Source organism: Camellia sinensis, chromosome 13 (genome assembly GCF_055761805.1).
Source record: "Camellia sinensis isolate YWXY chromosome 13, ASM5576180v1, whole genome shotgun sequence".
Lineage (NCBI taxonomy): Eukaryota > Viridiplantae > Streptophyta > Magnoliopsida > Ericales > Theaceae > Camellia > Camellia sinensis.
In genome coordinates, this window is record NC_138973.1 from 123998122 (window position 1) to 124070210 (window position 72089).

Sequence of the window (72089 nt, forward strand, 5' to 3'; positions counted from 1 at the left end):
GAGAAGTTCTCAAAAACTGATTTTAAAAGATGGCAACAGAAAATGTTGTTCTATCTTACTACTTTGAACCTGGCTCGTTTTCTCCGTGAGAATGCTCCTACTTTAAATGAGGATGAAACTGACCGGCAAGTGGTTGCTGCAGTCGATGCCTAGAAACATGCTGATTTCCTTTTGCCGAAACTACATCTTGAACGGACTTGACAACACATTATACAACGTCTACAGTCCTATCAAGACAGCAAAGGAACTTTGGGAGTCTTTGAAGAAAAAGTACAAAACAAAAGATGCTTGCTCAAATAAATTTGTGGTTGGCAAATTCCTGAATTTTGTGATGGTTGATTCTAAGATTGTGATCAGCCAAGTTCACGATCTCCAACTCATTCTACATGACATTCATGTAGAAGGCATGTCTCTCAGTGAATCTTTCCAGGTTGCTGCCTTAATTGAGAAATTACTACAAGGCTATAAGGAATTCAAGAACTACCTCAAACACAAGTGCAAAGAAATGTCTTTAGAAGAATTGATTGTGCGTTTGAGGATTGAAGAGGACAATCGCAATTTTGAAAAGCAGGCTGGTAAGCATCCAATGGAGTATAAGGCAAATGTGGTGGAACATGCTCCAAAAGCAAAGAAACAGAAGTTTTCTGGTGAAAGTTCAACACAAGGCTCTAAGAGGGGGGGGAGGGAGAAATTAAAAAGTACAAGTTTAATGGCAAGTGTTACATCTGTGGCAAAGAGGGACATCGGGCCAAAGATTGTTGTAGCAGGCGCAAAGGCAAAAGAAGAACAAGCAAGAAGCTTGCTCAAGCCCATATAACCGAATTGGACAATATTTCCAATGGTGTAGATGACATAAATCTTTCTGCAGTTGTTTCCAAGGAAAACCTAGTCGGAAATCCTAAAGAATGATGGGTGGACACTGGTGCTACTCGCCATATCTATGCCGACAAAAAGATGTTCACATCTTATTCTATAGTGGACAATGGTGAACAACTTTTTATGGGCAACTCTTCGACTTTTAAAGTTGAAGGACAAGGAAAGATTATTCTGAAGATGACATATGGAAAGGAACTCACTCTCAACAATGTGCTGCATGTACCAAACATTCGCAAGAATCTTGTTTCCGGATCTTTGTTGAGTAAAAATGGGTTTAGGCTAGTTTTTTAAAGTGACAAGTTTGTACTTACCAAAAATGGGATGTATGTAGGAAAAGGTTACACATCTGATGGCCTTTTCAAAATGAATATAATGACTGTTGTACCCTCGGTTATTAATAAAAATGCATCTTCTTCTTACTTGCTTAAGTCTTCAAATTTATGGCATGGTAGACTTGGGCATGTTAATTATGGATCTTTGCGTAGATTAATTACTATGGAATGATTACTTAAATTTGACACTGATTCCAGTCATAAATGTGAAATTTGTGTTGAGGCAAAATTATCCAAAACTCCTTTTCATTCAATTGAAAAAAGTACGAACCACTTGAATTAATTCATAGTGACATTTGTGATTTTAAATCAATTCAAACTAGAGGTGGGAAAAAGTATTTTATCACTTTTATAGATGACTATACTAGATGTAGTTACGTTTATTTAATTCGAACCAAGGATGAAGCTTTGGAAACTTTCATTCAATATAAGAATGAAGTCAAAAATCAACTTGGTAAGAAAATCAAAAAAACTTAGAAGTGATAGAAGTGGTGAATATGAGTCACCTTTTGTTGAATTTTGTAAAGAACATAGAATAATTCATTAAACCACCGCTCCTTACTCACCTCAGCAAAATGGAATTGCTGAAAGGAAAAATAGGACTTTAAAAGAAATGATGAATGCCATATTAATAAGTTCTGGATTACCTCAAAACTTGTGGGGCGAAGCAATACTTTCTACTAATTGTATACTTAATAAAGTAGCCCAAAAGAAAGTAAATCAAACATCTTATGAATTGTGGCATGGGAGAGTACCATCCTACAAATACTTAAAAGTGTGGGGGTGTTTGGCTAAAGTGGCTATTTCTAGTCCTAAAAAGACTAAGATAGGTCCTAAAACCGTTGATTGCATTTTCATTGGTTATGCCAAGAATAGTAGTGCATATCGGTTTTTGATTTATAAATCAAAACATTCCGAAATGCATGTAAATACTATTATTGAATCTTGGAATGCATATTTCTTTGAACATGTATTTCCGAATAAGATTAGACAAGAGACTAGTAATAAGAAAAGATCCTTTGATGCTATTACTAATAACGATCAAGAACAAGATCAAGAGCAAGAGAAAGATCAAGATAAGGAAGAGGAACCTAGGCGTAGTAAACGTGCTAGAACCTCAAAATCTTTTGGTCCAGATTTTCTAACATTTTTGTTAGAAAATGAGCCTTTGACTTTTAAAGAAGCTATGTCCAGTCCTGAAGCTCCTTTATGGAAAGAGGCTGTCAATAGTGAAGTTGGATCCATCTTGCAAAATCACACTTGGGAATTAGTGGATTTTGCCACCAGGTTGTAAACCTCTTGGGTACAAGTGGATTTTTAAAAGAAAAATGAAAACGGATGGATCAATTGACAAATACAAGGTAAGACTTGTGGTCAAAGGTTTTAAACAAAAAGAATGTCTTGATTACTTTGACACATACTCACTGGTTACTAGAATAATATCCATTAGAATGCTAATTGCTATTGCATCGTTGTACAATCTAGAAATTCATCAAATGGATGTGAAAACCACTTTCTTAAATGGTGAGTTAGATGGAGAAATTTACATGGAACAACCAGAAGGATTTTCTATTCCAGAAAAAGAAAAGAAAGTGTGTAAATTGGTTAAATCATTATATGGTTTAAAACAAGCGCCAAAGCAATGGCATGAGAAATTTAACAAGACAATGATGTCAAATGGATTTAAAATTAATGAGTGTGACAAATGTGTTTATATTAAAAACACAGACAAATGTTATGTTATAGTATGTCTTTATGTGGATGATATGCTCATCATAGGTAGTAATAATGAAATGATAAAAACTACCAAGAAAATGTTGAGTAAACATTTTGACATGATGGACATGGGCATTGCTGATGTAATTCTTGGTATAAAAATTACCAAAACAGCAGAAGGTTATGCTTTGTCACAATCTCATTACATTGAGAAAATACTTGACAAATTCAGCAAAGATGATGATCATCTTGCTGGAACACCTGTGGATATTAATTTGTTTCTTTCTAAGAATGTACAGGAAAGTATCTCTCAATTCGAGTATGCCCAAATTATTGGAAGCTTAATGTACTTGATGAACTACACTCGCCCGGATATAGCTTATGCAGTAAGTAAATTAAGTAGATATACGAGTAATCCAAGAGTAGAACACTGGAAAGCAATTATAAGGGTTCTAAGATATCTCCAATTTAATCGTAACATTGGACTAAATTATACTAAATATCCAGCAGTACTTGAAGGTTGCTGTGATGCAAATTGGATATTGGATACTAGAGACTCAAAGTCCACCAGTGGGTATGTCTTTACTTTTGGTGGTGCGGCTGTATCTTGGAAATCTTCCAAACAGACTTGCATTGCTAGGTCTACTATGGAATCAAAATTCATAGCTTTAGATAAAGCTAGGAAAGAAGCAGAATGGCTTCGCTACTTCCTTGAAGATATTCCAATATGGCCAAAACTGGTGTCTGCTATTGTAGACACCCCATTTTTGACCGTCCTCAAGACTTGGACGTCACCGTTTGAACACCCGGTGATCATCCATGTTTGTGTTCGTTTGGAGTTCCCGGAGGTCTCGGCTGCGCGCCTTGCCTCAGGATCTCCGAACTCGACTGTTTAGTGATTGGTTTTGCACCAAACACTTGTGTTTTGCCTTGAAAGGGCAGGGAATACCTTGTGAGGCATCCCCACACACCACCGGCCATGGCCAGAGGCCACCGGCTGGTGTTTTGTTGCCATCGGCAATATATATTGCCGGTTGGCACTGTTTGTTGCCGGTCGGCACTCCTTTTTTACAAAATGGCAATTTTGAGCAGCCGATTACTGTTCATCTGCTTTTGCAGATATTTTAAGACAGCTGTATGTCATTTTGTTCCCCTTCGTACACGTGTATGGAGGGATGGACCCCTTATTAGCTTACCTTGTAAGCTTTACAAGATTGGCTCCTCTATAAGAGGAGCCCTCCCCTCTTGGCTCTAGGTTAGAAATTTTGGAGAGAAAATTGGTGTGAGAGCTCTAGTTTTAGGTTTAGGGTTTGATATATATATTCTATCTCTATACCTCTCTCTCATTTAGCCTTTGTGTGTTTTTAAGTGTGTTTGTGTCTTACTATTGCACACAAACACATAGTGTTACACCTTTGCTTGATTTCTTGAAGGACCAGAGGTTGTTCTTGAGGTTCTTGAGCTGTTTTGAGCTCAAAGAAGCTGTCAGAGCTTCATCTTTGAAGAAAGTCAACAAGGGTAAGAAACTAGTCCCATTTTATCCCATTTTTGCATTGTATTTTTACCTATCTTGAAATTGTTTTTTGGCTTTGCATATAATACAAAAAAGTTCTGTTTTTAGGCCCTCTAAATAGTTTATTTAGGGTGTTTTGTTGTTTGAGGTTGTTTGACCCCTCCTAAGCCTTGTAAGGCTCCATTTTGTGCTATTTCGAGTGAACTCCGAGACCTTGGTGTTTGGGCCTCCTCACCACTGAAATCTTGAGGGATTTCAGAGGTGAGGATGGTGCCTTGAGGTCCCGAGAAGGAGAGGGTCACCCCCTCTCCTTGTTGTCCTTGAAATGGACCATTTTTGGCCTCTTGAGGGAGCACCTAGCTAAGCTTCATGTTGGCCATGCCTTGGCTGCTTTTTGTGCTTATTATGTCATAATATGCCTCTGTTTTTTGTTGGTTTTGGTACACCATGCATGCTTAGCATACCTACCTTGTAATGCCACTTTGTTGCCTTAGCATGCCTTAGGTTGTAAACCCTTGTTCAAGCATGTTTTAGGCTTAGCGTTGTGAAGCTTTTGTGCATATTTTGCTATGTTTAAGGTCTGTCCTAGGTTGTTTGGGTCGGCTTTGGCATGCTTAGTATAGCCCCTTTGCATTCCGGCTTATTGGCCTTAAGTGCGTGAATGTATAGCATGACATTCTTGCATTGATTTAATGGTTTGGCATCATTTATAGCATCATTTCAGTCCACTTAGCATGCTTATATGCTTGCATTCCGTGGCCCTTTTGATGCTTCAAGAGTTGGTGTTTCATGCTCCATGTTTATGCCATTGTGTATGCCTCTAGGATTAGGTCATTTAGATGCCATCTAAGTGGTTCTTGAGGCTTACTTTTGCATGATTCGAGACTGTTTTGATTCAATTTGGTCATTTGCTTCATGAGTCATATGGCCATGTTCTAGGTACTTGGGTTTGGTTGCATGTATAGTTTGCATTGGTAGGTTAATTTGGCATCATTTCCTACATGTTTTCAAAGCTTATAATACATGTCATATGTCCATGATTACCCCCTTTTAAGTGTGCTTAAAAGTAGTCCTTTGATGCTTAAGCGTTTAGGCCTTAACATGTGCATGTGTGTATGTGTGTTTGGTTCCATTTTCTTAAGCTTTTAGCCACTGTTTTGGGCCTATTTAGAGCTGCCCAAATCATGTTTAAGCCCATACTTTGCTAGCTTGCATGCTTACCTTGCATGTTGTTTGCATGCTTGCATGCACATCTTGCATTTCCATGTTGCATCCTTAGCTTGCATGCCTAGGTCGCATTGCATCTAGCATGCATGTCTTGTTCCTTGATCTAGTGATAGGAATTGGACTTTGGTTTGTTGGTTTGCATTGCATTTGACATCAAAATGTGCACACTTGGTCCCTTGGGCCATCACGCATGGAAATGCGCGATTGATGGTCCGAGAACCAAGGAGCATGCCCCTTTGAGTCACTAACAGGATAAGGGACATGATTGGTGCATATATTGCTTGAATTGTATTGCCATGCTCTGCCTTGCCCTCTGTTGCTGTCAATTGCAGATCCTGCAGGAACTTTCTGCTGACCAGCAGTGATAGGTGCCGACCGGCAATCTTCCCATGGCCGATGGAGGTATTCACAGCCGGTGATCACATGCCACTGCCGGTGGCCATTCTATTCAACCAGTGGTGTCTCCCAATGTCCAGGGAAGCAATCCTGAGACTTTGGCAGTCTTCAGAGGAGCATAGCAGGGAAAACAGAGGCAACCTATGCATGGCAGTGCACTTCCGAGCAAGACCCGAGCATGCGCGCATCGAACTCTCTTCCCGAGGCGGTTTACTGTTTTTCCTAGCTTAGTTAGTTTGTTAACTAATTAGGTAATTTGTAATAATTAATTAGCTAGGTTAGTTAATTCGTTATTTAATCTGTATTATTTATTTGGTCCCTCCAAGCGAGGGCGAACCTGTAATAAGTGTGGGTGCGTGTGTGTGCATGTCTTCCAATCCCCACTTCTTTCTTCCCTTTTACTTACCTGCTTATGATGGTTAGTAATAGGACATGTTTAAATTAGCATACCTTATGTTATGCATGCGTGCATCCATCCATTGGTCTTGCATGCACCGGGCTCGGTACATCATGCTAACTGCATTTGTACTTCAATGCCAAACTGAATACGTGCATCAATTGGTTGCATTTCACATACCATGTTTAGGTTAGCCGAGCCTACTCTAACTGCATCCTGTATGTGTTGCATTAGACATTCAAACATGGACTTGGATCATGCATCGTTTACTAACGAGTTTATTGTTTTGGCTCGGAATACGATGTAAGCATTTTCATGTTTTAGCATATCGCATGCGTGTGAATGCTATCATAACAGCATGTTTACCATGTGGCTAGATGCTTATGTGATAAACTGTTTGAATGCCTATGGGTGAAGTTTGGATTGCCTGAGTAGGAAACACTCGTTGAAATCCATGTTTAGCCTACTTGCGAGTAGCAAATTCCAAAACATTTTTCCAAAACAATCGGATATGCAATGCTTATTCCCAAATTAGGCAATCTAGTCTATACTTGTTTGTTGTGCGCAGAACATAGTAATTCTAGGCTAATAAATGGAATAAGAACACATAACGTTTTCAAAAACAGATATCACGGTTAGTAGAGGCCGATCTTCGGATCGAGCGAGAGGGGGTGCTCATAGCTGACCTTCCCCAATCGTACCCTAGCTCCCGAGCCGAGGAAACTCTGGTGATGACGGACATGTGGCCTTCGGCACCGAGTCAGGGTTTCCTAAATTCCCCCATAAAAAATATTTAGGTGGCAACTCTATATCTGGCAAAGCAGTCCATGTTTGGTACTTCTTTTTCTAAAAATCTGTTTTCTCAAAACGATTTGCCAGATTTGGACTCTTTGGTTCAGGTTTAGAACCGTGACGTCAAATTGAGTCCGAATTGTAGAGAGGCCCCACGCGGGCGCGTCTACAGCTATATGCATACATTGTGATAGTCAATCAGCAATTGGTAGAGCACAAAATCATATGTATAACAGTAAGTCACGACACATTCGTCGTTGACATAACACCATGAGATAACTACTCTCTAATGGAATTATTTCCATTGAATATGTGAAGTCTAAAGACAACATAGCGAATCCACTAACTAAAGGGTTAGCAAGAGAGCTAGTTGACAATTCATCGAGGAGAATGAGACTTAATCCTATTAAATAAGAGTTACCACAACGGCAACCCAACCTAGTTGACTGGAGATACCAAGATCTAGGTTCAAAGGGACAACTGAGTTGTGGATGACTCAGAAAGATCACTGGAGAGTCAAACTCCTACCCATTTCTATGATGAAATAGTGATGCCTACAACGTTTCAGGTTAAATACTTTTAATGATTCTTATATCTAGGTAAACCTAGTGGAGTATGGCAGGATACTCTTCATAAGAATCACCTATGTGAGTGTGAACTAGGCCGGTTCTATAAGATTTGTGAAGGGCTACAATTCTCTAGAGCACACATGAAAGACTAGGTTGTTCAGGGCCAAAATGAACACAATAGTGAGAACTAAATTGTATCTGGGGATATACTGCGTGAGTTCTATTGTCTTGGTTTACACAAACGGCTGAACAGTTCAAGACATCATGTTCACTGGTTAGCTAGTAAATCCGATAGTGTCTCACAATGAAAGGTTCAAAGCCAAAAGCTACCTATCCTTTGCAGAATATTTCCAATTTTTGTACTCTCCGTAATTAGATCATATTGTTGCATTTTCTCTCCGTCAAATTCCATTCATGTGGGGGATTGTTGGAAAATTTGGTTTTATAAGGCTTACTTTGAGCCCAAATTGAGTGGGCCCCAAACGTCTTTTGGGGTGGGTCCGAAGAGGTGACGTGTTCCTTGCCGTATGGCAAGTCACATGGTGAAGACCGTACGTCAAAACCATTTATGGGTGAATGGGAGCTTGACTTCATTTTCGAGTTAGTGGAATGGACATTTAAAGAATTAAATGTGAGTTTCCTTTAAATGGGTTGTCCCACATTGAAATTTTAAGAGAGCTTTTATGAGAATATACGCTCTTGCTGTAGTAACTTGGGTTGGGCCCCAAGGGGCACCCCAAGTTTGTAGAAGAGAGGAGTTATGGACAAGTTGAACCTTAGCCCAAACCACCACACATACGCGCCACCGCCGCAACCGTCCGTCTGACTGGTCGAGCCGAGCCGTATAGGTCGGGTCAATTCTAATATTAATTTTTTGGACAAAATTTATTTGATTTTTTTTCAAATTTCTTGCGGGAAAAATTAATTTAAATTTTGCACCTTTGTAATTTGAATTTGAATTCAAATTTTCGTCCATAATTTTGTGCCTCTTTTCAGATCCAAATTCCACAACAGATTTTTCGGTCCAAACAGTTTTTCAATCTGTTCAAATCTGGACAGATTCATAACTATCCAGACATATTCAAAATCTGGACAACTTTATAAACTGCAACAGTTGCAGATCTATTTGAATTTTGAATGATATCTGTTCAAACAGTTTCATATCTGTTCATTCAAAAACATCACCTGTTCGGACAGCCTTGGTTGTCTATAAATGCTGCCATTTCCTGCAGTCATTTTGATCTAAAAAATAGTCTGAAAATTACTTTTTTGCTGTCTAATTTTCTGCTATGTTTGCATAAATTCTTCATATTAATTTTTAGGAAAATTAAATAGAGTATAAAACACAAGGTTTTGTTCGCCCTACAAGTTGTTTGGAGTGCTACTGTAATTTGTGAAGATCATTGTATCCTGCGAGATAGATGCCACATAATCGTAAGCATTGTAGTGAGGCGAATCTGCCCTAAAGATAGAGTGTCACACACTCGACTTGATCTTTTATTATTCATTTGGTTCGGTAAAATAAATTCGGTACGTAATTTATTTTATATTAGTTTCAATTTATTTATTGTACACAGAAGATTGTTCCTACATGACTCACCTCACCAAGAATAATGCCAACTGCAGAACTATGAGTTTTCTGTGAGGAGCTGTAACTCTTCATCCTGTTTAGTTGGTAAGGATTGATTGATAAATAGAAGGTTTTGACAATAACATCATTGGAGCCAGCCTGAACTGAGAGAGAAATTGATTCAGTCTTGAGCTCAAAGTTAGACTCTTGTAGTGCACCTTTTATGTGCCTCTTAATTGTTATGAACTTGTTCATAACTTCCATTATTTCAAGGTCTTTTCAAAGCTCAGTAATTCAGAAGTATGAAGAAGAAGAAGAAGAAGAAGAAGAAGAAGAAGAAGAAGAAGAATATGAGCTACTTGTTCGTATACAACCTCACTGAACAATTTGGGTTCTCCTAAGTACCTTCACTTATATAGACAGCCTCAGCTTGACCACAAGGTTGGGAAGTTAAGTTTTGTCATGATAAAACTTTTTCAGTGTTTGGTGACTTGTAAATAATTGAAAAAAAATAAAAATATAGGGTAATTCATGCAAGTGCTTATCATATGCACTTGCATAAATTCTCACAAATATACATAAATTACTTCACAAAATAGCATAAGTTTTCACAAACATATGTAAGTTAACCCATAAAAATTTGAAAAATCACAACTTAGGTATATTTGTGAAAACTAATACGATTTTGTGAGATAACTTATGTATCTTTGTGAGAATTTATGCAAGTACATATGATATGTATCTTGTACACCCAAACACTTTCCAAAAACATATGGGAAGACACAAAGTAAACTAAAATATGTGGAGAAAATTTATTCCAAATATGATTCACGACAAACTAAAATTTAAATATATACCGAACTCTATTTTTTCCATAAAGAGCTTGTCAACTTTTGTTTGAGATTCCTAAAATAATTCTCATAATGATATGATATAATAGGTGTCAAATTTTAATTTATTGCACACTCATCCATATAAGGACTATCTCTATTACCACATCATTGTAAATGAATTTAAAAATTTAACCTTCATTTAGAAAGAATTTTTTTAGCCTGACTTCGTAGCTATTTTAACCTGGTTAAAAAAGTTCTATTTGAAAAGAACTTTAGATTTTTTTTTTTTTATAGTTTTGTGCGAGAAAAAAGTTAAATAATTATGATTTGAAAATGACATTTTGTTTTATTGACCTTTTAACTTATTTTATCTTTTAATGAGATATTAGTCCCAACTTACTTCCCAAATGAAACGTTAAACTATTAATCTCTACCATTTCTTTTTTTGAACTAATCTCTAGCATTTGACGCACCGTTCTTTTTTTCTTTTTTCTTTTTGTTATAAGAAAATCCTCACATCCTCTCGGAAGTTTAAGACAGCGTTCAAGTCAAATCACTTTGGTAACCTATTATTCATTACAAGTTCCACTTAAGTCAAGATGTACACAGTGAAAAAGAATCAAATCCATGTCAAACACTATGTTGGTAATAACTTCCCTCAACCAATTATGCTGCGGCCAACAGGTCTTCTTTTTCTTGATTATGAAAAGTTTCAATTTTCATTCAATAATAGAGTTCCAGCATATTTCTGATGCACAGTTCTTTTTCGTGGGCTATGAAAAGTTTCAATTTTCATCTAATGATAGAGTTCCAGCATAAAGTTTCAATTTTCATCCATATTTCTGATTCAATTTTTGTGGACTATAATTTTTTTTTTTTTTTGATCGGCAAAGAAATCTTTATTGATGAAGCACGCACAGGGTACAATGGAAAACATCAATAAAGAGAAGCTAGGAGCTAGATGAAGCTCAAACCTCCTAGTTGGTGAGAGAGCAACAAACAGAGAAAGCAAAAAAAAACAAAAAAACACAGCTTAGAACAAGCATTGCAATGCACAACCAAAATACTGCAGCAAAAACAGAACAAAACCAAAGAGACCAAAGCAGCAAAGAACTAAACAAGGCAGATTAACACTGCACTGTAACAAAACCAAGAATAGCAACCAAAACACTGCAATGCACTGCACAAGACTTCAACCGAAGCAGATCAAACACCCAGGGTAGATAACAACAGCAGACAGACGAGGCAGCAGCAAAGAGCTAATGCATATTACAACAGAACAATCAGACTTCAGGCCAGATAGCTGCAAAACAGAATCCAAAACACTAAGTTCCACCCTTGATCTGTCTCCAGTTGAAGACAAGATCATCAACTGAGTAGCGAAAGTCCTTAATAGAAGCTTTGAGCCAAACTGCAGAACTGAATTTGATGAGTTCTAGGAGACCTGAAGAGATGGGTTGTGCATTAGAAAACACACATTCATTTCTGAGTTTCCAAATAGACCAAAGTACAATTAAGGGGATTGCTCGCCAAATTAATCTGTCAAGCTTATGAAATTTACCACTCATCCACCAAGAAAGCAGACCATCAACTGAATTAGGAATACACCAATGGAGTCCCCATTCCTCAACAACTGCAGACCAGATTGACCAAGAAAATGGGCAATGCAGCCGAACATGAGAAGTAGTTTCTAACTCGGAGTTGCAAAAGTGACAGAGGGGTGAAGCATTGTTGTCCAGGATACCAATCTTAAGCAGAAAATCTGAACATTTGAACCTATTTTTCCAGGCCAGCCAAGAAAAAAATGAAACTCTGGGGGGCAATAACGAGTTCCAAACACATTTGCTTACCTTAAGTTGAGGGCCAAGAAGAGATGAATTGTGAGAATAGAGGGCAAAAACAAAAAAAACCAGGCACGGAATCAGTGCACCAGACTTAACAGTCTTCACAATCCAAACACAGAGTTGGAGCTAAGGATAAAAAAGTATTTAGTCTCACTTCTTCAGCCAATTCCCATGAATAGAGCTCTCTTCTATGGGGGAAGGTTCCAAGCAGATGGAGAGAGCCTTCCTTATCAGATGACAGATTAAAAAGAAGAGGGAAAGAAGATTTCAGACAAAGGCCACCGCACCATCTATCAAGCCAGAATCTAATTCTGGTACCATTCCCAACCTTGATAGCACAGTTGTCCACAAAGAAGTTAAAAATAGGCCTATTAAGAGCCCCAATGGATAAAATGTCACTCCATAATCTAGAATGCTTATAAGAAGGACTCAAAGGAGGAAGCCAACAGGAGTCCTTGATTTTATATTTGCTGCACACAATTGACCTCCAGAGTGCTTTGGTTTGGTTTCAAAATTTCCACCACCATTTGAGAAGGAGACAAACATTAACATCTCTGACCCTTCTAATGCCTAATCCCCCTTCTAATGCCTAATCCCCCTTGATCAATTCTCTTTGTGACCTCCTCTCATTTCAGTAAATGAACTTTCCTTTTAAGATCACTACCACCCCATAAAAATGTAGCCTCTAACCTTTCTATTTCTTTAGCCACTCCTTCAGGCATTTTAAACAGAGAAAGAAAGTAAACAGGCAAGCTAGATAAGATAAACTTGATTAAAGTTAATCTACCAGCAAAGGACAACAGTTTTCTCTTCCATCCTGACAATCTAGACTTGATTTTATCAATAACAGGCTTCCAGGTAGATTTTCTGCCAAGATTTGCTCCTAAAGGCAGCCCCAGAAATTTTAATGGGAGACTCTGCACCTTGCAATTGAGAAGAGAAGCAAAAGTGGTTATACAATCATTAACCTCACTAACACCACACACAACACTCTTATGGTAGTTAATTTTGAGACTGGATAATACTTCAAAGCATTTGAGAACTCTTTTAATGGATACCAATTTATCCCAATCAGCTTCACAAAAGAGAATTGAGTCATCGGCAAATTGCAAATGTGAGATAAGAACATTGTTAGACCCAACAACCACCCCTTTGAGGATGCTAAGATTAAGGGCTCTGACTAGAAGAATGTTAAGGCCTTCCACCACTATGTTGAAGAGGAAAGGTGAAAGCGGGTCACCCTGCCTAAGCCCCCTATGGGGTGAAAATTTCTCGGTAGGTGATCCATTCACTAGAAAGGAGATTCTTGCTGTAGAGACACAAGTCTTCATCCAAGAGATCCATTTATGCCCAAAGCCAAAACTGATCATCAAAGAAAATAAGAATTCCCAGTTGACAGAATCAAAACCTTTCTCGAAATCCAATTTGAGAATCAACCCTTGCTTTTTGGCCTTCTTCCAACCATCCACTACTTCATTAGCAATAAACGTTCCATCAAGAATATTTGTCCCTCCCAAGAATGTTGTCTGAGTTTCACCAATGATTGAGGGAAGCACTGATTTCAATCTGAATGATAAGACTTTGGCCAAGATTTTGTAAATAGATCCCACGAGACTAATAGGTCTATAATCAGATAGACCAATAGGATTATCCAACTTGGGAATAAGGGTGATGAATGAGCTATTAATGCCATATGCAAGCCTGCTATTAAAATGAAACTCCTTAAAAAATTGCATTATATCCGGCTTCATAACCTTCCAGAATTTCTGATAACACAATAGGTTGAACCCACCAGGGCCTGGAGCTTTGTTATTGTTACAATCTTTGATTGCTGCTAATACCTCAGCTGCACTGAACTCAGCTAACAAATGTTGAGAGACATAATCTGGCTCAATCGTATTGAACACCCTTGCCAAAGAAGGCCTCTTAACCCATGATTCAGAGAATTGAGCCTTAAAGTGAAGTAAAATTTGGTGCCTGACTCTACTAGGATCCTCAATGGACACTCCATTTACTGAAATAGAATTGATCAGATTTCTACTCTGCCGAGAACTTGCAACAACATGAAAAAATCTAGTATTTTTATCCCCATTGAGAGACCAATTCAATCTGGATTTTTGGTGCCAAATCCATTCTACCATTCTGTAAAGTTTCCATAGCTCACCTTTAATCTCCCTTCTTCTTGCCTTTTCTGAAGCAATCAGTGCTCTTTCCTCTGCAATGATATCCAGAGCATGTAGCTTTTCCTCTGAAGACTTGATTTTAGAAGCAATATTGCCAAACACCTCAATGTTCCAAGATTTTAAAATTAGCTTTAGATGCTTTAACTTTTGAGAGAGTATATAACCAAACCAGCGAGCAAAAGTGGTACCTGACCATGTTGAGGCAAAAAGCTGAGAAAAGCTGGGGTGAAGAGTCCACGCATTTAGGAACCTGAAAGGCTTTGGCCCCCAATCTCTGTCATCTTCCATCATTAATAAAGGGCAGTGGTCTGAAATTAACCTGGGTAATCCCCACAATTTCATTGAGAAATTGATCAGCCATTCAGGGCTAAGCAAGACTATCGATTCTGCTCCATTTCTCTGATTCCTGGGCATTACACGAAGTGTATTTCCTTCCATGAAGTGGTAGATCATGAAGCTCACTATTACCAATGAAATCATTAAGGTGTTTGATTCCCCTGTCCCTCCTAGAGCAACCAACTCTTTCACTAATGTGACTAATTTCATTGAAGTCTCCACCCATGCACCAAGGATTAAGGAAAGAGGTTTTAAGCTTTAAGATATTAACCCAAAAAGAAGATCTGGCACCAACATCATTAGGTGCATGAATGTTGAGCAGAACACAATTAAAGGAATTGAATAAAGAGCCAGAGAGTAAGATAAACCTCCTATGACAGCAACAGCGAGAGAGTGTGAAGACAGCAGGGTCCCAGATACATAAAAGCCCTTTGCTATTCCTTCAGGATCAACAGACATAAATTCCATGTTTTTACTTCCCCATAGCCTTCTAGCATCAACATCAGATATAATTGCCCTTTTTGTTTCTTGAAAAAAAATAATATCTATATTTCTATCCTTCAGGAGCCTCTTGGTTTTGCCCTGCTTCTCCGCATTACCCATACCCCTGATATTCCAAGATAGAAATTTCATAAGAAACCAATTGATGTACTCAAAACACCCTTCTTCAGCCCTTTACTGCTGGGCCTTTCCCTCCTTGTCAATTCTCTCATTGCCTTTAAATTCTAAGTCAATAATTTTGTTGAGCACAATGTCTTCTTTCCCATGATAATCGATGCCAAGTGATTTCCCCAATTGAATAGTGGCTGCAGCTTTGGAATGTATCTGATTCCTCAGAGATGAGTCACCTATAGATGAATTTGACTGTGCTAAAGCTATAGTAGCAGGCCTAAAGATAACAGATTTAGCGTAGTGCTTCTTGGCTGCATTATTTGTGTACGCATGGATCCTAGCAAAGCTAGTGAACCTCTCAATCTGGGTCTTCATCTTCCCTTTTTTCCACTCATTACGCTGCTGGTCTGTAATGGAGGCAGAAATTGAATCTTGGACTGTCTGAGGATGAGATAAATTACTCTTCCTGTACGGGCCAATGTTAGATAAAGGCCCAGAATAGTGCAACTCAATATGTGATATAAGTACGATGCCTGTGCCCTCTGGGTTTACAACATTAGGCTGAATGGGCCTGAAAGGAGATCTAGTAATTACATGCTGCTTTGCAAAGTGGGCCAAATCCACTTCCAAGTTGATGCCAAGTCCACCTCCAGCACTAGATTCGTTAAAGCAACGTATGAATCCAGGTGTGAAGACTTGTTAAGCACACTTTTGCCTATCATCATTACTTTTTGAGAAGTGGACAGACTTGTCCATCAAATCCATCAAAGGCTTCTCAATACATGCTCCTCCTCCTCTGGTAGCGCCTCCATCGCAGGGTGTCTCCTCAACCACGAGCAAGGATCCTCTAGAGAGATTTTTTCTTAAAGTTTCCTAGAGTGCTACATTGTGTGGTTAAGATTTACTGGCAAGTCACATCAGAAAAATTGATGTGACTTGCCAGTAAATCTCAACCACATAATGTAACACTCTAGGAAACTTTAGGGAAATTTCACTCTAGAGGATCCTTGGTGCTCTACCACTGTGTCTGTAGGATGTTTTCCCTAAGTTTCCTCATGTGTACAAGCAATCTCAACACCAAACATGGCACTAGCCTCTGCCACCTTATCATTTTCTCCCATTTCCCTACCTTCAACCGCTGGAAAGTTTGCTTCCTCTACGCCGCAACAGGTTTCAAGAACACTGAACTCATACATGCCATTATGTTTCATACTACTGAGATCTGATAGGTGGTCTTCACACACAAAAATAGTATGAGCTTTGCCCTTGCATTCCAAGGTTAATGGTTTAGAAATAGACACCATAGTTGAAGTGGCCACTCTGATTCTGTCATGGAAGAAAGATTTTGGTTGACATATATCGCCCTCAATACTGAGTACAGAGCCCCATAGGCTACCAATCTTGTTGAGAGTGTTTCTGTTCCAAACATGCAAGGGTATCCCAAAGCATTTCAACCACACACATCTTTCTTGGACCAAATAAATCCCAGACTTCCACTCTACCACAAATTGACTCAAATCCTTAAACCAATCTTTAAGATTGCCAATGTTTGATATCAATTCATCTTGAGAATTAAAAGTTAAGATTACATCCCGGCTACCCCCTTTTCTGACCAAAATGTGCTTCAGTCATTTCTCCTTCAGGGCTTCACTAACACTGATAATGGAGTATTCTGTATTAAAACGGATTATGGCACTTCCATAAAGCCAGCAATTGCCCTCCTCAGTAACTTTTATGGAGGTGTTTGTTTTCACCCCTTGCAAAACATCAACAAAGGATCTTTGGCCAGCAGATGAAACATGACCTCTGGATCTGTTAACTTCGAAAGATCTCCTAATGAACTGAGATTTCCTGATGGACGGAGGATTTCGCCTGTTGTGCTCCTCTCTGTTTCGTCTATCAAGAGTTGCAGTTTTGACTTCGAGGACTTTGTCATCCACCAGAAGGCCATTGGCTTTTTGAATGGCTATATCAGCTGCTACATGACAGTCGAACCTCACAAACCCAAATCTAGAGTGTGACACTAATCTTCTTTTGGAAGGGATGAAGGCGTCCTTAACAATACCAAACTTTGAGAAGAACTTAAACAATGATTTAGCATCCATTTTTTATGGTATATTATCCACAAAAACAGAAAAGAGTCCATGCGTTGCTTCCATGCCTTTCCTTCTACCACATTTCCACTGACTTACTACCGGAACCCATCCTCCATTTCTATGTTGCTCCATCTTCTCCATACTCCCAGTCCCAATCTCACTCAAGATAAAAGATTGATCTCAGCTTGACACCTATGATACAACACCCACCAATGAGCAATGTTGATCTTCACTTCTCAAGAATCCACCATACCCAACCCGCTATGGTCTATATTCTCTTTCATTGAGGTGCCTGCACGGGCAAAGCACGAGATACCTTGCAAATTAGCTCACTATACTCGAACCTAATATGTCCCGCATTTGTACGTAACCATATAGATCACCTTCACAGGCAACTTTTGTCCACATGGGTGAACGATCCCAACAAAAGCAAACGATTCAGATGTGCAACTCTAGAAGTAGGATTAAAACTTGTGGACTATAATTAGTACCATATGTGGTTAGAAATTGCCATTCAACTCTCTCTCTCTCTCTCTCTCTCCAATGCATAAAACAACTACCCATTGCGTTTTCTTTGTTTCTGTAAATATTTTTTTAAAAAAACATTGAGTTTTATTTTTGTATAAAAAAAAAATTTTAAAAATTGAAAATAATTTTATGAAGTGTTACTAAAAGGTGGATTTTTAAAAATAAAAAATAAAAAATGGTCCTCAAAAACAATAATGTGTAACTCAAAAATAAGAACAAAAACAAAAATGACAACGAACAGATTTTAAAACTTATGTTAACAATGAAAAATTCTAAACAACTCATTTACTTATCGTTTTTATTGGACACTTTGGTCTCTCTCCTTGGAATGAAAGAATTAATTACTAAAGAACTGAACGTCAAAACTCCAAATACAAATGGCATAACTATGCTTCATCTATTGAATGTTTGGATGCGTTATTTTGATAAATTGTTGGGATCTATTTCTTAATAATTTAATGGATAACATAGTTGGTGTAGTGATAAAAGTACTTAACCTTTAGATCGAGCCAATGTCACATATATAATTCCAATAATTTTCTTTTTGTATCAACTTATTCCTTATAATTTTAATTAACTGCATCAATTTTACCTTTGAATTTTTTATATAGTGTCAGTTTCATCCAATTGATAACACTTATTTAAAAGTTAGACTAAAATCAAGGGACAAAAATAGTCCATTCACTATTCTCAAGTGATTGAGGAACATCCCATTTACGGTCCATTCCATTTTGAATACGGCAGTTTATATTTCATTTTTATTTATTAACAAATGTTAATAATTGAACTAAATTGATACAAAGTGAAAAATTAAAGGGCAAAATTAGGGTTTATTGGTGATAAGCCCATTTCTATGGGGGATATGACATTAAATCGCCATATTGATCTTTTTTGGGAGGACATAATTAATAAAATTAGTTGGTGAGAAGGACATGTTATTTTTTTGAATTTTTTTTCTTTCTATTTTTATCCTCAGACCACTAATAACTAGCTGACAGACTGTCGTCAGATTGCTTTATGTGCCAAAAAAAATGACCGAAAAAGTAATCAGAGGTGATTGACAACATTGACTGGTGGTGGTGATGATATGAACAAATAGAAAAAATTAAATAGATACATAGATGACATATGAAAAAAATAGGAAAATGACACGTAAATAGATAAGTCGACAGATAGATGACACAGGTGGACATATGACGTTGTAGATATGTAGACAAATAGATAGATAGGTAGGAGTAATATGGTCTTTCAAATTGTTTTGTCCTTTTGGCCCTAAAATAATAGAGCTTAAGGATATTTCCATCCAAAAACTTTGAGATTGGACTTATATAGCTCAAGTTCTAATGGAATTAAAATTATATGGATCAAATTGATACAAAATGCAAATAACAGTGACAAAGGATAAAAGTTTCCATGATATTAGAATTCTAATTTAAGGAACTCCTACATTAATGTCTTGTAACTTATGTATTGATTTATTTGTTTCAAGAAAATTAAGGAAATAGGGGAAAAGAAGCTACAGTCGTAGTAATAAGACTCAAACCCAAGTTTTACATCTAGTAAGGAGCACCTCAACCACTAGGCCAACTTGTAGACACTCCGTTTTAGTGGCTATAATATTTGGTCTCATTTTAGAAATGCCGCCCGATAGTGAATATAAAAAATGGTTTAGAACCCCCGATTTGTTAACTTTTGCCCATAACCAGATGCGTTCAGATGACTTTAGCCTAGCCAAACAACCTAACAAACCTTTCTAGCTCTATTTGAGATATATTGGATCCCCTAGGGTTCATTCCTTTCATTCTTCTCCTATCTCTAGCAAATTTAGAATGTGATTTTATATTCTACGTGACATTTTATGTGAAAAACTTTTTAGTTTCAAAAATTGGTTGATTTTAATTTGTACTATTTTCAAAGAGACTTTCCAAGATATAAGATTCGATTGAATCTGATTTAAAATGATGATTTGGCAGATGTTTTACGATTGCTTTCGACAAGCGATAGCAAAATGATCATTTTACAAAATCAACAAAGCAAACTTGGATTGGGCATTTTTTATTTCAAATTGGGATTATTTATTTCTTACGTAAAATAATTTTCAAAATATTTTGAAGGCTCAAGCTCAAGAACCACATTTTGAGATTTAAAAAGCTTAGAAATCGCGAAGAAAACACAAAACAGCATGCACACATGCCTAGATAGTTGGACCAGCTATCCGAACAATTTGGGAGGCTTATGGATAGCTGGTCTGCATGTCCTAGAGAACCGTACCAGCCCTGTTGTGTTGAATTTGGTTACCGCTGTTTGTTTTTCTGTTTAGCCCTCGACTGCACAGTCTATCTTATCGCAATCCATTTTTGCGAATCCCACATCATTGTTTTTGCCTTCAAACTTATTTTGTAACGCCTCGAAGAAATAACACAATATAATCTCATCATTTTCTAATTACATAATCTTGTTTCCAAATCAATAATTTCCATTGCTTAATGTAAACAGAAAATAAAGCCTCAACAATAACATTATCATCAAATCTCCAACATTTGTATTCATTAAAACTCTAGAGATTTACAAAAAAATATTCCAGATGCTGTTATACATTCAACATTCCTAGAATATGAGTTTATAACATGTGGCACAATATGTCAAGTACAATTCAATACCCTCAAGTGCTATAATTTCCAAGGCTTATGCCCAGTTACACAAAATAATAGTTTTTAAACCCATACAAATAAAGCCCTTGGCTTGTCAAAATACTTACCCAAAAAAGGCTTGTCAAAATAATTACAACAAAAAGAAAAGAGCCTTGTGCTCTCAAAATACATTCCACGCCTTTAACTTGGCAGGATCACCACACATTTTTCTACACAAAATCCCATAGGACGAGCACAAAGCCCAGTAAGAAAAATCTTAACAAAGTGTATACACTTTATACAGTCTTATGAGATGAATGCATATGTCATGTCATGCTCAAAACATATATCTCTATCTTTTGAAAACCTTGTGCTCAGTGCAATTTGAAAACACAACAATTCAATAACTTCAATATAGTTCAAGGGGTGTTAAATTCAACTCATGTAATCCCTAGGTTGGTGTCTGCAAGTAGGCATATCAAACACTACCAATCACCACTTTACCGGTTACTAACCAGAAGGCACGTGGCACCTCATCCGCATGTGTTTTCGGTCTTTCACCATGGACACTCAGGCCAACTTAACCAATACCAAACTACACTCCCTATACGGACATACCAATGTATTTATCCCAAAACAATTCAAGATGTTCTTGTTTCACAAAACAATTCGTTTCTCAAAGCAATAATTTTCCAATGCAAGATTCAAAATCAATTGTAACAATGATTAAATAGAATGACAATCCAAAATATAAAAATGCATTAATATATTTTCATTTTTCAATTTCACTACACAATCCTCCATTGTGAACAAATTTTCACATCTCGTATCAGTTTAACATCATAATATATTTCCAAGAGATAATATACCAATATCACCATACGTGTATCCTCCACATATTAATCATCATTTTCTAAACTTGGTTTTTCAAGACAAACCAACAATAAGCTATTCTTCAAGCTTTCCAAATCAACAATTCTCATATTCTCATGAAATTTTCTCATTTGACACAACTATAGAAATTTCCTCCGTCATTTACTCACATAACAATGTATCAAGCATAAATTTCACAATATCTCAACTTTTTTCAAAATCCCTAAATTCTAGGGTTTCCACCAAAACTAGGTTTTTGTTCCATTTTTTAAATGATTTTTCCAAAACAACACCCACACTTTAGAACATAGCTCATACTTTCAAAAGTTTTGGAAAAAATAGAGAAAATCCTTTTAATGTCATCTAGGGTTCATCAACCCAAAAGCATGATCCAGACACGTAAGAAATACTCCAAACAAGCATAGACTTGCAAAAACATATATATAACTCGAAGATTATTCCTATCTCATGCTTAGAAGAAGAAGGAGATAAAAACCCTAAGGTTCAATGTTGATGAAAACTAGATTCAATCAGTGTAAACATAGCCCTCGTCGCCGTCTTCGATTTGGTGTAAAAAGGCCTCTCAAATTCTTAAAGATTTGAGCCAAATCATAGATAGAAGTTTGGATTTGAGTGTGGTTGTAGAGAGAGAGAAAGAGAGAGAGAGAGAGAGAGAGAGAGAGAGAGAGAGAGAAGTGAAAAAGTGCCTCTAACACGTTTTGGGCATCAATTTTGAGGAAAACAGCTTGAAATTCGAGACAGACACGCCAAAATCCATATGAGCAGTTCAAATTCTGCACGAGCAAAATTCCAAATTTGCACGAACAAATTCTGATGCTCCACATGCGGTTTGTTCCAAAAAAGAACTCGAAAATTTTCACAAAATCCGTTTGAGTAGAATACAGAATCCGCACGAGCAGTTTTATACCTAGACAATCAAAAAATCCTTATGAATCCACTCGAATAGTTGCCAAATCGGCACAAGCAATTTTACCCAGAAACTCAAAAATTGATTTTGTACTCCGAAACAAGTTCCAATGCCCAAAACTCAAAATTTTTAACCCAGGAATGTTAAGAGAGGTTAAATAAGAGAAGAAAAAAAAATCTCAACAGCCCAATATGATAATCAAAGCGCCGAAAGTAAAACAAACTATCTTACTACGCAATACCGGTCAAGTCCAAGACTTGGGACATCACAATCTTCCCCCCATAGGAAATTTTGCCTCCAAAATTTGGTCATACCTCTCACCAACCACCTCCAAAGAACAAGGACAATACAACAACAAAAGGCTCCGAGTGGTAACAACCACACTAATGACCATAATGAATCCACAATAACAACAAATCAATTATAGCATGGAGATCTTAATCTCAACAACGTTTCACTATCATCATCAAACTTTTCCATGGGCCAAGGCCACAATACCAACAACCACTAACACGATAATCATAAACATAAGTCCAATAGCAATTATAACAATCCTACAACAGTTCTCATGCTTAAAAGGTAACAACAATCATAACAACAAGTATTTTACAATTTCAATGATTTATTCTCAAACACAGGAGAAAATTACAATCTAGAACAAGCCAACCGTTCTCAAATAAATCTGGATACTTGGAGTGAACTTCCGCCTCTTGTTCTCAAGTTTCTTCCTCAACCCCATGGTGTCTCCATGACACCTTCACTAACGCTATAGTCTTACCCCTCAACACTTGTTCTCGGACATCTAAATTTTGAACCGGTCCCTCTTCGTATGAGGCATCCTCATCTACCTGTAAGTCAACCCAATCAAGTACTTGTGAAGGGTCAGGTTGGTACTTTCGAAGCATAGATACATGGAACACGTCGTGAACCCGAGAAAGCTATGGCGGTAAGGCCAAACGGTATGCCACTTCCCCAATCTGGTCTAAAATATCAAAAGGTCCAATAAACCTGAGAGACAACTTCTCACTATTACCAAATCTCATCAAACCCCATCTCGGTGAGATCTTAAGAAATACATGGTCACCAACCTCGAAAGACAGAGGTTACCTTTTCTTATCGACATAACTCTTTTGTTGACTTTGAGCCGTAGTTAACCTCTTTCGAATGAGAGCAACTTTCTTAGTCGTCTCTCTAACAATCTCTGGGCCAAACATCGGTGCATCACCCACCTCGGCCCAACAAACTGGTGATCTATAAGGTCGGCCATACAAGGCCTCGAACGGCGGTATCCCTGATACTAGCCTGATAACTATTGTTATAGGCGAACTCAGTCAACGGTAGGTGCCTCTCCCAAGACCCCTTAAAGTCAAGGACACAAGCTCTAAGCATGTTCTCCAAAATCTGAATGATACGCTTTGAGTGTCCATCGGTCTGAGGATGATAAGCGGTGCTAAGGGTCAACTTAGTTTCCAACGCCTCTTAAAGGTTTTGCCATAACCAACAGTGAAATGAGTCTCTCTATCTGAGACAATGGTCACATGGACCCCACGAAATCGAATTATGTCTCTAATGTACAACTTTTCCAAATAATCAACTGAGTCACCGGTGTGTATAGGAATGAAGTGCATAGACTTAGCCAACCTATCAACAATCACCCAAATGGCATCATTGCCCCATTGAGTTCTAGGAAGCCCAACTACAAAATCCATGGTAGCATACTCCTATTTCCACTCAACTATAGGTAAGGGTTGCAGCAAACCCACTAGCTTTTGGTGCTCGGCCTTCACTTGCTGGCAAGTAAGGCATTTCAAAACAAATAAGGCGACATCTCGTTTCATACCCTCTATCAAAACTGATGACTAAGATCATGATACATTTTTTACCTCCCAAATGCATCGCGAGGCATGAGTGATGCGATTCTCGAAGTACTTCCTCTCTACAAGATTCTAGCACAAGAAAACAATATAAGTACCTTACACTCAAATATGAGTGGATATTCAAACTGTTCTGAAAGGTTTATCATCAAAGAGAGAAAAAAAAAAGAAAAAAAAAACGAATAGAGAGAGAAAGAGAAAGTGAAACATGTAAAGAGAGAGAGAGAGAGAGAGAGAGAGAGAGAGAGAGTGAGAGAGAGAGAATTGAACACAGAGAAAACAAGAGAGAAAAAGTCGTGATTTGGGGTTTGTGACTGGATAGAATTTCAACCTCAATCTCGACTTTCAAGACCTTCTTACAATCTGGGTTGTGAATCTTGGATTGATTCGAGTTCGCAGATGATTCGTGTGCTTGAATCAATTTGGGTTATGAATCAAATCTAAGTTCGCAGTTGACTTTGATTTTCAAGCTATCAGGGCTGCACAAAGTTGTTCTTAGACTCGAATGATGTTGGGTAAGTGCTTCAACTTCTTCATTTTTCCAATTTCTTGTTTCGACTTCACCCTCTTTCTCTCTCTCTCTGCAATGTGTCCATAACATGTCCAACAGTGTCCCAATTTGTTTGGCTGCGAAAATTCAAAAAAAAAGGGGGGGGGACACGTTAAGTAGAGTGTCCAACACGTGTCGGACACCCATATGCTGCCTTCATAAAAGTGTCCGTGCTTTATAGGATATACATATCAGTGAATGCTACAGTTAAGAAAAATGGATAAAGTGTCTTTTCAATTTTTTATATTTTTTATTTTGATGAATAACATAGATATTATAAAGTGTCTCACTGATTTCATCAATTTTGATAAGAAATTGAACATTAGGAGTGTAAAAATGACCCGCGGCCCGTGGGCGGCCCAAAGCCCGCTCGTGGCCCGGGGTTGACCCGGCCCGTTTGGAACTAGTCCCAAGCCTAGCTCGAGACACTAGGCTTGGGCCTGGGCCATCATTTTGAAGCCCGTCCTGGCCCATGAGCTTGGCCCGCTTGGCCCGACCCACCAACCCCCTTAAAGCCCAGCCTAAGGCCCAATGTCATTTTTAGTGGAAAATAATAAAATTTTGGTTGAAAAAATAACAAAAAACAAAAAAATTTGTTCAAGCCCGCCCAAGCCCGAACCCAGGCCCAGACCTACCCAAGGCCCCGAATATCCCTGGGCTTGGGCCTGGGCCTAATTTTCTAGCCCGTGGGCCGGCCCGGCTTGGCCTGGCTTGAATTTTGGTGGGAGCCTACGAGGCCCGACATGGGCCAGACTAGGCCTGGGCTGAGCCGAGCCAAATTTACACCCCTGTTGAACATGAGTTTTGAAAAAATTTCTCTTCCTTTGGCCATTTCATACAATGTTTTACACTTTCAATAATCTAAATAAGTACTAAGACTTTTTTTTCCCTCAGTTTCTTTTATTTTCTCATATCATCTCAATCCAAATGGTGTGTATGTGTGATTACACATGCTTAAGAGAAGCTATGTTACTATTTTTTTTTTTTTTTTTTTTTTGCTCTTGCAAAAACATTAGTACATAAAAGGATAAAAGGATGAGGAAATAAAGCTCGAACCCAAGAACTGTGTCTTACGAAAGGATGCCCTTGTCCCTACCAATAGGGCTAAGCCTAGCTTTAGCAGTTATGGTTAAATATGCCCACATAATATTATTTGAAAGGGCATGGCTTCTCTCTAATTAAACTTTCAACTAGACCAGACACTTGAGATTTTCATCCGTAAGAATCATTAAACGAAGGTTTCTTACCAGTAAGAGTCATTAAACAGAAGACTCTTACTGGTAAGAATATTTGAAAAAATTTAATTGGGTCATATTTTCATAGATGCTTACCTATAAGAAACCTCTGTTTAATGTTTCTTACCGATAAGAAACCTCAACTATTTGGTTCAGTTGAAGGTTCAATTGAAGAGAAGCCAAATTCTATTTGAAATTTGTTAATTGCAAATTTTTCTTTGTGCTTCTTTCGATTTTCCTTAATTACGGATGTAAGGTCTAGGGAAAAAAATGGTTAAATATACGAAGATAATATCACTTCAAATTTATCAATTGTTTGGATATCAACTTGAGTGAAGGAAAACATCTCAAAATTCTACAGAACTTAAAGAAATTTGTATCAAAATGTTCTTTGAATCAATGGGAAGGAAAACATCTTGTCACACCCCAAACCCGCCCCTAAAAGTTTGGGCGTGATCACTTCAGAAACGGACATTAAATTCGGTATGTATAACATATGGAGCCTGAACGGAAGCAGTTAACAATATAAAATAACATCCATTCAGCTAATACTAACATGCCAGGATCACAAACACCGCATCAGGTAGATAAATGTACAGTGAACATACACATGAGAATCAATTATGCACATACACATATACAGACCCAACCCCATGATTGGGCGTGTAACAAAAGCATCGATGAAAAGAGTGTTATACATGCTAATTACATTAGACAAAAGATGAAGGACCAACTAGGGGTCATTAGGGGAATCCCACAAAATGCATAAGCTACTCTAAATAGCTTGACCAAAATGGAGTAACCGAAGCCGAACTAAGACTGACCTCCAGATTGATTGCCTATAGAAACAGACATAACACAAAGTGAGCCAAGCTCAGTGAATAATAGTACTCAGCAATTCAATGATTAAACTTGAATTATAACGTATATAAGTACAGAGGTTATGCGATCAAGCTTATTTTGTAAATATGTTCAGTACGGCCTCGGGCCCAAACTTTATTCAGAGCGGCTTCAAGCCCAGTAATATACAGAACAGCCTCCGGCCCAACAAGCTTTACAGATCGACCTTTGGCCTAACAGACTTTACAGATTGGCCACTGGCCTAACAGATTTCACAGATTGGCCTCAGGCCCAACAGAGTTTACAGATCGGCCTTAGGCCCAGATATCAACAGAATAGACTAGTCTCAGAGTCATACAGACGTTCACAGATTTTTCCAAACGTTTACACGAGGTAACACAGTTGTCTTGCGATTAACAGAGTGCTAATAATAATCATTAGCGATAAGTAAAGTGTACTACTACAGTTCTATTACTCACGGTGTTGTGGTGGAGTGGCTGTTGCTTCCGGTATGTGCCCTACATACACACACAGTTCAAGAATTAGTTCATTTTCCTTTTAATCATTTTCTGATTTGTTTCGCTTCAACGAATTTACAAACATTTAAGAGGCATCAAATATAGATTTTAATAACATCAGAGGGTTAAACAGGCAAAACAGAGCGGACAGAATTTTCCAACATGGGTCGCACGTGCGGCTATGAGTCCCCGCACGTGCATATTTTTCAGTGTCTTCAGTCCAATTTTCCCCTGTTTTTCGCACGTGCGGCCATGGCCTCCGCATGTGCGGCAGTGCTCTCGCACGTGCGGCCATGACCCCCGCACGTGCGGCGATTTGCCCTGTTTTGCAATCCGAAATTCAAGCAAAAAACCCAATTTTGGTAAGCATTCACAAGGCTCAAAATTGGTCCATTAATTGCTAGAATATGGTTCAAAAATCACGTAAATAGGAATTACAAACATATAACAATCTGAATATGGATTAGATCTTTAATCCTTAAAACTCATAACATAACTCAATTCCATGAGATTTCCAACTTTACACACACATAGACATATACACACATGGCCATTTGTCTACATAATTGAGCTCAAGCCTGTCAATTGAAGAAATGAGATGTAATTCTCACTAGACAGTTCAATATAATCCCAAATCAACCAAACACAAGAAACATTATTCCAATTAATCACTTAACACATGCTTGATCTATATTATAAACCCTAACTTACATAATATAGAGGAATTCCTACTCAATTCAAAGAGAGGGGTCAATTAGAATGGGTTAAACATACCTTGAGTTAAAATCTCTATAAACCCTCTTAATTTTCCCAATTTCTTCCTTGAAGAACTTTTCCTCTTCCTCTCAAACTCTTTTCTTCTCTAACTCTCCCTCTCTCTTAGGAGATTGTATAAGGCTCTAAGTCAAATGTTTAAAGAGCATTGATATATATATATATATATATATATAAGGTGAATAAAGACGAAAATCAATCAATTTAATCATTCCAAATTGAAATTTCACAGAAAATCGTATTATGACTTAAAAATCATGCTGATCTCAAATGCAAAATCAATTTCAGATTATTAAGCTTCTAAGGCCTTCAATTTCTGATCCAAACATTAAAATTGTAACAGATTTTTCTCCTATTAGACAGATACGAATCCATATTCATAAGATTCACTTAATTATACTTAATTTCACATAAAATTTCACAGTAAGCATTTAAATGCACAGAATGAGGGACTGAAAGTATACTAGAAACACATACGAGGGTCGAGTTATTACACATCTAATACTCAAAATGAGTTCTAAACATCTGCTGTGATTTGAACAATCTTTTTTCCAATGTTATCACCGCTAAAAAGTGCCATAAAAGCGGTTGGAATGCTTTCCACGCCATGTGAAATGTCCTCGAGCACCTTCATTTTCCCATTGCGAAGGTGATCAGCAGTTGTTGAGAGGAAATCTGCATAAACATTCATATAATCGGTACTTAAGAAGCCTTGGATAGTGATTCTCTTATAAACAACATCAATCATGTCCGGTGCAGCTCGTTTTGTGACGTCTGTGTACTGAGAGATTACCCCACAAGCTGCAACTCTACCAAATAGGTTCATGTTGGAAACTGCAGCTTCAAGCATATCAGCTCCCACATTGTCAAAATATATGTCAATGCCATCAGGGAAGTACCTGTAAAATAAATAAATGTAGTATATAATAACTTGAACTTTTTATGGAGAGAATATATAATTGTTTATAGGGCACTTTGGCCACTTGTTCATTTTTAAACTTTTAGACCAATATCTCCAAGTTTTAGTCTTTTGGAGTTAAAATGATATCTATTTGTCTAAAAAGACACATTGTCCAAATCCTACCTATCTGTCTGTCCAAATGTCATTAATCTGTTCATCTATCTATCCAAATGTTACACAAGTACACACACACACACACACACACACACACACACACACACACACACACACACACATATATATGTGTGTGTTGGAAGTGATTCCAAATTTCCTTCATGTTCCTTGTCCCACATTGATTTCTTATTAGTTTTCTTACACCTTTTATACGTAGACCTTTGTTATTGGGTAAGGGCCAAGACTGTAGGGGAGACTATGCAAGATTTGGGCCATATGTATGAAGTTCATATATATATATATACATGCATACTTGTTGGACGGGCGTGCATGTGAGCTAATACAGTATATATATATGTATTTTTCCCTCTCATTGATTTTCTGTAAGATTCATTTCTATTTGTAATTAACTATAATTAAGTAATTAACTATCTGTTTCATAATTCAAGGGATTTTGACTGATTCATAATTCAAGGAATTTGTTTGATCAAATCCTTGATTTATTCTTACCTTACTTTCAAACTTGGAATTACATATATACATATTTCTAGTAGTTTAATATACAGAAAGAGTTCTCTTTTCTTCTCTGTTTTTCCCACACAGTTTCTTGGTTTCTTTGGATTATTTCTTAGACGAGTTCAAGTCTTGCTTGGTGAGTGCACACCATCAAGACTCGCCGTTGTATCCAGGAGAACGACCGCCAGCAGCTATTTGCACCAAGTGGGGTGAAATCGTTTCTTAAGGACAGCAGATTGACTTCCGTGCCTCGGTTCCATTCTTTCTCTATTATGTATTCTGCTTTATCTTCTAGTAGCTATTTCAGTTTGTTAATCAAGCAGAGTTTTTATATATTTTTCCAACAATCTTAAGAAATGATTTTGCATGATTAATAAACATGAATTTTTTTTTTTTTTTGTTGTTTCTGTTGTTTGTGATATGACCAAACTAGAACCCTTTAATGGAAATCACTACAAATGCTAGTCTGAAAAAAATCTATTTTTTCTCATGTCTCTCAATGTTGATTACGTTCTGTTTAATGATCAAATTCCTAATGATGTTTTCAAATCAGCTCGAAGTGAATTCATTCATTTGTATGACAAAGATAACAAAATCTGTCGTGGTCATATTTTGAATTTTCTTTCCAACTCTTTGTTTGATATATATTGTGGTTACAAATCTGCAAAAGAGATTTGAGAATTTTTGAAAAGAAAATATTCAACAGAAGATGCTGGTACAAAGAAGTAAGTGGTGAGCAGATTTTTAAACTTCAAGATGAATGATGAAAAATCTGTCATCGAGCAAATTCATGAATAACATAATATAGTTCATGACATTTTGGCCGAACGAATGAACTTAGATGACACCTTTCAAGCTATGGCACCTATAGAAAAGTTGCCACCATCTTGGAAGGATTACAAAAATTCTCTCAATCACAAGAAAAAGGACCTCAGTTTGGAAGAAGTTATTGTTCATGTTCGCATTGAAGAATCCAACCGGATGAAAGACAGAAATGAATATGCTCATGAATTCACATCAAAAGCAAATGTGGTGGAGGTGAAAAATACAGCAAGACAACATAATCACCATCATTCACACTATGGGAGGAACTTCAACAAAAAAATATATATATATGTAAAGAACAACAACAACAATATCTACAACAATCACAACCACAACAATCATTTTAGAAAACCCGATGGAGTTTTCAAGAAAAAGAGAGGATCTTGCTTCGTTGTGGTAAGATTGGTCATCATGCTTCGGAATACAACAACTGGAAAGGCAAGGAACCTCACCAACAAAAACCACAAGCGAACTTGACTGAAACTGAAATAATAGCAACGGTTGTGTCTGAAGAAAATCTTGTTGGCAACATGGTTCAATGGGTGGTAGACACTAGGGCTACCCTCCTGTAGCAATAGAAATATATTTGCTACATATCAGTCTATTGGTGATGGTGAACATGTTTACATGGGAAATGCTAGCACTACTCACGTGGTTGGTAAGAGAAAAATTCTACTTAAACTCACTTTCGGTAAACCTCTTGACCTAAATGACAATTTTCATGTGCCGGATATGCATAGAAATTTAATTTCTAGATCCCTTCTTAACAAGGTTGGTATTAAATTCATGTTTGATTCTGATAAACTTGTGCTAACTCATAATGGGGATTTTGTGGGAAAGTGATATTGTAATGGGGGTTTATTTGTGCTGAATATTGTCTCTGAAAATGCTAATAAAGCTAGTGCTTCCTTTGCTTATATTGTTGAGCCTATTGATTTGTGGCATGCTAGATTAGGGCACGTAAATTATATTTCAGTTAAAATAATGAGACAATTAAATTTAATTCCATATTTTAAAAATTGTGACACATACAAGTGTGAAATTTGTGTAGAAGCTAAATTTAACAAGAAACTTTTTAAATCTGTAGAAAAGAATTCAGAAGTCCTAGAGCTTTATACATAGTGACTTGGGGGACTTTAAAAATTATATGAGCAGAGGAAGTAAAAGATACTACATAACCTTTGTAGACGATTGTTCTAGATTCACTAAGGTATATTTGTTAAGAAATAAAGATAAAGCAACTGAGCATTTTCTGAAATACAAGGTTGAAATTGAAAACCAACTAGATAGGAAAATTAAAAGAGTTAGATCTGATTGGAGAGGGGAATATGATAGCAATCAACTTAAATTGATGGCATAATTCATGAAACCATTGCACCTTACACTCCTAAAAAAAATGGGATAGCATAAAGGAAACATAGAACACATAAGAATACGATAAACGCAATGCTAATTAGCTTTGGACTAACTTCTAATATGTGGGGGGAAGCAATATTTTCAGCATGTCACATTTTAAATAGAGTTCCACAAAAAAGAACGCATAAAACCCCTTACGAACTTTGAAAAAAACATGCACCAAATCTAAAACATCTTAAAGTGTGGGGGTGTTTAGCCAATGTCGGGCTTCCAAGTATTAAAAGAGGTAAAATTACTCTTAAAACCATAGACTGTATTTTCATTGGTTACGCTCTAAACAGTGTTGCCTATAGATTTATTGTAATAAAAAGGTGAAAAAGATATTATGGAAGCTAACAATATAATGAAGGCAAAAGATGCAGAATTTTTTGAACATATATTTCCTATGAAACAACCAATTCCTAAACAAATTCATGCAGCTATTCGGCCTAGTCTTAAGACCGAGGAAACATCACAAGATTTAAGACGTAGTAAGAGACCTAGAGTGGAAACTAGTTTTGGACCAGATTTTGTAACTGCGTTTATCACTGAAGAAGATCCTAAAACTTATGACGAAGCCATTAAATTCGTAGACGCCACTTTTTCTGGAAAAATGCTATAAATAGTGAACTGGAATCTATAATGGCTAACCATACTTGGGAATTAGTAGACTTGCCTAAAGGATTTAAAACCATAGGCTGCAAGTGTGTGTTTAAGAAAAAAAATAAAAGCTAATGGATCAATAAATAAATTTAATGCTAGACTAGTTGCTAAAGGCTACACACAAAAAGGAGTAGATTAGTTTGGCACATATTCCTCTGTAACTAAAATTTTCACTATTAGACTGTTAATTGCAATAACGTCTATACATAAACTAGTTATTCACTAAAGGGACAAAAAATAACATTTTTAAATGAAGATTTAGAAGAAGAAATTTATATGGCTCAACTAGAAGTTTTTGTAATTTGAGGACAAGAACAGAAAGTATATAGACTTGTAAAATCTCTGTCTGGTTTAAAACAACTCCTAAACAATGGCACGAAAAATTTGACAAAACATTAATATCAAATGGATTTGTAGTAAACGAGTCAGATAGCTGTGTTTATAACAAATGCTTTGGTACTTCTTGTGTGATTATATGCTTATATGTAGATGATATGTTGATTATGGATACTAATTTATGCATTGTAAACGAAATCAAGGCTTTCCTATCTTCAAATTTGGACATGAAAGACTTAGGAGAGGTAGACGTTATCTTAGGGGTCAAAGTAATTTGTGAATCAACTGGCTTAGTGTTGTCACAATGACATTATGTTGGAAAACTCCTCAAAAAAAAATGATACCCTATTAAAACCACATATGATCCTAACCACCATCTTAAAAAGAATGAGGGAGATAGATTTTCACAATCTGAATATGCCAAATTCATTGGTAGTGTTATGTATATAATGAATTTTACTCGCCTAGACATTCCATATGTTGTGAGTAGACTTAGTAGATATACACACAATCCTAACCGTGAACATTGGGCAGCCTTAACTAGACTGTTAAGATACATGAGAGGTACTATGAACCTAGGTCTTCACCATATAGGATACCCTGTTGTATTAGAAGGATTTTGTGATGCTAACTAGGTTTCAGATAATGGTGAAACTAATTCCACTAGTGGTTATGTGTTTACTCTTTGAGGTGGTGCTATATCATGGAAATCATCCAAACGAACTTGTAAAGCCTCTTCTACTATGGAATCTGAATTTGTTACTCTAGAAATGGTAGGTAATGAAGATGAATGGCTAAGGAATCTCTAGCTAATATTCCTATATGGGAGAAGCCAGTCCTATCTATCTCATTGCATTGTGATTCGCAAGCAGCAATAGCTCGAGCAAACAACAAAGTGTATAATGGAAAGAAGAGGCACATTCGACTAAGGCACAACATTGTTAGAGAACTTATAAATAATGGTGTAATAGCTCTTGAGTTTGGGCAATCAGAGAAGAACTTGGTAGACCCTCTGACAAAAGGGCTCACTAGAAAAGTGATGTATAATACATAGAGGGTAATGAGACTTAAGCCCATTAAGTAAGTCACCTGTGATGGCAACCCAACCTATGTGATTGGAGATCCCATGAAGCAGGTTCAATGGATAAAAACAACTGACAAAGAGGCTCAAGACAGCACTACTATTTAATTGTCCCTCCCTATGATGAAAATTATAGCAATCCCGGGTTTGTCCCCTTTATGTACAGTGTTCCGGTCTTAGGTTTCGTGGAGTTGGTGGTTGTGTGTCCTATTGTCATCCTTTAGATTTCGTATGTCTGAGTTTTAGGATGTGTTGGGCGTGTTTCGAACAGGCTGGTTGAGCCTTAGTCCCTTTCCTTGTTGCCCAGAGTTTTGGTTATACGCTCGAGCGGACCATATCACGCTCGAGCGGAGTTTTCACACTTCCAGTATCTGTGCCTCTGCAAAACTTCTGCAGATGTGTTTTTCAAGCTTGAGCGGGTTTCCTTACGCTCGAGCGGGTCACGCTCGAGCGGGTCTGTTGGCGCTCGAGTGGGGTGTTCATTGTCTGCGAAAGTTCTGAGAGGGGGTAATCTGCGCTCGAGCGAACTGGTTTTCGCGCTCGAGTGGATGTATTCTGTTCTTGTGTCTTGGCGCTCGAGCTGGCCTTCTTGCGCTCGAGCGGGTCCAGTTTTTGTGCTTGACGCTCGAGCGTTCTATTCTCCGCTCGAGCAGATCATGCGTATATCAGTTGGCAACTGTGCATTCTTGAATCACTTTTCAACTTTCACTCTCTCTCTTACTTTTCCGAAAAGCCATTTTTGAGAGCTCCTCTCTCTAGAATCTCCCTTCTCTCTTAGGATTGATCTGGTTAGAGTGTTCTTCTACCCTTTGACCTTTACAAAAAGTGTGTTGATCGTCGAGGGCTACATTTTCATCTGAAAAGTTTGGAGTTTGGAGCACTTTGAGTTTGGTCCTCTCCTCCGTTTTAGCTCTAAGTTCGAGGTAGGGATATCCTACTCCATCTTATGAGCTTTGTCTTTAAATTTTAGTATTTCGATATGTTGGGGGTTGTTGGGTAATTTCGAGAAAGTTTGGAGGCCTTTGTGTAATTTTCAAAAGATGGGTTTTCAAACATATAAACTCTTATGTATGCAATACATTGGAAAATGGACTTGGTGTTGGATTGTTGATGAAAAAGGAACCTTAGGGTTGGTATTGTGAATTTGGGAAAAAGCCCTAATTGCATGATAAATTAATTGGTATAATTAATTTTGGGAAATGAGAAATTGAATAGGAAATATTCAAATTAGAATGGTATGGGATTAAAGGGTGTAGTTGGATTAATTTATCACTCACCTAGGTAAATGTTGGTATTTTATCCATTTGGTGCATTTATTTCCTGTTTAGAAATAACTGCTTGGGGCTATCGGTGGAGGATAGTCTTGATTGTTGTAGACAATGCATGATGATTAGGCAAACTAAAACTAATCAATTGAGTATGTTATCGAATATAGCGGTTGGCATAATACACCAAATTTTGTATTGATTGATTGAATTTGTATATGATAATTGCTTATATACATTGTTTTGTGTGGGAGGAGATGGGGGATGTACTCCACGGTTTAGGGGAAGATGGGGGATGGACCTCTAGACCGGATCTTGTTTGACATTGATACAGCACTACAATGTGTATCGTTTGTGAAGTATAGAAGTGTTTCTATGTTTTGTTGATACAACACCAAAATGTGTATCAATTGTGAAGTGTTCTTGTTTTATTGGTACAGCACTGCAATGTGTATCATTTGTGAAGTACATAAGTGATTTTATGTGTTATTGATACAGCACCAAAATGTGTATCCATCATGAATTTCGAAAGTATTTTAATGATTAGTTATAATCTCATTAAATTGTTTGGCCAAGTTCTGAGCCTTGTTTTCAAACTTAGAGTTGAAAAGGAAATGGAAAATGAATTGTAACATGGACATGACTGTCATGAAACTGTAATACGATATAAGTTGGAATCTAAGTGTGAACCATCTATCGAATGCTGTTATTTTTGTCATTGTTTATAGTTGGTTTAGTATATTTCTACTGGGCTGTGGCTCACCCTATATGGGACATCATTTTCAAGTTCAAGTACTATGCTGCCCCCGAGATCTTAGTTTGGATGGTCGTGGGAGTTAAAGACTTTTTTGTTAATTTTTGTTGTATTACATGTAAATTCAAGCCAAGGGCTTAATATATATTTGAGTTAGTACTCTTCTTGTTGTAACCAAGTGTTGACTTGGAAAGCTATAAGCCCGTAGGGCATTTGCTTTTGCTGTTAACATGTAATAAATTTGTAAGTAATACTCTGATGATTGTAATATACTATCTCTTTTCTATATCTTGATTGTATGATATTATGGGTTTATTTTGAGGGCGTTACAAAAATAGTGTAAGCTGCTAAACTAAATAAAGATAAGCAAATGCCTCTTAATGAACTCATAGCCTGTAAAGGTGGTGTGAAGCATTACACACTTGATGGGTTCATCTATGTGAGTCTGGAGGTAGGGCCGCCTCCTATGAGAGTTAGGGCTAATTCTCTAGAGCACTCATGAAAATCCAGGTAAGGCGCATGGCTTTATTGCGCCAATCCAAGAACTCATCATGAATACTAAAGGTGTGTATGCAGCATTGCTAGATCATCCAAAAGGTGGAAGGTTTAAGATTTGAGTCACCTTTCACCTATGATCTACATTCTGTAAACACTAAGTGTCGATTCAAGCCACAAGACATCGACATCAATGCATCTCAAGTTAAGCCCAGAATTTTTTTTTTTTTTTTTTACTTCATTATTTATTTAATTTTGAATCATGTGGGGGATTGTTAGAAGTGTTTCAAAATTTCCTTTCTATGTTCCACATTGATTTCTTATTAGTTTTCTTACACCTCTTATATGTAGACCTTTGTTATTGGGTAAGGTCCAAGGATGTGGGGGAGACTATGTAAGCTTTGGGCTATACGTGTGAAGTCCATATATATAAACACACACGCACATTGAATTTGGACTCGGATGGTTGGCCGCGCGTGTGAGCTAATACAATATATACAGAAAAAGTTCTCTTTTCTTCTCTATTTTTCCCACACAGTTTCTTGGTTTCTTTGGATTATTTCTTAGATGAGTTTAAGTCTTGCTTGGTGAGTGCATGCCATCAAGACCCACCGTTGTATCCTGGAGAACGACCGCCAGTAGCCATTTGCACCAAATGGGGCGAAATCATTTCTTAAGGACAGCTGATGACTTCTGCGCCTCGATTCCATTATTTCTCTATTATTTATTTTGCTTTTATCTTCTAATATCTAATTCAGTTTGTTAATCAAACAGAGTTTTCATATATTTTTCCAACAATATATAAATGTGTCACCTATCTATTTATTTATTTGTCCACCTTACTATCACTAGCCACTGCCATCGGTACTGATGACGACTTTTCCGACATATTCTTAGCGCCAAAAAAGATTAATTATTGAACCTAATGTTATATGTCCCCCATAAACCCAAAAATATAGACAATTTGTTTGGAAAAAATTTCATAAAAATAACTTACTCATTCCACAAGGCTCTTGCTAAAAACATAATATGATATGGGAGAGACTATAACTAAGCATAATTTCACCTTATTTTATTTTATTATATTATTAATATATATGTGTGTGTGTATGTGTATTTGGTGGAATTGTTGATTCTAGTGATTCAATTTTGTGCCATAATGCTGGAAACAAATAACACTTGTCAATGCTTGACATCACAATCGTTTTTTCCTTTATCATATATATGTGGATTAGGATTACCCCTTTGTTTTGAGAGTTAGTTTGAGTGTTATTATTGAGGAGATTATTAGTGAGAGAACTAAGAAAAATTATTTATTTGTGATATATTTTAGTGAGGGGATTGACTATATGAAATATCATAAATACCCTTTGTGTTTTTGATATATTTTAATATTAAAAATTATATTTTATAAATATTTTTTGACCTATATTATTTTAATATTATATGTATAACAACGTAATGCCCAAAAAAAAATACACACAAATTCACAACACACAACATGGGCAAAACAGTCTTTTTGCCAAGCTAATCCCCTCACTAGTTTTGAAATCAACTCTTGGAGGCCTTTGCTAACCTCTTTCTCCAAGACCTATACTAATACGAAGGGACTACCAATCCCAATCTCCACTTTGCAAACAAACATATTTTTTTGTGGTCCTTACTCACTATGAATCCAATCTCCGTCATCTCCCAAAACAAACAGGGCTAGTTCACTAGTCTCGCCCCCAACATAAAAGAGACTAGGTGTAATTTACCAAAAAAATAAAAAATAAAAATAAAAGCTAAAATAAAAAAAAAGAAAAACATGTAGAGTATCAAACCTTTTGAGAGTTGACTTGAGATCTGTTTCTTCTTTGTAGTTGAATGCATCATCAAAACCAAGCTTCTCTTTAAGCAATTCCACCTATAATCCAAGTTATCACACACTCATAATTCTAGGAAATGAAATTATTCAGAACTAAATTTAATGACAATAAGACTCCATTTGTTTATGTCAAAAATCCTTTTTGTAAAAGAATTTTTTCATTTTCTTAACATTTAATTTAACAAAAAATAAAAGTCATCTAAAAATATTTTATATAATCAACAAAAAATGAGGTAAATTTGTGAAAAATATTTTTCGAACCTAATGAGATATATATCACACAACCATCACCCGACACTACTGTCGTCATGATCACCACCACCACCACGACCATTCTACTCACACCATCACCACCACCCACACCACCCATACCTAGGGATGTCCACAAGCAAGTTTGGGGTGAGTTTGAAGTCCCCCGCTCTAGCCATGTGTCATATTGGGGCGGGGCAAATTGGGTTGGTAGTGGGGGTGGGGCGAGAGCAGCGTGGGTTAGTTGGGTTAGTCAAGAGTGTGTGGACTTAGTAGTCCCATTTTAAAATCGACTTCGATGATCCGAATCATTTACGTTTTAGAACTTGTTGAATAGAATATTCATGTAAAAAATCTAGATGATTGGATATCAGTAGTTGTATGTTTGAATTATATTTGTTTTAGAAAAATAGACAACAAATATAATTTCAAGAATAACTATTCATTTTTTGTAATATAAATTTGATTCAAACATATAGCTACCAATATCTAATCATCTTGATTTCTTACATTAATATTCTACTCAACGAGTCCCAAAAAATGAATGGTTCGGATTATTAAAATTGGTCCTAAAATAGACCTATCAAACCTAAATGCTCTCTCAAGTTGAGATGCCCAACATGAGAGAAACCCAAATTACCAATAAATTTTTGGAGAAATTACCAATAGGTTCTACTTTTGAGACTTATTACCCATTAAGTCCTTTTGATAAATTTATCAAATGATAAAAATATTAGTCTCTTGTTTTTATGAATAAAGTTATGATGATAAGTTTATCAGTCTCTTGTTTTTATAGTTATAAATTTATCAATTAGGACCTGTAGGTAAATAAGTCTAGTTAATAGGACTGATTGGTAAGTGCCCCTAAGTTTTAACAGTTGGATTTAATTCTCATCAGGTCTTATTGAAAATAAGTCCTAAAAAAATCGTCGGTAAAAATATTTTTTGTGATGATTTTTTACATATGTCGCTAAAAATTGACAATTAGTGACATTTTTCTGTGACGAATTTTTTAAACTGTCGCTGAAAGCTAAAAATTAGTGACTTTTTGTGACGATTTTTTTAAACTGTCGTTAAAACTTATAATTATTAACATTTTTTTGACAAAATTTTCAAACTGTTGTTGAAAATTAACAATTAATGACTTTTTTTAATAGTGTTTCATGAAAAATGCCATTAATTATCGTAGAACCTATTGGACAATTAATCCATCTATTAAGACCAACACATAAGTCCTCCTTTAGTAAATATATACGAGGTAGGGGCAAGTTAAAATGTGACAGGTAAAACAAAACTCATCTCAGTCCCACTCGGGGGCTGAACTAGGATTTTAATTGAGGGAGGCCAAAATATGTCTTCTCTTTCAGATTTTTTTTGATATATGTATTCTCATAACAGTACAATTAAGAAATACCAGAATATTATTCAAGGCAAAATCCAATTTACCCTTTTGTGGTTTGACGCTAGAGTACTTTACCCCCTTATCATTAAAAAATAGTCAAAGAAGCCCCATATAATTTTGAACTAAAATGCAACTCTAACACCGTTAATAGTAGGGGTGCTCGCGGATCGGTTTTCGACAGTTTAGTTTTCCGTTTGGACCTGCCCACATGTCTGTGGTTTAGGAAAAATTGAACCCACAATCGCTCGCAATGCGGTTTGCAGTTTCTGCAGATAAGGTTTGCAAATGTGTGGTCAGTTGCAACCAGGTTGTGGATTGAGTTTTTTCCTTTAAAATTTGTTTTTGGGCTTGTTTTTCTCCAATTTTTAAATATTCTTAATTGCGAGAGATTCAACACTATCCTCCATTAAAATTGGATTACAAAAAATTAGAATGAAAATTAAATAAAAACTAACAAATAAAAAAAAAATCACATAACTAGATTTGCAAAAAATCGAAGAAATTTCAATTGAAAAATAAGTATTTTAAACAAGGCAGTGAGTGATATTATTATAATGTTATAATGTTATTATAATGACATGAAAAAAAGTGGTTGATTATCAGTGAAGAGTATTACAAAACTTACATTAAAATCTGACGGTCCAGATTTTTTTTTTTTAAAAAAAATGTACACCAATACGGGCGGGTGAGTGTGGGTGCGGGTAAAAACCGCAACCCACAAAATAGAAAATCCTAGCCTGCATCCGACCCTAATGATTCTGCGAAACCACCCAAATAGATGCACGCGGTTCAGATTGGACGATTTTTGTGGGTCGGATTACCCTATGCCCAGTCCTAGTTAACAGTAAATAGGAAATGACATTTACACCCCTTACTATCTTCTCTTGCTTTTCTTTGGTGTGAACTCTCACCATTGCTACAACTCACTAGATGCAATCAACATTTGCAATTACAAGTATGTATAGATGTATACACTTGAATCTAACAACGATCAAAAAGTTTGTTACAAATTAATTTCAAATTAAATCACATAATTCCAAATTAAATTTATTTAACCATTAGAAACTTATCAGCATTACAACAAAATTGACTTTTTACGGCACCACATCAACGACATACAATAAATGCACGTCATAGTTTTTCACTTTTACGATTTGCTTTTTTTGCACGTCGAAAATACTTTTCCAACCACAACGTGTCTATTGCGTAGGCCGTGAATAGTAGTAACGATAATTTTTTTACGGCTTGTAATGTTTGCCGTAAATAATAAAACTTTCTATGACATGCATATGGCATGCCGTTAATACATCAACTATATACGACACACATACGGCAGCCGTAAAAAGTATTGCACTTTTCACAGTGCACAAAATGTATGTCGTTAAAAGTTTTACACTTTTTACAACGCACACAATGCCTGCCATTAAAAACATTTCCTTTTTACGACGCACAATGCATGTCGTGTATTATATGTTAAAAAAAATAGGCGCCAAGTTAAAATTTTCTACCGCCAATTAAACCAAAAAAAAAAAAAAGGAAGAAAATATTAGAAAAACAATATATACATCAACTATTTGGCTTTTGACCGATTCTAATCATCAACTGTTCGAAGGGTTTCAATCTCTATTCAGCGGCGAGGGAGAAAGATCAAACGACGCCGATTACGACAGCGGTGGTGGAGCTAGTGGTACGGCCGTCGGACAGCGGCGGCGGTGGCGAAGCTAGTTACGACAGTGATTACGAGCCTGGCGAGGTTCGTCGAGATCCACCTCCGTATTCTCGCTCCGATCGATTCTTCGATAACCTGGTCTATCCTTGCTTCTACATCTTATATATATATATGCTATTGTTATCATTTCCCTAACTTATCTCTACTTCTGAATCATTTCCGTATCTGTGTTGTTTTGCTACTAAATTTTTTTTTGGAAACCCTTATCTCTGCCAACACTCCACCTCTGCCAATAGCAATGTTAGGGCTTTGCTCTTCTTTCTTCAAAATTTTTCTTCTATTTTGCTTCAGACATCCAATTTTGGTACCATACTCAGTGTATATCTCTCTTTGTACCCACCTCTGCCAATAGCAAGGTTAGGGCTTTGCTCTTCTCCCTACGAAATTCTTCTTCTATTTTGCTTCATACATCCAATTTTGGTACCATACTTACTACAATTAAATCTCTCTCTCCATGTATATCTCTCACAAATTGCATCTATGTTTGGAGCATGTACTTTCCAATGTTTTCTATAGTGTACTTTCCAATCTTTCTTTGTTTTCGAATGGAGCATGTACTGTAGAAAGGAATCTCTACCTCTATCCAACAACAATGAAGGTATATTAACTCTGTTTGTAATTATGAGTTTAAAAAAAAAAATGGCCCATGCCTATGCCCATTATATTTAATTTAATTTTTTAAGAAAAGGGTTTTCCCCCATATTTACCTGAACAATTGTGCTCTAAGTTGTGGTCGATTGTTTATTTTTTTGCCTACCAGTTTATTTTTGTGGTATTTATTTGTTTGCTATCATTTGAATAACCATCTATTTACTTGATGTGAATTTGCTTGCATCATCAATTGATAAAGAAAAGCTCCCAAGGAAGATTTTGAAGCTCAATCCTACTGCCTACAACTACATGGTGTTGATGGTACTTGAAGTTTTTTTCTAGGGCTATTGTGTCCATTGATGGCATTGATTGCTTTTTAGGTATTATAAGTGCTTTGAGTTTTAATTATATGTAGATTTGTTTTTATGAATTTTCTATTATTCTAATAGATTGAAAATTTTGGGTATACTATCATAGTGCAAATCATCTCTCCCTATGTTTGATCAACATAAATCCTATTTCACTGTGTTTTTTGGGGTTTGCCATAATGCTATCAAATTGCAAGTTTTTGGGTTCGCAAATTATCTTTCTTACTTTTTCTATTGAATTGCTATAGATTGTACATCAATATTTTTTCGTAATTACCAATGACCTGTACTAACGGTAAATTTTTTTTGAATTGGAGTTGGATAAATACTTTGTGATTAAGCTTTTTTCTTTGTGATGAACCTTGTAGAGATCTCTTTGTTTTTAGTATGATTTTTCCTGTATATTTATGCATTTAATTTTTATTTTTCCATAAAGGTTTAAGATTTATAATTTTATGATCATTCTTTAAAGCAAACCAATTATTTGCAATTTTTTGTATAATATTTCTAACAATTGAAGTGAGTTAATATGCCTTCATTGCCATTGTATAGAGATTCTTCATTTCTTTTGATAAACTGCAATGGTAACAAGGCTTCAATTTCATGCTTTGCTATAGCTTACTATAGGAACCAAAACCATTCAATAGCTAAGATTTAGCTCAAGGGCCTCAATCATGATGGAAAAAGATTGTAATGATCAACAGCATTCAATTGAATAGGTCATAATTTATGAAAACAATAAGTAGCATGCTAAAATACTCTTAAATAAAAATCCTTTCTATAGTACATGTTTCATTAGTTTCAAATTAGGACCTTTCATATGCAGGTAGGATAGAGTCATGGATGCTAATGTTAAAACCTGTTCTTAGTTCTCTTAGCATGCAAATTGATCATTGAGATGCAGCATATTGTTGTCCCAACTTTAAAGTCAAGTTTTTATTGTTGCATCATGCAACTAAAGTGCTTACTTTCTGTTGCAAATTACAGGTGGGTCGGAAAAGGAAAAGACTACAGTAGCAAATGTTTGGTGATATGGACTATGTGATATAGTCTTTGTTTGTCATTGTTTGTCGATTGTTAATTTTCAACTATTCTTTTGTTTCTACTGAATTTTGTTCTTCTTTACTTGCATTTGTATGAGTAAAAAAAAGGAATTGTGTCATCCCTGCTTTCAAGTTTTTTTGATGAACATGCAATAACTTCATAGTGTCCATCACATCACCTCCACCTCCACCATTTTTGAGAAAATTTAGCCTAGTGAGTTGCCTTTGTTTATACACCCCTTGCAGCAACTTCATATGGTCATTAACATTTTTGCAACGCAGATTGTAATATAACAATTTCATTAGATAGTGTCTTTAGGCGCGGACAATCTCTAGTATATATATATATTAGAAAAAGAACATATACATCAAGGCCAACCAAGTTTTTAATTTTTTAATTGTTAAACCAAAGACAAAAGTAGTTTTTTTTTTTTTCAAGTTTTTGGGTTTGGTAAAAGTGACTTCTCTTTTGGAAAAATAAATTGTTACATTTTATTCTCTTTGTTGTTTCGAAGAGGCAGAAGCAAAACCCTAAAGATACTTGCTTGCAAAACCCTAACCCTAACCCTAATTCAAGTTCTAGATTGAGGGTGGGTTCTTTGAATTCTAGGTCTGGTGGGTCGGTATCGATTGATTGTTTGAAGAACAAAGAGGGTGGGGTTAAAGAGGAAGAGAATCAAGAAAACAAAAATGTTGATGTGGGTGGTACTGAAACTTCGTTTGGAGAAATTGTGTTGGGATTTGAAGGTACAGAGAGGTGGGTTTCTCGTTTAATTTTTTTTTTTTTTAAATTTGTTAAAAGCATCATTCTTTGATCACAGTTACTTTTCCCCAAAAAGGGTTTTCTTTGCACTGTCGGGTTGCTGAGAAAATGTGGGAAAGGACGAAATAAACATTTTTGAACCTATGTTTTGGAGATTTTTTTTTGTGTGTGAAAATGGGCTTTCTTCATCCTTTATACTGTGGAAAATGGTAGTGTAAAGGTCAATTTTATGCCTGTTTGGTTGTGGGAAATTGTAAAAAAGATAAACAATTAAAATTCATATATTTTTTATATTTGCATGGGGAAAAATTTTATGTGGTTTGAGAAAGGAGAGTGGGTTTTAAATTTGGTTTTAATAGTTTGATGTCGGGACTATAGTTTTTTAAGTTGGTCTTTAGTTTGGGGCCTTATTTCCTGCTCTGTTTGGTTACTGAGAAAATGCAAGTAAATGAAACCAAATCTTATTTTTCCATTGTTTTGGAGTGTGCGGAAAGATGTAGGATCCTTTTGTGGGTTTAGTGTTTGAAATCCATGTTTATCAATTAGGTCCCCCTTCTACAAATACTTTGGTGGAAATTGGAAATTGGAGTTTTGAATATATTTATACTTCTTGTTTCCTTTTTCTTGTTTTCATTTATCTCTATTTAGTCTAAGGCAAAGGGCTTTCACACACTGTTTGGTTGTTGAGAAAAAGTTGGGTAAGAAAAGAAACTATAATATGCTCTACTTTCTTTTGGATTGTTTGGAGGCAGGAACTTTTACTCCTAAGATAACTACTCTTGATTAAGTTGATGTCCTCTATTTGTGTTGCTTAGACAACCATTTCCATTTTACTCTCTCTTTCCCAGGTGGATTGGTTCTTTTAGAATTCGAGAACCTAATAATTATGTGGTTGTTTGTGTTTTCATTTTTACTTTCTAGTGTTAGTGTCTTAAAATTGTTGTTGTTTTATTCGAACTTCTTTGTTATGTTTTTCATGTATTTTTTATGTTTGAAAAATATATACCTGTGTCTCCCGCATCATGGTGTTACTTTTCTTTAATCTAAATGAAAACTATTTCCCTTTGTGATATATTTTGATTATTTAAGAGGGTTTTTTTGTGTGCTTTGGGAGAGATTATCTATGGGTTAGTATTTGGAATGGAATTCACGTGAAAATTGTTTCTGTCCTTGAAGAAATGGATTTAAATTTGGCCGTTGAAGAATTGAAAGGTTGAAAGATTCTAGTTGTTCTTTGCTCCTCTGTATATACTGATCTATTTCAAGTTTTATTTATTTTTTGATAATTAAAGATAGTATTGTATTGTTATATCAGTTTCAAGATTTTTCTTTGGCTTTTTGCTTGACCCTGGTTTATAAAATGACTAACTATTAGAAATTTGTTTTATTGAAGTGTGTGTATATATATATATTAAGAAGATCATATATGCATGTGTATTATAGCCTTTTTGCAGGAATCTTGGTGATCAAATCACTTCCTAGTGGAAAAAGGTTTCTCATTACCTTCACATAAGCATGATCAAATGCATTTGGTGTGTAATCTTTTTAAAGTGCAAAATTATAAATGATTAGTAGGGCCCTGCTTCATAATTGGAGTAGTGGTTCAAAGATGAAAAATAATTTGCTCTGAAGCCATGACTACCAAAGTTAAAGTTTTCAGCTTTTAGTTATTGGCAGCTTGCTAATGGCTTATAAATTTCATTCTATATCAATGTTAGTTACAGAAAGCTTAGGATCAGTTCTCATGGTACAGGAGACAGTTGATTCATTCATAGCTTTTTATTGTTCTCTCTCTCTCTCTCTCTCTCTCTCTCTCTAGATGTTAGTTTGATTGTAAAAGAAAATACACATTATCTTATAGGAGCACCAGGGAAAGCACACCTTGCAGTTTGATAAGAGATCCAAAGAGCATAAGAACCCCTAATTCTACCACTAGGCCTACTTGTTCAACTGAGGCCAACAGGAGAGTGTAGAATCCCTTGATGATTTTATAGGCATGTCAGCCTAGAACTTAGGAATTTAGATTTTGTGGTTCTCTTATTTCCTTTTGTTGTTGTTGAAAGCAGTTCTGTTAATCTGTTGCATTACCTTACTGTTATTTTGTGTTGGTGTTTTTGGTTCTTTCTCCATTGCTAATACCTGCAATGGCAGAGAAAGTTGACTTCTTGAATTAATAAACCTCAGGCAATGATGACTGTAAAGCGTTATGGTCACGGTGTTGGGGCCTCAACAATTGGGAAACCTACTTTGCATCCTGCTACCGTGGATTTGAAAGGCAAACCATATGAGTATGTCTCTCTCATGATTTTTCAAATGCTTTCTTGACGTTAGATTATAATAATAATTATTATTTTGTGTTTTATTTTCATTCCTTATTTTGGGTTAAGGGGTTTAACCTTGTCTTATTTCTGCCTTTTAACTGTATTGATCCCCATTCCATTTGTCATGTAGGTCTCTCGCAGACATGTCGATGAATGTTACAAGATGATGGTAGGCATGATGGTAGGCATGATGGTGCTGATCCGGGAGCATGCTATAGTTCAGGAAGTAGGCTATAAGGTTCACGAGTCAATGAAATTAGTAATAGCTTGTGATTGAATTAGATACTAGCGAAAAATTAGAGAAAAAGAAAAAGATTAGCTTAGGGATTATTCTTATAGTTCCGTATCTTATGTATTTCCTACCAAGTACTCAGGTAGAATTACATCACATTGTCCCAAAAAGCGCCTAAAGCTACTAAAACTTGCCCAAATTTCTTCTATAATGGATTGAAAGTTTCTTTTTAAACTTGTAAATAATAGACTCTAATTTGACTTGGACTCTTTATTTTGGAACTTACAATGGTAATGGATAAAACCTATACAAACCTAAACCTCATACATAGAGATCATTTGACATAATTATGCAAGTCCCAAGTAGGTGCTACATTGAAGTAGATTAATTCCATCTCTTCCTCTTTTTAAATTTGATTTTTCTCTTGAGCTTCTTATGAACTAGATTTAGTAACAAACTATTGAGACCTTGAATTTTTGCTAATTTTTCATTATGACATTGCTTTTATGGGGCCATTGAATTACCTTATAAATTTTGGAAATGTTTTGTTGATGTTTTAAAATTTCTTGATCATTTCTTAATACCTCAAGAAATATTTTTGTTCCTGAGTTGTTGGTTTTTGTACTGATGTGAAGTTTCCTTTGTCATGCAAACAAGAAATACAACAGGGTTAGTTGTTCTAGCTATTGCTGCAGGTTTAAGTGCCTTAACACATACATTGGGCACCCTTGTCTCCGTGATAGGAGCAAGTGGATTTGTTACAGCTGCAACTGCTATAGGAACTGTTCTCTGTAGTTTTAGATAATCTCTTAATAGTTGTCGACATGTTTAGAAAGTTAGATATACATAGTTTTGGATGGGTTAAACTTTTTGTACAGTTTAGAACTTAAGGATATAGTTTTTGAATGTTTGGAATGTATAGATAATTGTTGAATGTTTATAATTTATGGATATAGTCTCTTTTTGATGTTTCAAACAATATTTTGGTGATTAATTGATGTTTTGTGATGCTTGTTTGTAATATTTGTTAGATTGTACAAAATTGGTCAAATAGAACCTGCTGAATTTTAAAAAAAAAAAAACTGCATATTCTACGACAGGCATAATAAGTCGTTGTATTACATATTTTATGGCGTGCAATTAGCGTCGTTATTTGTCTCACCAATGAATGGCGTGCAAAAGTAGTTGTAGAAAAAGTAACGACGTACAAAATCTGTCGTTAAATAGTTTTTAACGGCGTACTATAGCATGGCATGGAAAAAGTAATAACGACGCACAAAATCTGCCAATAAATAGTTTTTAACGGCACACAGCATGTCGTTGAAAGTGAATGACTTTCTATGACTAGTCATAATATGATGTGCGCTGCACATCATAGAAATCTTTTTTTGTTGTACTGCAACAACAATCACTTTAATTTCAAATTAAATTTTATTGACAAGGTGAAGTATATATATTGCATGTACAGTGACCGTGGAAGAATATATAGAAAGAGGGGAATAGATAAGTCGGCAGGGAGAGAAGAAACCTGAGATGGAATTCCGGCCATGGAGCTGCTGTAGTGACATCGACGACATTCTGATGGTAGTAAAATTTTGAATTTCGGTTGAATATATGATTATACATATGTTTTATATATATAAGAAAATTTAGGTTTAGATAAGTTAATATATATATAGATTTGGGAATTATGAATAGCATGAATTAAAAAGGGGGCAGCAAAAAACTTCATCTTTAGTTTAGATTTGGACATTGAAGAGGAGGTGGTGGTGATGATTATGGGGTGATTGGAGTATTAAGATTGGGGTTTTGAAATGAGAAGAAAAGGTATAAAGGGTAAATTTGTCCATTAACTATTTAATTGAACTTTGACTTTATTTTTATTTTTTTGGAGCCCACTTTCAAAATCAACGCATGCTGTGGGGAGGTTAAGTGTAAAATGGTTAAACTTACATGGGACCTTTTTTTTTTTGACTATTTTTGAACGATGGGGGAGTAAAGTGCTCTAGCATCAAATCCTAAGAGGATAAATTGAATTTTATCCTATTATTTTTTTAAAAAATATTAATTATAATTGATATTAATAAAATATTCCACTACAATGATATAAAATGAATGTTCATTATGAAGTCATTATCATTGCTCTCACCTAAAATGTGAGAGGTGAATGAAAATGATGTTCTAATAAAAAGCATAAAAATATGCAGAGAGTAAATAAAAATGATGATATAAATTGTACAGTAATGCTAAAGACGAATAATTCAGATATAGAATAATATCAAGAAAAATAATGTTTGAATCTCCACCACACAAGAATTAATTCTAGATAACATATTATTTTTTCTTCGTACTATACTGTGTCTGAATTCTTAATCTCTAACATTGCTTTTTGGTTATATTTAATTACATTACTCTTTGGTTATATTCAATTATAAAGAGCACTTGAAAAAATTGGGATAAGTAAAAAAAATGGAGGAGTTTTCAAAAGCCAACAAAAAAAATTTATTCAGATTAGGATCAAATCAAATTTATTTAGAATTTAAAAATAATATACTAATTATATTGTAAACACTCAAGATTATACAGGAGTATAAGTAAAATTTTATATATTTCGGGAGGGGCCACGGCGAGGCCCGGTCCCTTAACAATTCCGCCCCTTGGTCCCACTTCCTTATCGGAGTGAAAAAGTTCGGAAAAAAAATGGAGTGGGTTATACCGGTGGAGTTGGATGGAGAAAAATAACCATTCATACCCACACCATCATTGTCAAAGAACCAAAAATTAAAAAAAAAATATTAGGCAAATTACACTGGTGGTATTAATATTTTGGCTCTTGTGTCATTCTTATCCATGTAATTTAAATTGATTTGATTTTGACCTTGAATTTATGAATTTATTTCAATCTAGTCTAATTGATTGCAATTGTTAATATTTTTTGATAATAAAAAAAAAAATGCCCACATATATGGCATGCGTTATGTTTTTATAGGTAAAATTGTAAAGTTGTTCGATTCGATGATTTAATTTCAACCAATTCAATAACTATTTGTATTCAAAAATCCTAATCGGCATTATCAATTGGATCAAATTAATATAAAATCTAAAATTAAGCATGAAAATAAAATTAATTAAAATTATAAAGACAAAAATAATATAAGAAGCAAAATACAAGACTATCCGTATAATTCACTAAAAAAAAATTTAAAAATAAAAAATTGGAGGCAAACCTTTTGTTTGGATCCAGCACAGCCGACAACATAGCATCCAAACAACTTTGCATACTGACCAACCAAATTTCCGACAGAACCAGAAGCTGCAGAGACAAACACTTTCTCTCCCTTCTTCGGCTTACATACTTGGAAAAACCCTCCATACGCTGTAAACCCACTATATCCTACAACACACCAAAACACTTTTTAATTATATCATAAATTACAAAAATCAAAATATAAGTTATATCAATGCTACTCAAAGGAAAGAGATTGGGTATTTTGGAACTTTACAAAAACAATATAATAAATTTAACAAGTTGTCAATCAAAATGTAATAATAAACATGCATATTTATAATAATAATTAAAAAAAAAATGCATATTTTAAAGTCCAAGGTTGTATTTGACCATTTTGATTTTGTTCGAAATTTTAAATAAAATTTTAAAACGCTTTCGGTTTCTCATTAATGAGTTTGGATGGTGTGAGTGTGAGAATTATTTAAACTCAGTTTTTAATTTGGGAACCAAATTGTGAAGATTAAAAAATTAGAAACAATAACAAAGCACATACTTTTATGTACCATTGAGTGTAGTTAATCCTAATATGAACTATGTGTGTGCATTTATATCATTGATCTTTAGACCTTATATTCAAGTACCCAATAAAATAAGAAAGTCTAAATACATAGAGAATCAAACACATAATAAACACAAAAATATCTCACAAATTTACAAATGTCTCACGACAGCAGAAAGTCTATGTTTAGTTTTCTACATTTCTAACATTGCTCTAATTAAATTACTGCGCTGGACTTTGGCAAAACAGTTGACATCACATGAGACAGACCTCAGCAAGGACCAATTGCTCTCTATGGCCATGTGTGATTCACTCCTGTCAACTATGTTCACTCAACAGAAGATGCTGCCAACAACTCACAATTTATTTATTTTTGACACATTATATTTGATATATAAATCTACATAAAAAATAAAAAATAAAAAAAAATATTAAAATTAAAATTAATTCATCAAATGGATGCTTGCTGGGTACATATTGCTAGATAACTCTTTGGAACTCTTTGGCACTATATGAAGTAAGTAATTAGCTAGGTACATATTGGTAGATGTTTGCTGGGCCAGTCCTGGCTAGATATCATACCTACCACGTAAGCACTAATTGATGATCGCTATAGGCTATTACAAATCAATAAGTATAAAGAATTAATATGGACGAAAACTTTATGGGGAAGAATTGTTTAGTGGAACAGAAAAAACAATTTACATAAATATGGAAGGGTGTAACTAAGAGTTGCACCCTCAATATTTGAGTTGAACCCTTTCACAAAATGGGTTGCACCTCTTATGTTTTGTTAAATTTTTTTGGTGTTACATCCTAAACTACAATTCTCCCAATTTTATAGTACACACCATGAAAAATGTGTGTATCATATGTATCATTTAAGATTTTTGTGACATTTACTTATGACTTATTGTATTATTAGTTGTGACTTGGTTGGTTATGATTTAGTTATGTCTCATCTATGACTTGGTTAGGTTATGTTAGTTATTGTGGTGTTCGTTATGACTTAGGTCTCGTTTGGCAAGTTAGGTTGGGATTAAAATAGTCAATGAGTCAAAATATCCATTGACATCACTTTCTCTACTTTTTTGTATGTCTTTCATAAAAAGTCAAAAATTAATTAAAATAGACTATTCCCAAACACTGCTTTAGTTTTGATTAATTGTGATTATTGTTTTGATTATATTTTCGTGTGTTTGGTTATGACCCTAGGTTATAATATATTGTGGAATTAGTTATGGCTCAGTTATGTGATTGTAATTTTGATTATGATCTATTAACAAAAAGTGATTTGATTATATTCCTTTATATTATCAACACTACAAAGTGTCATAACTTACATATTTTTTGAAAAACGTGTATTTTAACATTACCCAAAATAAGTAATATAATGTTAAAGGAAAATGTTTGGTGACCCGAATTTTGTGGTTCGAATGGCTCGAATGTGTCAAAACGATGTCGTTTTGCATCCAAAACGACATCATTTTGAGTGTTTCGAGCCATGACTTTTCGGGCCACTTATCATCGTTGAATGTTAAAATAGTACAAGAAAAGTTTGCACACACGTTTTGGTAATTATTTTGGTTAAGCCACTGTAGTTTCCCATTAATAATTTGAGATAACTAAATGATATTAGTGTTCAATAAAATTTTTGTAATTATAAGTGGCTTTATTGAGGAGTTTGAGTACAAAAGTTACCAAAAATTCCGACATGATAGGAGAGTGGAAAGCCCATGGTGTCCAACTTATTTAACCTGGCAGCTCCTTTTATTACGCTGTACTCTCCCCAAGTGATAAATCCAGAAACCAAATCATCCTTCTCAAAGCCAGGGTGCCCCGAAGCCACAACTCTCCCCAAACCAATAGCATCAATGGCCTGTCCACACCCATAACCAATATATTAAGCAAATTGCAGGCAAAAGTGCCAAAAAAAAAAAAAAAAAAAAAGGAAAGAAGTCAATCTCTAATCCTAGAAATTAGTATATGATGTAACTCTAAAATGGAATGGTTTTTTTAACCTCCCAATGAAACGATCATTCAATTAAATTAGTGAGTGATGATTTTATTCTCAATATAAATTCATTATTCCATTACAGTCTCATTCCAATAAACCAAGTATTCCATAAGGTTAGCACACAAATTTGAATCCTGTGAAACGCTCGCCCCCATGTCCCCCTTCCCTTGGGACTATCCTAGGGATCGATAGTCCCGATAATTACCCATTATATACAAGAACAAAAAGGTTTGTATGTTTAGTGTGACTCACCTCACCAGGAATAATGCCAACTGCAGAACTGTGAGCTTTCTGTGAGGAGCTGTAACTCTTCATCCTGTTTAGTTGGTAAGGATCCATTGATAAATAGATGGTTTTGACAATAACATCATTGGAACCAGCCTGAACTGAGAGAGAAATTGATTCAGTCTTGAGCTCAAAGTCAGACTCTTGTGGTGCACCTTCTATGTGCCTCTTAATTGTTATGAACTTGTTCATAACTTCCATTATTCAAGGTCTTTTCAAAGCTTACTAATTCAGATGTATGAAGAAGAAGAAGTAGAAGAAGAAGAATATGAGCTACTTGTTCATATACAAGGTTGGGAAGATAAGATAAGATAAGATATGCTTTTGTCAGCCTCAGCTTCAGCTTCAGCTTGACCACAAGGTTGGGCAGATAAAGATGTTTTTGTCATGATAAGACTTTTTCGTGTAGGGTGACCCGTAAATAATTGGAAATATATATATATATATATATATAAATATAGGGCAATTCGTGCAAGCGCTCATCATATGTATTTGTGTAAATTTTTACAAATATATATAAATTGCTTTACAAAGTCGCGTAACTTTTCACAAATATACGTAAATTAATCCATAAAAATTTAAAAAATCACAACATTGGTATATCTGTGAGAACTTACGCGATTTTATGAGATTATTTCTGTATTTTTGTGAGAAATTACGCAAGTACATATGTTATATATCTTTGAAAAATCTAGAAATCCGCTAGATATTGATTTGTGATTATGTATTAATTTAAAGCAATAAAACAATCTCAATCAAACAATCAAGACAAATCGACACAACGACTTTATGTAGAAAAACCACAATTGGACACCTCCAATTGTGATAAAAAAACCACGGGCAACAACCACAAAATAATCCACTAAGAAGATATAAAGGAATTACACAGGTATACTCTCAATTACCTAGCGAATCCACGCTTGAATTGAACCAACTTCTATGTGCCTCTTCCAACCCCATCTTCACCTCAGAATTGTCTTTACGATGAGCCACTCCGGAATCCACCAAAGCTTCAGGCTCGAATTCTTCAGAATCTACCAAAAAACAACTATTTCTTTTGTGTAGAACAAACAAATAATCATTTGATGTATACTCTTTAAACTATCAGTTGAATACTCAATCAAAACATCAAAGAAAACTAGCAAAATATCGTCAGATATAAACCCTAGAACCTAAGAAGAAGATCTGGAGAAGTAATCCTAGATTTGGAGCAACTTGTCAATTTATAGAATCTGAAATGGCGAGGTCCGCTCGAGCGGGGACTCTATATGACGTGTTCCGCACTAGGGTGTACGCTCGAGCGGGGAAATGAACGATCGAGCGTGAAAACACGGATCACAGTATTTTTGCAGGCACACATACTTCTGGAACTCACCAATCTCTGCTCGAGCGAGGGAATGGACGCTCGAGCGGGAAGGCAACTTTGAATGCATTTTTGCATTTTGCTTCGAGGGCACTGCCCTCGACCCCACGAGCTGACCGAGCAGCTCGACCCCCGTCATAATCAGCGAAGTGGCAATCTTGAAAGCATTAACATTACAAACTTCTCTGCAAAGCACAATTCGGGTTGGATTCGCATCTAAAAACTCATAACCTCACTGAAATAAAAATGCGAAAACAAATACAACCAAAAGGAGTTTTGTCAAATGGGATTGCCAAGAATAAAAACCTAACAATCTCCCCTTTTGGCAATGACGTGACAAAACACACCTAACAAATAAATTCATAGTCACCGCAACCCATTACAGCCAACAAAAACAAACTTCTTTACAAACTTCTTTCTCAAGGTCATGAGCTGCAAAACAACTATTAGTGCCACAAGAGTATATGAAAAAACAATAAACATATGACAAGATTATCTTGAAGCATGAGATGGAAAACATGAATAGATACGACTTGGAGATTTCAAGAACATGGAGCATGAAAACCTGAAACCTAAGACACATGCACCCGACACACATCACTCTCATTTTTTGTCACGAATTGACAAAGGAAGCTCAATCAACTAAACCAAGATCAAAAACCACACAAGCAATGACATGATGACGTAAATATGAGGAGCATGCAAGAAGGAAACAATAAAAAAGCAAGGCAAAGCAACATGCAAAACAACTAAAGCCAATCTCTCTTACCAAACAAATCAAAGTGATCATGCGAACAAACTCTTGTAATAATAAACCAAACTCCCTGTGACAACCCTTACCACTGTTTACTGATAATATCACTGATTGCTGCTAAACTGTGACTGAACATGATTAAGTAACTGATTTGACTGACATTCTGAACTGATTGATTGAGTGTATTAGTTTAAACGTATTTCTATATGTTTGACTGTTAATTGATCTATTCATGTTTTAAGTTTGACCTGTAAATTGAAGGCCTTATCGGCGACCGAATCTGAAATTGATTGGTATTTTGTATTAATTAGAATTTATGTGATTTTATGGTAGATTTAATTTGAAATTGATTTGGAATGATTAAATTAGATTAAATAATGTTGAATTATATTAGTTGCATTAATTATCAAAATGACATATAGTGGGCCATTTTTATTAACATCTTGAGGCTTGAACTACACACTTAGACACAACTTTTCTTCAGCCCTTTTCTTGAGCCTAAACCGTGTGAGAGGGAGAGTGAGAGAAATTGGTTTCAACTAAGAATTCTTGTTTGAACTTGGAAGAATTGAAGAGAGGATTGCATAATTGAGCTTCCATTCTTGAAATTGAGGACCTAAGGTAAGAGAATCATCTTCTTGAACTTGTATTTAAGTTGTATCTTGCATGTTTCATGGAAGTTTGGTGTTTAGAGTCTAGAAATGGTTCAAAATGTTGAATTAAAGCTTAAATCATGCATGTATGTACATGTTCTAGCATTTTGAGGTTGTTTTCATGGGAATTGCTACATGCATGTCCATATCTTGATTATAGTTCATGAATTCATCATGTTTTTGGAAGTTTTGACTCATTTGATTACGTATTGGAAGCTTTGATTTCAATTGAACACTTGCGTGTCGTATGTACATCAGGTTTATGAGAGTTTCTTTGAAATTGTGTTCTATTGACTCACCCTTGGGCTTTGATTTTGCAAATTGATCTTCAAAACATGTTATATTGTTGGTTTTCAAGTGTTTTCCAGAAAATGGGCCCAAGAGGTTGAGTTTTGAGGTGTTGAATGCTTGGTTTGAGCTCTGAAGGCAAACCTGGAAATTCTAGAATTTGGCTTCCTCGCTCGAGCGAAGGATTCCACGCTTGAGCGACCATCGTTTGTTCAGAGCTTCGCTCGAGCGAAGGAATGATGGCTCGAGCGTAAATTGCAAGCTCTTAGGTTTTTGGTGCACGCAGACACACGCTCGAGCAAGAGAACCAACGCTCGAGCGAGGACTGTGTCTCACGCTCGAACGAGCGTCGAGCGGGGGTCGAGTGGAAATTTTTAACATCCAACATTTTTTGCATTTTTACAGACCGTTCGAGCGAGGAAGTTCACGCTCGAGCGACCCCACTGTTTTGACAAGCTCGCTTGAGCGAAGAAATCCATGCTCGAGCGAGACCCCTGTTTTCTGAAAATTTTGAAAAGTGTTTTAAAGTACATCTTTGCATCCTCATTTCATCCTAGGCATTCTTAGGCCTAGTTTAGGGCATCTTAATGAGGATATTGATGTAGAACCACACCGAGTCAAGTTAGAGACTAAAGTCATTGATTCCCAAGTGTGTAACTTAGTGTGTGTTCATTCTGTAACTGTGTAGGGTTGGCATCCGAGGACGCTCTAGCCTATCTGCAGTCCAGTGCTCTGTGAGTAACAATGTTGTAAAGATATATTCAATCATGAATATTTTCTGAATGATCAACTGTACTACTTTCTGAAATGATATTTCTTACTGAATGAATACTTGTCCTATTTGCGAACTGTATTCGTGGCATCCATAGCAATTTACTGTTACTGTACTGTACTGCTACTGTCACAGAGATCTCTGTCGGTTCCCATGTTTGAAACCACTACTGTTTACTGATATGATGGCCATCAACTGACTGTTCGGTCTGTTAAGACCTACTGTACTGTTTGCTATTGGATGTACCACTTATGACTGCTATGATCGAATAACTGATATACTGTTCAAATGATTGTTTTAAATACTGAAAGGACATTCATTCCTAACCTCTTTACGCATATATTATTCACTGGGTTTTAGCTCACTGTTTATATATATATATATATATGTAGGTGTCCAGGCACTGGATCGGAGCTAGGAGCGTTGGGTTAAACTCCCTTTTTGTCAAGCCAACCAACGTGCCTCACTGCGAGGTTCCAAGTGTGTTCAAGCTTAGGCTTTTTGGGGTGTCTCAGTTCACCCTTCTATCTCTGTTTTGTAATACTGTATAGACTTGTATTGTACTGTTATGGTAGGGATTTGGTCCCTAATGTGAATGCCTGTATATGATGTATGTACATACTGCTTTTGTTCCGAATGTTTTATGAAAAGTCTTTTTGCATATAGACTGTCACAGCTCATTGGACATCTTTCATTTACTGTTTTGGCTTCTGCCAGCCCTTGTACTCTGTATTACTGTTACTACTATTAAACAGGCCTTCAGTAATCACGGATTACTGGTCGGTTACGGTGCTAAATCCATAGGGGCGGGTTTGGGTCATGACACTCCCCCTCACTAAAAGCAACCACAAACACTGAAAACAGTGAACAAAAAGAAAACGACAAAAATAATATAGCAAGCAAGAAATTTCATATTAGTACCTTAAAACACACAAGACTATCCAAGAAGCACAATTACTTGAAAACACAATGTGCACAGCCTCTAGAAAATTCCTCATAAAAGAAAGTGATGCATTATGTGAAAAGCATAGATCTCATGAGAAAAGTGTGTGTGTGACTCTTGGAGTTCGACAAACACTAGATTCAATCCTAGTAATGATCTGAAAGGTGAACCTCTGACAAGAGAATCTAAGCACAACTACGGAAAGTCAAACCACTAGGTATCAAGGGGTATTTGGTGAGTAAAGGCGAAGGCTCCCCCTCAATCAATGAATCCTTTATTTTTTTTTTTCCTTTTTTTTTTTACATCTTTTTCTTTTCTTTCTTTTGCACATCCTTTTTTTTCTTTCTTTTGCACACTCATTAGCGGTTGACATGCTCAAGAGTATGAAAACCGAACCAGAGAAGCTTGGATATAATAAGGATGGCCTGGTTGGTGACTCTGAGGTAACCTTTTCCTTATGCCTGGACTACAAAGAACAGAGGGGAAAGCCATAGAGATGCAAAAAGATGAAAGGTGGTTAAGAGACTCAACATCACCCATGATATGCTAGTATAGGTCAATTCCTCTAGAAAAGCAAAAGATATAATGCTAGAAGTCCATAGAAAAAAAATCACTTAGGCGGAAGACTCCGATATTTGCTAATCCAAGAGTGTGTACAGAATGAGACATACTAATCAAAAAACTCACACTCCAAAATGAGTAATGACCACAGAAAGCACACACATATTAACATGTAATGGATATTCTTATCAATTCCAATATGCACCAAGGATCACTCAAAAATTTTAAGCTTGCAAAACCATACTAAGAAAATCTTTTTGGGATTTTTTTATTTTTTTATTTTTTTTCTTAACCAAAGCAAGACAAAAAACGAACAAGCACACATTTTTTTTTTCCTCATTAAAAAAAACACACAGAAACCCAAAAGCTAAAACAAATAAACAAATTAACACAATTCAAGTTTTCTCACCCAAACCGCTTTAGTATAAACAAAGTTGTGAGTATTGCGGTTCTTGGGTGGTGTCTTGACGTTGTGGTTCCCTTTGCTTTCAATGAGAACCCGTCTCGACTTGGTTTCCAACTTCCTATTCCTAAGACTAGACAAATAAAACCTCTGTTCACGATTGGTCTCAAGCAAATCAAAATAACGAGGTCTAATATGACCCTTAACATTACAACCAATGAAGTGTCTCTTACTCCACGAGATGTTGGAATTTCTTCCATCTCTTTGAGACACTCTCCCATGCAACTTATAACAATAAGGGCGAATATGACCATGCATACCACAATGATGACAAATAAAAACAGGGTGTACAAGGTGTACCTTCTTTTCTTTGACCTTACCAACTTTAGGAAGATTGAGAAGTCTTTCCTCTCATTGAACCTTGTGCTCCCCCTACCCTTGAGTTCTTGTATCATGAGATGTGGATGCACTCTGTTTTTGCTCTTTCTTACCACCAAAGCCAATGCCACTCTTGTCAGAATAGATTTGTTGAGACCCAATGATATCCTCCAAAGTCTTTGATCCTTTGTTCCAAAGACCAATGGTAGCCATAGCACACTTGAGCTCTTCCTCTTTTTTGATCATTAATTCTTCCAAAGCAACTTGAGACATCTCGAGAGTTTCAATTTTTTCTTCATATGTTGCATAGATTTGATGTAGCTCATTCCTCTCTGTCTCACAAGTCAATAGTTTTGCACAAAGAGCTTGTCGATCATTAGCTATCTTGATAGAAATCTCCTCCTTTAGTTTGACATTCTCACATTCACATGCTTTGAGTTTTATAGTGAGTTTGTTATTCAATTTGAATAACTTAAGAGATTCCTTATACAACTTTTTATAAGCTTGCTCAAGCTCTTCATCATCGCTTCCTGAGGATTCATCATCAGTGGCATTCTCAACCGAGCTCTTCAGATACTCTGTTCGTCCTTCAATTTCGGAAGCCGCCATGAAAGCAAGGAATTGTTTATGTCCCTCTTCGCCTTGATCTTCGTTGTCACTTTCATCTTCATCAGATTCTGATTCATTATCCCAAGTGATGGCGAGGGCTTTCTTCTTCTTCAAACGAGTAGGGCATTTTGAAGCAAAGTGGCCAAATCCTTGGCATTCATAGCATTGGACTCTTTTAGAGTTCCCTTGTATCTTTCATTTCTCCTTCTTGGCTATAGAATTAATTTTGAGTTTATCTTTGCCTTTAGATTTATGAGTATGAGTAGATTCCAAAAGATTAGGATTCTTTTTCAAAAAAGATTTTTTAAATTGTTTAACAAAAGCAACCGTAATCTTGGAATCTATCTCACAATCCTCATCAGAATCCTTTCCAACTCTATGAGCACTACTAAAAGCAATAGCATCTTTTTGTTTCTTTTTGAAATTCCTATGTGCTTCATAAGTTTGGAGATTTCCAATCAAGTGATCCAGCTTGAGGTTGTCAACATCTTGAGCCTCTTCAATAGCCGTAATTTTTGGTTGGAACCGATCGGGTAAGGATCTCAAAATTTTTCCCACAACTTTGGATTCTGGTATTTTTTCACCTAAATTGAAGTTGGAATTTACAATGTCACTCAACTTCGCATAAAATTCATCAAAGGTCTCACTATCTTTCATTGAAAGGTTTTCGAAACTAGACGTGAGCCTTTGAAGTTTTGAGCGTTTAACAGAAGGAGTGCCCTCATGAATAGTTTGTAAGATATCCCAAGCCTCCTTTGCAACTTCACAATTGCAAATACGACTAAACTCTCCAGGTGTGGCAGCGCAAAAGAGAGAATTGATAGCTTTACTATTCCAGCTACTATTTTGGTAATCAATTGTGTCCCACTTATCAATTGGTTTGGGGAAAGTTACTCCATCAAGGGTAATTGTTGGTTCGGTCCACCCATTCATGACAGATTACCAAACTTTTTCATCTATTGATTTCAAAAACGATCTCATCCGAACTTTCCAAAAAGAATAATTGAATCCGTCAAGTAGGGGTGGTCAAACCATAGAATTTCCCTCACATATTGAATCCATTATCACAAATCAAACAAGATCATGTTCTAAAAGAATATTTTTTTAAAAAAAATAGAACGACCTGCTCTGATACCAATTGAAAAATCTAGAAATCCACTAGATATTGATTTGCGATTATGTATTAATTTAAAGCAATAAAACAATCCCAATCAAACAATCAAGACAAATCAACATAACGATTTTACGTGGAAAAACCACAATTGGACACCTCTAATTGTGATAAAAAAAACCACGGGCAACAGCCATAAAACAATCCACTAAGAAGATATAAAGGAATTACACAGGTATACTCTCAATTACCTAGCGAATCCACGCCCGAATTGAACCAAACTCTATATGCCTCTTCCAACCCCGTCTTCACCTCGGAATTGTCTTGACGATGAGCCACTCCGGAATCCACCAAAGCTTCAGGCTCGAATTCTTCAGAATCCACCGAAGAACAACTCTCTCTTTGTGTAGAACAAACAAATAATCCTTTGATGTATACTCTTTAAATCATCAGTTGAATACTCAATCAAAACATCAAAGAAAACTAGCAAAATATCCCCAGATATAAACCCTAGAACCTAAGAAGAAGATCTGGAGAAGTAATCCTAGATTTGGAGCAACTTGTCAATTTATAGAATCTGAAATGGCGAGGTTCGCTCGAGCGTAGGAATGGACGCTCGGGCGGGGACTCTATATGAGATGTTCCGCACTAGGGTGTACGCTCGAGCGGGGAAATGGATGCTCGAGCATGAAAACATGGATCACAGTATTTTTGCAGACACGCATACTTCTGGAACTCACCAATCTCCGCTCGAGCGGAGGAATGGATGCTCGAGCGGGGAGGCAACTTTGAATGCATTTTTTCTTTTTGCTTCGGGGCACTGCCTCTTAACCTCTCAAGCAGACCGGGCAGCTCGACCCCCGTCATAATCAGCGAAGTGGCAATCTTGAAAGCATTAACATCACAAACTTCTCTGCAAGGCACAATTCGGGTTGGATTCGCATCTAGAAACTCATAGCCTCACTGAAATAAAAATGCGAAAACCAATACAACTGAAAGGAGTTTTGTCAAACGGGATTGCCAAGAATAAAAACCTAACAATCTTGTACACCCAAACACTTTCCAAAAACATATAAGAAGCCTCGTTTGGGAACAGGCCTTTTTCGTAATTTTTGGCTCTTTAGCTAAAATATGATGTAAAAAAATTAGTATGTTTAAGATGACTTTTGGATTTTTTATAAAAGATGTGCAAAAAGTAGAGAGAAAAATGAATTTTTGACTTTTTGCATAGGTTGTTGATTTTTTAATATTTTTAAGTGATTTTTTGACTTTTAAGTTAAAAAGACAAATCCCCAAACGAGGCAAGTAACCTAAAATATGTGGAGAAAATTTATTCCGAATATGATTCACAGCAAACTAAAATTTAAATATATACCTAACTAGGTTGGGTTGTTTTCTAGTTTTGGTATGACTGGTGAGGTTGTTTTTGGGTGTTTGTGGGTGGTTACTCACCAACCACAGATGGTGTGCTAGCATATGATTGGGCGGTCGTATTGGTGTCAACCTAGTTGGGATTGATTAGACTCGCTATGATACTTTTTGTACTCATCTTCTTTTTTCTTCTTGTTGTATTAGCTTCTTCCTCTTCATCAATATATTTTTCTTTGCTGATCAAAAAAAAAAAAAACTTTTGTTTGAGATTCTGAAAATAATTCTCATAATGCTATGATATAATAGGTGTCAAATTTTAATTTATCACACACTCACCCATATAAAGACTATCTCTATTACCATATCATTGTAATGAATTTAAAAATTTAGCCTTCATTTAGGAAGATTTTTTTTAGCTTGACTTCTTGGCTATTTTAGCTTGATTAAAAAAGTTCTATTTGAAAAGAACTTTCGATTTTTTTATTTTATTTTTTTTTTTTTTTGTAGATTTGTGAGTGAAAAAAGTTAAATAATTATAATTTAAATATGACATTTTGTCTTATTGACCCATTAACCTATTTTATCCTTTAATGAAAAATTAGTCCCAACTAACTTTCCAAACGAAACGTTAAACTATTAATCTCCAGCATTTCTTTTTTTGAACTAATCTCTAACATTTTGATGCACAGTTCTTTTTTTTTTTTCTTTTTTTTTTCTTTTTCTTTTTTTGTTACAAAAAAATCCTCCCATCCTCTCATAAGTTTAAGATAGCGTCCATGTCGAGATTACCAAGATAGTTGTTTAAGTCAAGATTTACACAGTGAAAAAGAATCAAATCCATGCCAAACACTATGTTGGTAGCAACTTGACATCCCTCAACCAATTACGCTGCGCCCAACAGGTCTTCTTTTTCTTGATTATGAAAAGTTTCAATTTTCATTCAATAATAGAGTTCCAGCATATTTCTGACGCACAGTTCTTTTTCGTGGGCTATGAAAAGGTTCAATTTTCATCCAATGATAGAGTTCCAGCGTTCCAGCATATTTCTGACGCACAGTTCTTTTAGGTGGGCTATGAAAAGTTTCAATTTTCATCCAATGATAGAGTTCCAGCATCAAGTTTCAATTTTCATCCATATTTCTGATTCAATTTTTGTGGACTATAATTAGTAACCATATGCCATTCAATATTTTGTGGACTATAATTAGTACCGTATGTAGTTAGAAATTGCCATTCAACTCTCTCTCTCTCTCTCTCCCTCTCTCCAATGCATAAACAACTATCCATTTCGTTTTCTTCGTTTTTATAAATATTGGAAAAAAACGTTGATTTTTATTTTTGTATTTTAAAAAAAAAATTGAAAATAATTTTATGAAGTGTTACTAAAAGGTGGATTTTTTTTTTTAATTTTAAGAAAATGGTCCTCAAAAACAAAAATGACAACAAACAGATTTTAAAACTTACGTTAACAATGAAAAATTCTAAACAACTCATTTACTTATGGCTTTTATTTTTGTGCAAAAATAATTGTGAAAATTTTGAAAACAATATTTTGTGTTTTCCAAAGACTAATGCTCTGTTTGTTTGAGTTTTGAAACTTTAGTTCCAGTCATCAATTCTTACATGCTGTTTGTTTGCAGCTTTCAAAATTAATTTCACGCTCACTTTTGAAAACTCAATCGAAGGCGGAAAAATTTAGACTAACCGGTCGTCCCACCGGTTGATCGGAGCAGTGAATTTTTTTTTTTTTTTTGCGCAATTGACACATGTTAATTTTTATACAAAAAATATTTTCCAAAATTTCAAAATTTTTTATGAGCTTTAATAGAATTTTGACTTGTGTGTTTGGTTATGAGTTGTAAGTTTTTGTATCAAATATCATATATCACATCAAAAATTTCTTACTCAATTCAAAACTCTTTTCAAAACTCATTCACCAAACAAATTTTCTACACTCAAATCATAATTTCAAAACTCACAAACTCAAAATACAACTCATATTCTCAAATCATATTTAGAAAACGCTACCTAAATTGTTTTTAAACACCAAAACAATTTTTAAAAACAATTTACCAAATAGGATTTTGGTAATCTCAAAAAAAAAAAAAAAAAAAAACATAAAATGAAAACACAACTAATTGAATGAAGTAAACTTCATCACATGAGGGTAGTTACAAAATCAATTCAAATGAGGGAAAGTCATAATTAATTACTTGTGTAAGAATAAAGTTATAAGAAGTACAACAAGTCCATTGATGCTTCTTCACAACTTGATGAGCTTTAAATAACACCCAAAAACAAAAGAACAAAAAAATAAAAAATATTATTGCCTAATATACCAAGTGACAATGGACTTGGAGAAGATAGGATCGCACGCGACAAGAAAACGGCATTGGCTTGACAATAGTATTTGTTGCTTTATTGGACACTTGGTCTCTCTCCTTAGAATGAAAAGAATTAATTACTAAAGACCTAAACTTCAAAACTCCAAATACAAATGGCATAACTATGCTTCATCTATTGAATGTTTGGATGCGTTAGTTTGATAAATTGTTGGGATCTATTTCTTAATAATTTAATGGATAACATAGTTGGTGTAGTGATAAAAGTACTTAACCTTTAGATCGAGCCAATGTCACATATATAATCCCTATAATTTTCTTTTTGTATCAACTCTTTTTTGGGTGGGTAATTTTTGTATCAACTCATTCCTTATAATTTTAATTAACTACATCAATTTTACCTTTGAATTTTTTATATTGTGTCAGTTTCATCCAATTGATAACACTTAATTAAAAATTAGACTAAAATCAAGGGACAAAAACAGTCCATTCACTATTCTCAAGTGATTGAGGAGTTAACATCCCATTTAGGGTCCCTTCCATTTTGAATAGGGCATTTTATATTTGATTTTTATTTCAATTTGTTAACAAATGTTATTGGACTAAATTGATACAAAGTGAAAAGGGTAACCTACTAATAGCTTCTAATAGTTGGACTTAATTTCCATAAAGTCCTATTGAAAATAAATTCTAGTAAAATCGTCAATAAAATAATTTTTTGTGACTTTTTTTTTACACATGTCACTAAAAATTGACAATTAATGATTTTTTTTTTGTCGCGATTTTTATAAGTTGTCACTAAAACTTACAATTAAGGACGCTTTCTGTGAGAAATTTTCAAATTGTTGCTTAAAGTTGTAAATTAGTGACTTTTTTGTGACAATTTTTTTTAAACGGTCGCTAAAACTTATAATTAGTGATATTTTTTGTGACAATTTTTAAACTGTTGCTAAAAATTAATAATTAGTGACATTTTTTTAATAGCGTTTAATGAAAAATGCAATTAATTATCATAGAACCTATTAGATAATAAATCCACTTATTAGGAGCTACACGTAAGTCCCAAAGTAAAAAATTAGAGGGAAAAATTAATATGGTTTATTAGTGATAAGCCCATTTCTATTGGGGGGGAGGGGGTATGACATTAGATCACGTATTGATCTTTTTGGAGATAAGGATGTAATTAATAAAATTATTTAGTAAGAAGGACATGTTATTTTTTTGAAGAAATTTTTTTTTTCTATTTTTATCCCACTGTCGTCGGACCACTAATAGTTGGCTACCAAACTATCACCCGACTCTTGTTTGTGGCAAAAAATTGGTTGATTTTAATTTGTACTATTTTCAAAAAGACTTTCCAAGATATAAGATTCTATTGAATCCGATTTAAAATGAAGATTTTGTAGACGTTTTACGATTGTTCATCAATTTTTGACAAGCGATAGCAAAATGGTCATTTTACAAAATCAACAAACTAGACTTGGATTGGGCTTTTTTCATTTCAAATTGGGATTATTTATTTACCAAATAAAATAATTTTCAAAATACTTTGAAGGCTCAAGCTCAAGAACCACATTTTGAAATTTAAAAAGCTTAGAAATAGTGAGGAAAATACAAAACAACATGCACGCTTGCCTAGATGGTCGGACCGGCTATCCGAACAATTTGGAAGGCTTATGGATAGCCAAACTGGCTATCCCAGAGAACCGTACTGGCTCTATTGTGTTGATTCAGATTGCGGTGCTTTGTTTTTTGTTCTGCCCTCGACTGCGCAATTTATCTTATCGCAATCCATTTTTGCGAATTCCATATCTTTTTTTTAGCCTTCAAACCAATTTTCTAGAAAAAAAAAAAAAAAAAAAAACTCAACCAATTCATAAACCCTAACCTTCTATCATACATTTCCAAAATCTCTACCAATAATCCAAAATTTCTCTATAAAAAATTCTGCACACACACACACACACACACACACATACACACATAAACACATGTTAAATAAATGAAAGAAAAACCCTACCTCCTGAAGACAAGAGGAGAATATGAATTCTAGAAACTATTTGAATCAACTTTTGGCTTGGATGATATCAAAGCCCTCGTTAAGCTCTACGATGTTAACACTTGGGTCAGAGCTTGATTCTAACTCTAATGGCTCTAAATCAAAGGTTGAAAGTGTGTAGTTATGGTAGAGAGAGAGAGAGAGAGAGAGAGAGAGAGAGAGAGAGAGAGAAATGTAGTAAATGAAAAGAGAGATAGAGGTTTCTACAGAAAATAAAAAGGGGTTAAAAAATGCTAGGACGAGAGGCTGCAACGTCATAGCTTTTTAGCATTGGTCACTCATGTGGTGCCTCGCTGCACATGTAGAGCTCAAGAAGAAAGGTATTCTCACTCCGCCGCTCATGTGGATCTCAATGCCGCTCGAGCGGTGGTAGACCACTCGAGCAGTGCCCGACCACTCGAGTTCACATGTTCAAAAGTGTTTCTAGGTCCCCGTTTTTCATCCTTACGCCTAAAACTCAAATATTAAAAACAACACAAGTTAGATAGGAATTTATACCTTCTTTACACAATCAAAACGCAATTCATCAAATCAACGATCCGAAAGTGTATCGGGCATCTATCTAAATGGGTTCAAATCAAGTTTAAGACACGGGACGCTACACATAAAGTTGGTTGTGTTTATTACATTGCAAAGGATTGTGATAAGTTCTATGTTTGTGGGTAGCATATGATTTACATTGTATCACTTGTATTTTTAATTTGTTTATCGAGTTGATGTTTTGTCATAAAAATACCAAAAGTGACCAAATATGCTCGTAGAAGTTGTATGACCCGAGTCTAGGGAGAGAGAAAGAGAGAGTCTTTGTGTAAGGAGAAGATACGATCTAGTGCACTAGATGGATCAGCAAGGAGGATGGATCCCAGTCGTAAGGCAGAGAGGCAGACAAGGAGGAGAGAAGAATGAAGAATGTGCAAGTGTCTTCACCATCTTTGTGGATAACATACCAAACTCAGTGAACCCGAAGGGACTCCACAATCTATTCACTAAGTTTGGTGTGATGAAGGATGTTTTCATCCCGAGTAAAAGAAGATGGATCACAAACACAAGATTTGGTTTTGTTAGATTTGATTGCAAAGTGGCGGCAAATGTAGCAGTGCAAAAAGGAAATGGACTCTAGGTGGATGACAAGGCAATAGTGGTAAAGCATGTCGCGTTTGGAAAGGAAATAAGGGGGAAAAAAGGACTAACAGGGCCAGTGCGTCCTCAGGGAAAAAATCAAAATGGCCAACAAGAGGAAGATAGAAGGTGGATTGAAGTGTCTACAGATCACAGGTCCAATGCTAAGGCCGTAATGGATAAAACATGGGGCGGAAGAGATAGCATCATAGTGAAGGCTGAGGAAATAGGGAATGGGTGGTTATGTGAAAGTGTAGTGGTGCGCTTGAAGGAGAACTTTGCAAACACTAACTTGAAGAAGGAAATTGAAGCAATAGGAGTGGAGGATGTGTTGGTAAGAGAAAGTGGGGGTCGTGATGTGGTGTTCACTTTTAAGTCAATGGAGGAGATGATTCTAAAGCTGAAACCCATTAAGGAACAGATCATGGGCTGGTGTGAGGTTATCGCTAAAGGAAAAGCTGGTATGGTGTTGGAGCAAGAAAGGAATATCTGGCTGTTAATGTATAATGTATATAGTATAATATATTATAGGACAAAGCATAGAAAGCATAGGATTCTTTTCTTCTTTCGGTTGTAAATACCAAACACCACTCACACACTTTCATTATTATGCATAGCTTTTGTCTTCTCCTTTCGGTGCTTTCTCTATAAATGAGCATCACTCTTGTAACCAACAGATATAGAAATTACAACATTCATTCAGATATCTTACATATCTCACACTGGCTAAGCTGCTATGGGATACCATTGAATCTATGGAATAGTACAAATGTAAAGAGGATTGGTGGGTTGTGGGGGAAGTTTATGTGTTTTGAGGGGGACATGAATCAACCAAAGTCCTTATGTGTGCTAAGATAAAGATCTCCACCAATTGCATGGAACCAATTAATAAGGTAGTCAACTTTGAGTGCAAATACACCCAGTGAGAGTCTGTGAAGAACAAGTGGTGCTAGCTAAAATGACGAATATGGTGTGCCAATGTCAGAAGAATCAAGAGCTGGAAGAGCTAGGTAGTTTGAATGCTATAGACAAACAAGGAATGGAAAGGAGCAACAGTGCAGAGGACAGGGATGATGACTTGGAGGCTAACTCAGACCATGCTTTGGCATTGTTGGATGACGTGGCCATAAACCTTAAGGCACTTGGAGGAAGTAAGAGTGAGGAGGTGGAGCAAGAAACGTGTCGTGGAAGTGACACTGTAGTTGCAAAGTCTAGAAATGGAGCGAAGATGGCAGTAGAAATGGGAACCACAATATAGGGCTATCAACTTATGCAGAGGCTTGTAGGCTCATGATGAGGATGGTGAAACACAATGTAATGTCTGTGGTAGGTAATTGGAAAAGTCAGAGTATGGATGACCATGTACTTACAACAAGCAATATTAGAACCTTAGGGGGGGTAAGTCCATTGTGTCCTGGCATAGATATAGAAGTGGTACTGGGCCATAACCATGGCCTTAGTCAGGGCTTTGGGCTACAACAAGCCCAACAGTGCAAAAATGGGCTCAAGGGTCAGGCAAGTAGTATTAACGAGGGGAGTGGTGAAGATGGGTTGGCTGTGCAAAACTCAAGTATCTCTGAAGCCAAGGAGGTGGAGCCCAACAATAGACCTGCAGATTATAAGAAGGGGAAGAAGAAGGTTAGCTATTCAATAAAAAATGGAATCAATTATCAAAGAAAGGTTCACTTAGTCTACTCAGAAGGTATGGGCAGAAAGGGGCCTCAACAAGCAGATCAGTCCCAAAGGTTGCAGTATGGAGAGCAGCAGTAGCAGCAATGTCACTATCAACCTCGATAGAGAATGGGTTTGATCAAGGTAGGCATATACTAAATAAAGCTCAAGAAACACTAAAAATAGGGCAGGTTTTGGAAGTGCAGTATAATGGAAAAGAAGATGAGGTGTTAAAGAAAATTGTAGAACTTGAGCTGAAGGATCAAGGAAGAATTAAAGGGGGTACGGAGTTGGGGTTTAAAAAGAACACCAACTGGGGTGAAGCTAAGGAGAAATGTTGAGTTATGATAATACTCACATGGAATATAAGAGGGTTGGGTAAGAAGGCAAAGAAAGGTAAAATTAGAAAGCTATTGAAGGAAAGGAAGGTGGACATGGTAATGTTCCAAGAAACAAAATAAAAAATCTAATATATCTGAGGATGAAGTTAGATTACTGTGGGCTGGAGTAAATATGGAATTTATGGCTGTAGATGCTGAAGTAGTATTTGGAGGATTACTGTGTGTTTGGGATCCAAATGTTTTCCAGATTTCAGAGTGCTGCAGCAATAGGAGGTTTATATTACTAGCAGGCACTTTCTTTAACTCCTTTGAGTGCACCATTGCAAACATCTATGCACCTAATGAAGTGGGCTTAAGAGGGAAACTCTGGGACAGTCTAGTAAAGTTAAAGGAGGATTTCCCTAAGCCTTGGTGTTTATGTGGGGATTTTAATGAAACAAGAAACATTGGCAAAAGGAAAGGATGCTCAAGGAGAGATCGGAGAATGAGGGAGTTTAATGAGTTTATTGATAGGTGCAAAGTGTTATACTTGCCACTGCTTGGTAGGAAGTTTACCTAGTGTAACTCAAGTGAAGGTGAAAAGTGGAATAGAATTGATAAAGTGCTAGTTGATCCAAAGTGGCTGGAGGTATTCCAGGTGAAGTTGTGAGGTTTGCCTAGATTGCTATCTGATCATAGCCCTCTCCTATTGAAGGAGGATGAGAGGGACTAGGGCCCCAAACCCTTTAGGTGTCAAAATGCATGGTTCCTTCACAAAAACTTCCACTCTTTTTGGGAAAACAGCTGGAAAGAGTCTGTTGTAGTGGAGTGGGTTGGGTATATTCTGCTGGAAAAATTAAATAATTTGAAGGTTGGCCTAAAGAAATGGAATGTGGAGGTGTTTAGGAACATTACTAATAAGCTGAAAGCAGCAGAGGCTGAATTACACAGGTTAGAGCTTGTTGCTGAGGCTAGAGAACTTGATGAGGCAGAAATAAGAAGGAGGAGAGAGGTTAGAGGTTAGAGGAGAGGTGTGGAGTTTGAGCAAGATGGTGGAGAGATTGTGGCTACAGAAGTCAAGGATGAATTAGGCATTGATGGGAGACAGGAACACAAGATTCTTCCATGTCATGACAAAATGTAGACAATCAAGGAATGAAATAAATTCAATCTCAGAGGGGGGTGGTATATGAGGATCCTTGTCATGTGATGAACAAAGTGTTTCAACATTTTCAGAGCCATTTTACTGAAGATTGGAATGGGAGACCTGAACTAGGAGGGACCTTCAACTCAGTGTAAGGAAGTGGTGATTTTGTCAGGTTGGAAGCAGAGTTCTCAGAAGCTAAGATTAAAGCTGGATGGATTGTGATGGCAATAAAGCACCAGGGCCAGATGGCTTTAATATGGGATGTTTTTAGAAATTTTGGAAAGTGATGAGGACTGAAATGGTTAAGTTTGTGCAGGAATTTCATAAAAATGGCACGCTAGTAAAAGGAATTAACAGTTCCTTCATCACCCTTGTACCTAAAAAGGAGAACCCTGTAGGGTTAAATGACTATAGGCCGATAAGCTTGGTGGGTTCAATATATAAGATTATAGCAAAGTTATTGTCTCATAGGCTGAAAGTAGTGATGCATCGTATAATTAGTGAAACACAGACAGCGTTTCTAAGTGGGGGGAACATCCTAGATGGGGTATTATTAGCGAATAAAGTGGTTGATGGGTGGAAGAAGACAAAAAGAAAAGGTCTTATTATCAAGTTGGATTTTCAGAAGGCATATGAGTCCATTAATTGGGATTTTTTACTCTCTATAATTTCTAAGTATGGTTTTGGGGCTAAATGGACCAAGTGGATCTAAGAATGTGTAACAACTGCGAGAATTTCAATGCTTGTTAATGGGTCTCCAACAGAAGAGTTTAGTCCATAAAGGGGTTTACGGCAAGGGGATCCTTTGTCCCCTTTTCTGTTTAACTTGGTTGTCGAAGGATTACACATTTTGTTGTCCAGAGCTCAGGGGTTTGGTCTGATTCACGGGGTCACGGTTGGATCAAATGGTGTTATACTCTCCCATCTTCAGTTCGCAGATGACTCTCTATTATTCTGTGCAGCAGAGGTTGAAGAGATAAGGAATTTGAAAAGGGTGTTAAGATGCTTTGAGTTAATGTCTAGATTGAGAATTAACTATCATAAAAGTGTAGTGTGTGGGGTGGGGGTCTCAGATGATACTATGGACTGTTTTGCTTCAGTATTGCGTTGCAATATAAAGTCT

The 72089-nt window shown here is 35.9% G+C and overlaps 1 protein-coding gene and 1 long non-coding RNA gene across 3 annotated transcripts; both read right to left on the bottom strand.

Moving 5' to 3' along the window:
- Positions 1-26475: 26475 nt before the first annotated feature.
- Positions 26476-27351, bottom strand: LOC145806422 (uncharacterized). The gene is made up of 2 exons (XR_014349535.1): positions 27230-27351; positions 26476-26749 (listed from the first exon to the last, which is right to left on the bottom strand). It is a non-coding gene; the product is annotated as an uncharacterized LOC145806422 (long non-coding RNA).
- A 1065-nt stretch (positions 27352-28416) lies between these two features.
- On the bottom strand, positions 28417-53519 carry LOC114269659 (2-alkenal reductase (NADP(+)-dependent)). Of its 2 annotated transcripts, XM_082903328.1 has the most exons (6): positions 53070-53519; positions 52502-52679; positions 50240-50406; positions 38271-38353; positions 28836-28941; positions 28417-28717 (listed from the first exon to the last, which is right to left on the bottom strand). In XM_082903328.1, exons 1-6 carry the CDS (start codon positions 53301-53303, stop codon positions 28673-28675), a joined length of 813 nt encoding a protein of 270 aa, XP_082759454.1. In that variant the 5' UTR covers positions 53304-53519; the 3' UTR covers positions 28417-28672. The 2 variants fall into 2 exon arrangements, with proteins under 2 accessions (XP_082759454.1, XP_082759453.1); XM_082903327.1 differs by having other exon boundaries at positions 28417-28941.
- Positions 53520-72089: the final 18570 nt, after the last annotated feature.

Excerpts from the sequence above, each read along its gene's own strand:
- LOC114269659 (XM_082903327.1), bottom strand. The coding sequence starts at position 53,303 with ATGGAAGTTATGAACAAGTTCATAACAATTAAGAGGCACATAGAAGGT. Across the intron at positions 52,680-53,069 it reads TTGGCATTATTCCTGGTGAG|GCCATTGATGCTATTGGTTT; the intron begins GTGAGTCACACT and ends GGGTGTGGACAG. Across the intron at positions 50,407-52,501 it reads CTATCATGTCGGAATTTTTG|GATATAGTGGGTTTACAGCG; the intron begins GTAACTTTTGTA and ends GGTGTGTTGTAG.